The 72,089-nt window shown below is 48.0% G+C and overlaps 1 protein-coding gene across 1 annotated transcript; it reads right to left on the minus strand.

The window, feature by feature from the left end:
- Positions 1 to 19,368: 19,368 nt before the first annotated feature.
- On the minus strand, positions 19,369 to 49,224 carry LOC148431264 (glycogen [starch] synthase, liver-like; the record flags this gene model as incomplete). The annotated part of the gene is made up of 3 exons (XM_088466141.1): positions 19,369 to 19,762; positions 20,748 to 20,828; positions 49,061 to 49,224. Coding segments are annotated over 3 exons (464 nt in total), but the record flags the coding sequence as incomplete, so codon positions are not given.
- Between the last annotated feature and the right edge of the window lie 22,865 nt (positions 49,225 to 72,089).

A 72,089-nucleotide genomic window follows, 5' to 3' on the forward strand; every position in this document is an offset into this window, starting at 1 on the left:
ACTGTGCGGAGTAATGTGATATGTGACACCTGTATATCTGTGTGCTCCTGAGTCTGTATATAGGAGACTGCGCTGAGTAATGTGATATGTGACACCTGTATATCTGTGTGCCCCTGAGTCTGTATATAGGAGACTGTTCTGAGTAATGTGATATGTGACACCTGTATATCTGTGTGCTCCTGAGTCTGTATATAGGAGACTGTGCTGTGTAATGTGATATGTGACACCTGTATATCTGTGTGCTCCTGAGTCTGTATATTGGAGACTGCGCTGAGTAATGTGATATGTGACACCTGTATATCTGTGTGCCCCTGAGTCTGTATATAGGAGACTGTGCTTAGTAATGTGATATGTGAAACCTGTATATCTGTGTGCTCCTGAGTCTGTATATAGGAGACTGCGCTGAGTAATGTGATATGTGACACCTGTATATCTGTGTGCTCCTGAGTCTGTATATAGGAGACTGCGCTGAGTAATGTGACACCTGTATATCTGTGTGCTACTTAGTCTGTATATAGGAGACTGCGCTGAGTAATGTGATATGTGACACCTGTATATCTGTGTGCTCCTGAGTCTGTATATAGGAGACTGCGCTGAGTAATGTGACACCTGTATATCTGTGTGCTCCTGAGTCTGTATATAGGAGACTGCGCTGAGTAATGTGACACCTGTATATCTGTGTGCTCCTGAGTCTGTATATAGGAGACTGCGCTGAGTAATGTGATATGTGACACCTGTATATCTGTGTGCCCCTGAGTCTGTATATAGGAGACTGTGCTGAGTAATGTGATATGTGACACCTGTATATCTGTGTGCTCCTGAGTCTGTATATAGGAGACTGCGCTGAGTAATGTGATATGTGACACCTGTATATCTGTGTGCTCCTGAGTCTGTATATAGGAGACTGTGCTGAGTAATGTGATATGTGACACCTGTATATCTGTGTGCCCCTGAGTCTGTATATAGGAGACTGTGCTGAGTAATGTGATATGGGACACTTCTATATCTGTGTGCTCCTGAGTCTGTATATAGGAGACTGTGCTGTGTAATGTGATATGTGACACCTGTATATCTGTGTGCTCCTGAGTCTGTATATGGAGACTGCGCTGAGTAATGTGACACCTGTATATCTGTGTGCTCCTGAGTCTGTATATGGGAGACTGCGCTGAGTAATGTGATATGTGACACCTGTATATCTGTGTGCTCCTGAGTCTGTATATGGGAGACTGCGCTGAGTAATGTGATATATGACACCTGTATATCTGTGTGCTCCTGAGTCTGTATATAGGAGACTGCGCTGAGTAATGTGACACCTGTATATCTGTGTGCTCCTGAGTCTGTATATAGGAGACTGTGCTGAGTAATGTGATATGTGACACCTGTATATCTGTGTGCTCCTGAGTCTGTATATGGGAGACTGCGCTGAGTAATGTGATATATGACACCTGTATATCTGTGTGCTCCTGAGTCTGTATATAGGAGACTGCGCTGAGTAATGTGATATGTGACACCTGTATATCTGTGTGCTCCTGAGTCTGTATATGGGAGACTGCGCTGAGTAATGTGATATATGACACCTGTATATCTGTGTGCTCCTGAGTCTGTATATAGGAGACTGCGCTGAGTAATGTGACACCTGTATATCTGTGTGCTCCTGAGTCTGTATATGGGAGACTGCGCTGAGTAATGTGATATGTGACACCTGTATATCTGTGTGCCCCTGAGTCTGTATATAGGAGACTGTGCTGAGTAATGTGATATGTGACACCTGTATATCTGTGTGCTCCTGAGTCTGTATATAGGAGACTGCGCTGAGTAATGTGATATGTGACACCTGTATATCTGTGTGCCCCTGAGTCTGTATATAGGAGACTGTGCTGAGTAATGTGATATGTGACACCTGTATATCTGTGTACTCCTGAGTCTGTATATAGGAGACTGCGCTGAGTAATGTGATATGTGACACCTGTATATCTGTGTGCCCCTGAGTCTGTATATAGGAGACTGTGCTGAGTAATGTGATATGTGACACCTGTATATCTGTGTGCTCCTGAGTCTGTATATAGGAGACTGCGCTGAGTAATGTGACACCTGTATATCTGTGTGCTCCTTAGTCTGTATATAGGAGACTGCGCTGAGTAATGTGATATGTGACACCTGTATATCTGTGTTCTCCTGAGTCTGTATATAGGAGACTGCGCTGAGTAATGTGACACCTGTATATCTGTGTGCTCCTGAGTCTGTATATAGGAGACTGCGCTGAGTAATGTGACACCTGTATATCTGTGTGCTCCTGAGTCTGTATATAGGAGACTGCGCTGAGTAATGTGATATGTGACACCTGTATATCTGTGTGCCCCTGAGTCTGTATATAGGAGACTGTGCTGAGTAATGTGATATGTGACACCTGTATATCTGTGTGCTCCTGAGTCTGTATATAGGAGACTGCGCTGAGTAATGTGATATGTGACACCTGTATATCTGTGTGCTCCTGAGTCTGTATATAGGAGACTGTGCTGTGTAATGTGATATGTGACACCTGTATATCTGTGTGCCCCTGAGTCTGTATATAGGAGACTGTGCTGAGTAATGTGATATGTGACACCTGTATATCTGTGTGCTCCTGAGTCTGTATATAGGAGACTGCGCTGAGTAATGTGATATGTGACACCTGTATATCTGTGTGCTCCTGAGTCTGTATATAGGAGACTGCGCTGAGTAATGTGACACCTGTATATCTGTGTGCTCCTGAGTCTGTATATAGGAGACTGCGCTGAGTAATGTGATATGTGACACCTGTATATCTGTGTGCTCCTGAGTCTGTATATAGGAGACTACGCTGAGTAATGTGATATGTGACACCTGTATATCTGTGTGCTCCTGAGTCTGTATATAGGAGACTGCGCTGAGTAATGTGATAGGTGACACCTGTATATCTGTGTGCTCCTGAGTCTGTATATAGGAGACTGTGCTGAGTAATGTGATGTGTGACACCTGTATATCTGTGTGCTCCTGAGTCTGTATATGGGAGACTGCGCTGAGTAATGTGATATGTGACACCTGTATATCTGTGTGCTCCTGAGTCTGTATATGGGAGACTGCGCTGAGTAATGTGATATGTGACACCTGTATATCTGTGTGCTCCTGAGTCTGTATATAGGAGACTGTGCTGAGTAATGTGATATGTGACACCTGTATAACTGTGTGCTCCTGAGTCTGTATATGGGAGACTGCGCTGAGTAATGTTATATGTGACACCTGTATATCTGTGTGCTCCTGAGTCTGTATATAGGAGACTGCGCTGAGTAATGTGATATGTGACACCTGTATATCTGTGTGCTCCTGAGTCTGTATATAGGAGACTGTGCTGAGTAATGTGATATGTGACACCTGTATAACTGTGTGCTCCTGAGTCTGTATATAGGAGACTGCGCTGAGTAATGTGATATGTGACACCTGTATATATGTGTGCTCCTGAGTCTGTATATGGGAGACTGCGCTGAGTAATGGGATATGTGACACCTGTATATCTGTGTGCTCCTGAGTCTGTATATGGGAGACTGCGCTGAGTAATGTTATATGTGACACCTGTATATCTGTGTGCTCCTGAGTCTGTATATAGGAGACTGCGCTGAGTAATGTGATATGTGACACCTGTATATCTGTGTGCTCCTGAGTCTGTATATAGGAGACTGCGCTGAGTAATGTGATATGTGACACCTGTATATCTGTGTGCTCCTGAGTCTGTATATAGGAGACTGTGCTGAGTAATGTGATATGTGACACCTGTATATCTGTGTGCTCCTGAGTCTGTATATGGGAGACTGCGCTGAGTAATGTGATATGTGACACCTGTATATCTGTGTGCTCCTGAGTCTGTATATGGGAGACTGCGCTGAGTAATGTGATAGGTGACACCTGTATATCTGTGTGCTCCTGAGTCTGTATATAGGAGACTGCGCTGAGTAATGTGATAGGTGACACCTGTATATCTGTGTGCTCCTGAGTCTGTATATGGGAGACTGTGCTGAGTAATGTGATATGTGACACCTGTATATCTGTGTGCTCCTGAGTCTGTATATAGGAGACTGCGCTGAGTAATGTTATATGTGACACCTGTATATCTGTGTGCTCCTGAGTCTGTATATAGGAGACTGCGCTGAGTAATGTGATATGTGACACCTGTATATCTGTGTGCTCCTGAGTCTGTATATAGGAGACTGTGCTGTGTAATGTGATATGTGACACCTGTATAACTGTGTGCTCCTGAGTCTGTATATAGGAGACTGCGCTGAGTAATGTGATATGTGACACCTGTATATATGTGTGCTCCTGAGTCTGTATATGGGAGACTGCGCTGAGTAATGGGATATGTGACACCTGTATATCTGTGTGCTCCTGAGTCTGTATATGGGAGACTGCGCTGAGTAATGTTATATGTGACACCTGTATATCTGTGTGCTCCTGAGTCTGTATATAGGACACTGCGCTGAGTAATGTGATATGTGACACCTGTATATCTGTGTGCTCCTGAGTCTGTATATAGGAGACTGCGCTGAGTAATGTGATATGTGACACCTGTATATCTGTGTGCTCCTGAGTCTGTATATAGGAGACTGCGCTGAGTAATGTGATATGTGACACCTGTATATCTGTGTGCTCCTGAGTCTGTATAAAGGAGACTGCGCTGAGTAATGTGATGTGTGACACCTGTATATCTGTGTGCTCCTGAGTCTGTATATGGGAGACTGCGCTGAGTAATGTGATATGTGACACCTGTATATCTGTGTGCTCCTGAGTCTGTATATAGGAGACTGCGCTGAGTAATGTGATATGTGACACCTGTATATCTGTGTGCTCCTGAGTCTGTATATGGGAGACTGCGCTGAGTAATGTGATATGTGACACCTGTATATCTGTGTGCTCCTGAGTCTGTATATGGGAGACTGCGCTGAGTATTGTGATAGGTGACACATGATCTGGGTAATGATAACATTTCGGTTTATTATTGTCAGGACAGACGTGTTTATACCATTAGTAGGAAAATCGTAAACACTTATGTAAATAAACAGTAAAATTAGAAAACAATATAACAATGACCGGCATAGATTAATGCGCTCCTGCTCGGATTTTGTTGATGGTTAATAAAACTTGTTCTTTTGCAGAGACCCGTAGTCGGAACTCCAGTCCAATCACCATATCAGAAGCGGCCGCCATGTTCCTCAGCTCTCTACAGAAAGCTCAGGAAGAAGGTACAGTGTGTTTCCTACATTAGTGGGGTCAGGGCTGTCGGCAATGTAGGGTCTTTGTAACACATTGGGGCATTTCTGTAGTCATGAGTCTTCCACCATTAGTTACATATTGTCACTGCCGGTGTATTAGGCAGAATAAAGCTGCTCTCCCTGTATCGGTAATGGCAGATAGGAGATGTAGTCTAGCACTTTCCCTGTGTTATATATATATATACAGCTGTGTGACTCCGGAGCCTCGGTAATGGCAGATAGGAGATGTAGTCTAGCACTTTCCCTGTGTTATATATATATATATACAGCTGTGTGACCCCGGAGCCTCGGTAATGGCAGATAGGAGATGTAGTCTAGCACTTTCCCTGTGTTATATATATATATATACAGCTGTGTGACTCCGGAGCCTCGGTAATGGCAGATAGGAGATGTAGTCTAGCACTTTCCCTGTGTTATATATATATATACAGCTGTGTGACCCCGGAGCCTCGGTAATGGCAGAAAGGAGATGTAGTCTAGCACTTTCCCTGTGTTATATATATATTATATATATATATATATACAGCTGTGTGACTCCGGAGCCTCGGTAATGGCAGATAGGAGATGTAGTCTAGCGCTTTCCCTGTGTTATATATATACAGCTGTGTGACTCCGGAGCCTCGGTAATGGCAGATAGGAGATGTAGTCTAGCGCTTTCCCTGTGTTATATATATACAGCTGTGTGACTCCGGAGCCTCGGTAATGGCAGATAGGAGATGTAGTCTAGCGCTTTCCCTGTGTTATATATATACAGCTGTGTGACTCCGGAGCCTCGGTAATGGCAGATAGAAGATGTAGTCTAGCGCTTTCCCTGTGTTACATATATACAGCTGTGTGACCCCGGAGCCTCGGTAATGGCAGATAGGAGATGTAGTCTAGCACTATCCCTGTGTTATATATATACAGCTGTGTGACCCCGGAGCCTCGGTAATGGCAGATAGGAGATGTAGTCTAGCGCTTTCCCTGTGTTATATATATACAGCTGTGTGACTCCGGAGCCTCGGTAATGGCAGATAGGAGATGTAGTCTAGCGCTTTCCCTGTGTTACATATATACAGCTGTGTGACCCCGGAGTCTCGGTAATGGCAGATATGAGATGTAGTCTAGCACTATCCCTGTGTTATATATATACAGCTGTGTGACCCCGGAGCTTCGGTAATGGCAGATAGGAGATGTAGTCTAGCACTTTCCCTGTGTTATATATATACAGCTGTGTGACTCCGGAGCCTCGGTAATGGCAGATAGGAGATGTAGTCTAGCGCTTTCCCTGTGTTATATATATATACAGCTGTGTGACTCCGGAGCCTCGGTAATGGCAGATAGGAGATGTAGTCTAGCGCTTTCCCTGTGTTATATATATACAGCTGTGTGACCCCGGAGCCTCGGTAATGGCAGATAGGAGATGTAGTCTAGCACTTTCCCTGTGTTATATATATATATATACAGCTGTGTGATTCCGGAGCCTCGGTAATGGCAGATAGGAGATGTAGTCTAGCACTTTCCCTGTGTTATATATATATATATATATATATATATATATACAGCTGTGTGACTCCGGAGCCTCGGTAATGGCAGATAGGAGATGTAGTCTAGCGCTTTCCCTGTGTTATATATATACAGCTGTGTGACTCCGGAGCCTCGGTAATGGCAGATAGGAGATGTAGTCTAGCACTTTCCCTGTGTTATATATGTATATACAGCTGTGTGACTCCGGAGCCTCGGTAATGGCAGATATGAGATGTAGTCTAGCGCTTTCCCTGTGTTATATATATACAGCTGTGTGACTCCGGAGCCTCGGTAATGGCAGATAGGAGATGTAGTCTAGCACTATCCCTGTGTTATATATATATACAGCTCTGTGACTCCGGAGCCTCGGTAATGGCAGATAGGAGATGTAGTCTAGCACTTTCCCTGTGTTATATATATATATATACAGCTGTGTGACTCCGGAGCCTCGGTAATGGCAGATAGGAGATGTAGTCTAGCACTATCCCTGTGTTATATATATACAGCTGTGTGACTCCGGAGCCTCGGTAATGGCAGATATGAGATGTAGTCTAGCGCTTTCCCTGTGTTATATATATACAGCTGTGTGACTCCGGAGCCTCGGTAATGGCAGATAGGAGATGTAGTCTAGCACTTTCCCTGTGTTATATATATACAGCTGTGTGACCCCGGAGCTTCGGTAATGGCAGATAGGAGATGTAGTCTAGCGCTTTCCCTGTGTTATATATATACAGCTGTGTGACTCCGGAGCCTCGGTAATGGCAGATAGGAGATGTAGTCTAGCGCTTTCCCTGTGTTATATATGTATATATACAGCTGTGTGACTCCGGAGCCTCGGTAATGGCAGATAGGAGATGTAGTCTAGCGCTTTCCCTGTGTTATATATATACAGCTGTGTGACTCCGGAGCCTCGGTAATGGCAGATAGGAGATGTAGTCTAGCACTTTCCCTGTGTTATATATATATATATATACAGCTGTGTGACTCCGGAGCTTCGGTAATGGCAGATAGGAGATGTAGTCTAGCACTATCCCTGTGTTATATATATACAGCTGTGTGACTCCGGAGCTTCGGTAATGGCAGATAGGAGATGTAGTCTAGCGCTTTCCCTGTGTTATATATGTATATATATACAGCTGTGTGACCCCGGAGCTTCGGTAATGGCAGATAGGAGATGTAGTCTAGCGCTTTCCCTGTGTTATATATGTATATATACAGCTGTGTGACCCCGGAGCCTCGGTAATGGCAGATATGAGATGTAGTCTAGCACCTTCCCTGTGTTATATATATATACAGCTGTGTGACCCCGGAGCCTCGGTAATTGCAGATAGGAGATGTAGTCTAGCACTTTCCCTGTGTTATATATATACAGCTGTGTGACCCCGGAGCCTCGGTAATGGCAGATAGGAGATGTAGTCTAGCGCTTTCCCTGTGTTATATATATACAGCTGTGTGACTCCGGAGCCTCGGTAATGGCAGATAGGAGATGTAGTCTAGCGCTTTCCCTGTGTTATATATGTATATATACAGCTGTGTGACTCCGGAGCCTCGGTAATGGCAGATAGGAGATGTAGTCTAGCACTTTCCCTGTGTTATATATATATATACAGCTGTGTGACTCCGGAGCCTCGGTAATGGCAGATAGGAGATGTAGTCTAGCGCTTTCCCTGTGTTATATATATATACAGCTGTGTGACTCCGGAGCCTCGGTAATGGCAGATAGGAGATGTAGTCTAGCACTATCCCTGTGTTATATATATACAGCTGTGTGACCCCGGAGCCTCGGTAATGGCAGATAGGAGATGTAGTCTAGCACTTTCCCTGTGCTATATATATATACAGCTGTGTGACTCCGGAGCCTCGGTAATGGCAGATAGGAGATGTAGTCTAGCACTTTCCCTGTGTTATATATATATATATATACAGCTGTGTGACTCCGGAGCTTCGGTAATGGCAGATAGGAGATGTAGTCTAGCACTATCCCTGTGTTATATATATACAGCTGTGTGACTCCGGAGCTTCGGTAATGGCAGATAGGAGATGTAGTCTAGCGCTTTCCCTGTGTTATATATGTATATATATACAGCTGTGTGACCCCGGAGCTTCGGTAATGGCAGATAGGAGATGTAGTCTAGCGCTTTCCCTGTGTTATATATGTATATATACAGCTGTGTGACCCCGGAGCCTCGGTAATGGCAGATATGAGATGTAGTCTAGCACCTTCCCTGTGTTATATATATATACAGCTGTGTGACCCCGGAGCCTCGGTAATTGCAGATAGGAGATGTAGTCTAGCACTTTCCCTGTGTTATATATATACAGCTGTGTGACCCCGGAGCCTCGGTAATGGCAGATAGGAGATGTAGTCTAGCGCTTTCCCTGTGTTATATATATACAGCTGTGTGACTCCGGAGCCTCGGTAATGGCAGATAGGAGATGTAGTCTAGCGCTTTCCCTGTGTTATATATGTATATATACAGCTGTGTGACTCCGGAGCCTCGGTAATGGCAGATAGGAGATGTAGTCTAGCACTTTCCCTGTGTTATATATATATATACAGCTGTGTGACTCCGGAGCCTCGGTAATGGCAGATAGGAGATGTAGTCTAGCGCTTTCCCTGTGTTATATATATATACAGCTGTGTGACTCCGGAGCCTCGGTAATGGCAGATAGGAGATGTAGTCTAGCACTATCCCTGTGTTATATATATACAGCTGTGTGACCCCGGAGCCTCGGTAATGGCAGATAGGAGATGTAGTCTAGCACTTTCCCTGTGCTATATATATATACAGCTGTGTGACCCCGGAGCCTCGGTAATGGCAGATAGGAGATGTAGTCTAGCACTTTCCCTGTGCTATATATATATACAGCTGTGTGACCCCGGAGCCTCGGTAATGGCAGATAGGAGATGTAGTCTAGCGCTTTCCCTGTGTTATATATGTATACAGCTGTGTGACCCCGGAGCCTCGGTAATGGCAGATAGGAGATGTAGTCTAGCGCTTTCCCTGTGTTATATATATACAGCTGTGTGACTCCGGAGCCTCGGTAATGGCAGATAGGAGATGTAGTCTAGCACTTTCCCTGTGTTATATATGTATATATATACAGCTGTGTGACCCCGGAGCCTCGGTAATGGCAGATATGAGATGTAGTCTAGCACCTTCCCTGTGTTATATATATATACAGCTGTGTGACCCCGGAGCCTCGGTAATGGCAGATAGGAGATGTAGTCTAGCACTTTCCCTGTGTTATATATATACAGCTGTGTGACCCCGGAGCCTCGGTAATGGCAGATAGGAGATGTAGTCTAGCGCTTTCCCTGTGTTATATATATACAGCTGTGTGACCCCGGAGCTTCGGTAATGGCAGATAGGAGATGTAGTCTAGCGCTTTCCCTGTGTTATATATGTATACAGCTGTGTGACCCCGGAGCCTCGGTAATGGCAGATAGGAGATGTAGTCTAGCGCTTTCCCTGTGCTATATATATATACAGCTGTGTGACCCCGGAGCCTCGGTAATGGCAGATAGGAGATGTAGTCTAGCGCTTTCCCTGTGTTATATATATACAGCTGTGTGACCCCGGAGCTTCAGTAATGGCAGATAGGAGATGTAGTCTAGCGCTTTCCCTGTGTTATATATGTATACAGCTGTGTGACCCCGGAGCCTCGGTAATGGCAGATAGGAGATGTAGTCTAGCGCTTTCCCTGTGCTATATATATATACAGCTGTGTGACCCCGGAGCCTCGGTAATGGCAGATAGGAGATGTAGTCTAGCGCTTTCCCTGTGCTATATATATATACAGCTGTGTGACTCCGGAGCCTCGGTAATGGCAGATAGGAGATGTAGTCTAGCACTTTCCCTGTGTTATATATATACAGCTGTGTGACTCCGGAGCCTCGGTAATGGCAGATAGGAGATGTAGTCTAGCACTTTCCCTGTGTTATATATATATATACAGCTGTGTGACTCCGGAGTCTCGGTAATGGCAGATAGGAGATGTAGTCTAGCACTTTCCCTGTGTTATATATATACAGCTGTGTGACCCCGGAGCTTCGGTAATGGCAGATAGGAGATGTAGTCTAGCGCTTTCCCTGTGTTATATATATACAGCTGTGTGACTCCGGAGCCTCGGTAATGGCAGATAGGAGATGTAGTCTAGCGCTTTCCCTGTGTTATATATGTATATATACAGCTGTGTGACTCCGGAGCCTCGGTAATGGCAGATAGGAGATGTAGTCTAGCACTATCCCTGTGTTATATATATACAGCTGTGTGACTCCGGAGCCTCGGTAATGGCAGATAGGAGATGTAGTCTAGCACTTTCCCTGTGCTATATATATATACAGCTGTGTGACCCCGGAGCTTCGGTAATGGCAGATAGGAGATGTAGTCTAGCGCTTTCCCTGTGTTATATATATACAGCTGTGTGACCCCGGAGCTTCGGTAATGGCAGATAGGAGATGTAGTCTAGCGCTTTCCCTGTGTTATATATGTATACAGCTGTGTGACCCCGGAGCCTCGGTAATGGCAGATAGGAGATGTAGTCTAGCGCTTTCCCTGTGTTATATATATATACAGCTGTGTGACCCCGGAGCCTCGGTAATGGCAGATAGGAGATGTAGTCTAGCGCTTTCCCTGTGTTATATATATATACAGCTGTGTGACTCCGGAGCCTCGGTAATGGCAGATAGGAGATGTAGTCTAGCACTTTCCCTGTGTTATATATATATACAGCTGTGTGACCCCGGAGCCTCGGTAATGGCAGATAGGAGATGTAGTCTAGCACTTTCCCTGTGTTATATATATACAGCTGTGTGACTCCGGAGCCTCGGTAATGGCAGATAGGAGATGTAGTCTAGCGCTTTCCCTGTGTTATATATATATACAGCTGTGTGACCCCGGAGCCTCGGTAATGGCAGATAGGAGATGTAGTCTAGCACTTTCCCTGTACTATATATATATACAGCTGTGTGACCCCGGAGCCTCGGTAATGGCAGATAGGAGATGTAGTCTAGCGCTTTCCCTGTGTTATATATATATACAGCTGTGTGACTCCGGAGCCTCGGTAATGGCAGATAGGAGATGTAGTCTAGCACTTTCCCTGTGCTATATATATATACAGCTGTGTGACCCCGGAGCCTCGGTAATGGCAGATAGGAGATGTAGTCTAGCGCTTTCCCTGTGTTATATATGTATATATACAGCTGTGTGACTCCGGAGCCTCGGTAATGGCAGATAGGAGATGTAGTCTAGCGCTTTCCCTGTGTTATATATATATATACAGCTGTGTGACCCCGGAGCCTCGGTAATGGCAGATAGGAGATGTAGTCTAGCACTATCCCTGTGTTATATATATACAGCTGTGTGACTCCGGAGCCTCGGTAATGGCAGATAGGAGATGTAGTCTAGCGCTTTCCCTGTGTTATATATATATATACAGCTGTGTGACTCCGGAGCCTCGGTAATGGCAGATAGGAGATGTAGTCTAGCACTTTCCCTGTGTTATATATATATATACAGCTGTGTGACCCCGGAGCCTTGGTAATGGCAGATATGAGATGTAGTCTAGCGCTTTCCCTGTGTTATATATGTATATATACAGCTGTGTGACCCCGGAGCCTCGGTAATGGCAGATAGGAGATGTAGTCTAGCGCTTTCCCTGTGTTATATATATATATACAGCTGTGTGACCCCGGAGCCTCGGTAATGGCAGATAGGAGATGTAGTCTAGCGCTTTCCCTGTGTTATATATATATACAGCTGTGTGACTCCGGAGCCTCGGTAATGGCAGATAGGAGATGTAGTCTAGCGCTTTCCCTGTGTTATATATATACAGCTGTGTGACCCCGGAGCTTCGGTAATGGCAGATAGGAGATGTAGTCTAGCACTTTCCCTGTGTTATATATATATATACAGCTGTGTGACCCCGGAGCCTCGGTAATGGCAGATAGGAGATGTAGTCTAGCACTTTCCCTGTGTTATATATATATATACAGCTGTGTGACCCCGGAGCCTCGGTAATGGCAGATATGAGATGTAGTCTAGCGCTTTCCCTGTGTTATATATATACAGCTGTGTGACCCCGGAGCCTTGGTAATGGCAGATATGAGATGTAGTCTAGCGCTTTCCCTGTGTTATATATATATATATATACAGCTGTGTGACTCCGGAGCCTCGGTAATGGCAGATAGGAGATGTAGTCTAGCACTTTCCCTGTGTTATATATATATATATATATATATATACAGCTGTGTGACCCCGGAGCGGCTATATTGTTTTCTCTCCATCAGTTGCTGTAAATGTAGTATTGGGTAACGTGTTACATTGTAACACAAGACTCGAAGTCTATATGAAATCTTTTTTAGTAAGTAAATGTATTTTTCAGGTATGATATGAAATATGAAAAGGTGTAAGAACGTACAAGTCTGGGAGCGTCTCTGTGTGTAAGAGATGGAGTAATCCAATGACGCCGGCTGTCAGGGCTTAGAGCTGGGAGTAGAGGATCCCCAGATAAACGCGCCATACTAAGCGATAGCGCCATTTACTGTATACGCTCCTCATAAATGTTAGTGATAGTGAGACCATTAGCCTTGTGTGCTGCACATTATAGGAGCCGTCCTGTGAATAGTCAGCAGCGCTCACGGGGGCCTGAGTTGGAGGCAGCCTCGTCCTTGTCTGCGTGTTTTGGCGGGCGCATGTCTGCGACTTTATCATTGTGCAGGGACTGTGACGCCCCCTCTGAGCGTCTGTAATACCGCTTGGTGCGTCTTTGAATGATTGATCGCACGCAAACGCTTCAGCGGCAGTCCCGCCATACGCCCATCACACGCCCATAAGACGGACCGCTCCTGCACGTGTGTATAACCACCGCCCGGGGACGCCCAGCACTCTTCCCTGACATCTCTGATAACGTCTGTCTCCATCGCAGCTGCGCAGTAACTAAATAATTACGGAAGCCCCTGATCATCGGCTTTACGCTTCACTCCGAATCAGTTATATAGCGTCACAGGGTATCATATAGATAATGAGGACCCTTCGCTACTTACTATGAGTGACAGCTCAGCCCCTCAGTATAATATCCCCCCTCCCTGTCAGTGTATTGGGGATTACTGAGGAGGGGACTGCTCAGCCCCTCGGTATAATATCCCCCCCTCCCTGTCAGTGTATTGGGGATTACTGAGGAGGGGACTGCTCAGCCCCTCGGTATAATATCCCCCCCTCCCTGTCAGTGTATAGGGGATTACTGAGGAGGGGACTGCTCAGCCCCTCGGTATAATACCCCCTCTCCCTGTCAGTGTATTGGGGATTACTGAGGAGGGGACTGCTCAGCCCCTCGGTATAATACCCCCCCTCCCTGTCAGTGTATTGGGGATTACTGAGGAGGGGACTGCTCAGCCCCTCGGTATAATACCCCCCTCCCTGTCAGTGTATTGGGGATTACTGAGGAGGGGACTGCTCAGCCCCTCGGTATATTATCCCCCCCTCCTTGTCAGTGTATTGGGGATTACTGAGGAGGGGACTGCTCAGCCCCTCGGTATAATATCCCCCCCTCCTTGTCAGTGTATTGGGGATTACTGAGGAGGGGACTGCTCAGCCCCTCGGTATAATATCCCCCCCTCCCTGTCAGTGTATTGGGGATTACTGAGGAGGGGACTGCTCAGCCCCTCGGTATAATACCCCCCCTCCCTGTCAGTGTATTGGGGATTACTGAGGAGGGGACTGCTCAGCCCCTCGGTATAATACCCCCCTCCCTGTCAGTGTATTGGGGATTACTGAGGAGGGGACTGCTCAGCCCCTCGGTATATTATCCCCCCCTCCTTGTCAGTGTATTGGGGATTACTGAGGAGGGGACTGCTCAGCCCCTCGGTATAATATCCCCCCCTCCTTGTCAGTGTATTGGGGATTACTGAGGAGGGGACTGCTCAGCCCCTCGGTATAATATCCCCCCCTCCCTGTCAGTGTATTGGGGATTACTGAGGAGGGGACTGCTCAGCCCCTCGGTATAATATCCCCCCCTCCCTGTCAGTGTATTGGGGATTACTGAGGAGGGGACTGCTCAGCCCCTCGGTATAATACCCCCCCTCCCTGTCAGTGTATTGGGGATTACTGATGAGGGGACTGCTTAGCCCCTCGGTATAATACCCCCCTTCCTGTCAGTGTATTGTGGATTACTGAGGAGGGGACTGCTCAGCCCCTCGGTATATTATCCCCCCCCTCCTTGTCAGTGTATTGGGGATTACTGAGGAGGGGACTGCTCAGCCCCTCGGTATAATATCCCCCCCTCCCTGTCAGTGTATTGGGGATTACTGAGGAGGGGACTGCTCAGCCCCTCGGTATATTATCCCCCCCCTCCTTGTCAGTGTATTGGGGATTACTGAGGAGGGGACTGCTCAGCCCCTCGGTATAATATCCCTCCCTCCCTGTCAGTGTATTGGGGATTACTGAGGGGACTGAAGACTATTTACACATATAAATAAATAAAGTAAAGGAAATAAGTTTTATAACATGGAAGACAGCACCCTGAGCGCTTCCAGGCGTGCAGATAATTCATTCACTTACGTTTATTCGTCTTTATTCTCTCCGTCTGCAGTAATCCAGCAATGAGCATTGAAAGTTTATTTACTAGTGTCTTACGTGTTATATCGTGTATGATACAGTGCTCCCCGCGGTCATGCACACTGTACTGCGCACATTCTATAATACATCTTTATTCTCTCCGTCTTCTGTACTCCAGCAATGAGCATTGAAAGTTTATTTACTAGTGTCTTACGTGTTATATCGTGTATGATACAGTGCTCCCCGCGGTCATGCGCACTGTACTGCGCACATTCTATAATACTTCTTTATTCTCTCCGTCTTCTGTACTCCAGCAATGAGCATTGAAAGTTTATTTACTAGTGTCTTACGTGTTATATCGTGTATGATTTAGTGCTCCCCACAGACATGCGCACTGTACTGCGCACACATTCTATAATACATCATTATTCTCTCTGTCTGCAGTACTCCAGCAATGATCATTGAAAGTTTATTTACTAGTGTCTTACGTGTTATATCGTGTATGATATAGTGCTCCCCACAGACATGCGCACTGTACTGCGCACACATTCTATAATACATCATTATTCTCTCCGTCTGCAGTACTTCAGCAATGAGCATTGAAAGTTTATTTACTAGTGTCTTACGTGTTATATCGTGTATGATATAGGGCTCCCCACAGACATGCGCACTGTACTGCGCACACATTCTATAATACATCTTTATTCTCTCCGTCTGCAGTACTCCAGCAATGAGCATTGAAAGTTTATTTACTAGTGTCTTACGTGTTATATTGTGTATGATATAGGGCTCCCCACAGACATGCGCACTGTACTGCGCACACATTCTATAATACATCTTTATTCTCTCCGTCTGCAGTACTCCAGCAATGAGCATGGAAAGTTTATTTACTAGTGTCTTACGTGTTATATCGTGTATGATATAGTGTTCCCCCCAGACATGCGCACTGTACTGCGCACACATTCTATAATACATCATTATTCTCTCCGTCTTCTGTACTCCAGCAATGAGCATTGAAAGTTTATTTACTAGTGTCTTACGTGTTATATCGTGTATGATATAGGGCTTCCCCCAGACATGCGCACTGTACTGCGCACACATTCTATAATACATCTTTATTCTCTCCGTCTGCAGTACTCCAGCAATGAGCATTGAAAGTTTATTTACTAGTGTCTTACGTGTTATATCGTGTATGATACAGTGCTCCCCATGGTCATGCGCACTGTACTGCGCACACATTCTATAATACATCTTTATTCTCTCTGTCTGCAGTACTCCAGCAATGAGCATTGAAATTTTATTTACTAGTGTCTTATGTGTTATATCGTGTATGATATAGTTCTCCCCGTAGACATGCGCGCTGTACTGCGCACATTCTATAATACATCTTTATTCTCTCCGTCTGCAGTACTCCAGCAATGAGCATTGAAAGTTTATTTACTAGTGTCTTACGTGTTATATTGTGTATGATATAGGGCTCCCCGCGGTCATGCGCCCTGTACTGCGCACACATTCTATAATACATCTTTATTCTCTCCGTCTGCAGTACTCCAGCAATGAGCATGGAAAGTTTATTTACTAGTGTCTTACGTGTTATATCGTGTATGATATAGTTCTCCCCGCAGACATGTGCACTGTACTGCGCACATTCTATAATACATCTTTATTCTCTCCGTCTGCAGTACTCCAGCAATGAGCATCGAAAGTTTATTTACTAGTGTCTTACGTGTTATATCGTGTATGATATAGTTCTCCCCGCAGACATGTGCACTGTACTGCGCACATTCTATAATACATCTTTATTCTCTCCGTCTGCAGTACTCCAGCAATGAGCATCGAAAGTTTATTTACTAGTGTCTTACGTGTTATATCGTGTATGATATAGTTCTCCCCGCAGACATGTGCACTGTACTGCGCACATTCTATAATACATCTTTATTCTCTCCGTCTGCAGTACTCCAGCAATGAGCATTGAAAGTTTATTTACTAGTGTCTTACATGTTATATTGTGTATGATCAGTAGCGGTTCTAGGCCAGGGGCAAGCCGGGCCGTCGCCTGGAGCGCCATGGTGTCCGGCGGGCGCTAGAAACGCCCACCCTCCTTCCCGGCGCTAAAGTGTTTATGAAGCTTCAGGGGGAGGGAGCGGAGGAGGGAAGGGGCGGCCACAAAGGATGGCGCTGGGCGCAGCAAAGCCTAGCGCCGGCCCTGTGTATGATATAGAGCTCCCTGCTGACATGCGCACTGTACTGCGCACACATTCTATAATACATCTTTATTCTCTCCGTCTGCAGTACTCCAGCAATGAGCATTGAAAGTTTATTTACTAGTGTCTTACGTGTTATATTGTGTATGATATAGGGCTCCCCACAGACATGCGCACTGTACTGCGCACACATTTTATATTACATCTTTATTCTCTCCGTCTGCAGTACTCCAGCAATGAGCAGTAAAAGTTTATTTACTAGTGTCTTACGTGTTATATCGTGTATGATACAGTGCTCCCCGCGGTCATGCGCACTGTACTGCGCACACATTCTATAATACATCTTATATCTCTCTTCTGCAGCTGAGGATGGCGCCATGGACCAAGCGGAATACCTGCCGGAGTCTCTGTTCAGTTGGTGAAACGACTTCAACGGACATCGTCATAACCAGCCGCTGACACGCCAATTGCTTTATGTGAGATTTCATGGCGTCCCTACACGTCGGACGCAGCTCTGTGACATTATATTCTGCTAGAATGAGCCCTTACCGGACACTGCAATATTTTATCCCCTGCGTATTATTTGAGTGACGCTCAGCTAGTCCTGTCTATTTCATTTACAGATAATTAAAATCTACAGCATCAAAATTATAAAGACAACTTCAAATATGATGAATTTATTTTATATCCACAGACCTGAGAAAAATAAAGTTAATCTGACGTATTTTGGTTACATTTGGGTATCGGATTATTGATAACTGGAGTCACTCATTGGGGATTTTTTGCTGCACAGACGTGTAACTTGGACAGCGCAATGGCACAGTGGTTAGCACTGGAGTCATGAGTTTGATTCAGACTAGGGCCCTACCTGTGTGGAGTTTGTATGTTCTCCCCATGTCTGCATGGGTCAGGGAACTCCAACCTCCTCCCACAATCCAAAGAAATACTGGCCGGCTAAATAATGAATTACTAACTAGCCACCGTGTGCTTGTGTGGTGGGGAATGGTAATCTGTACTAAGGCAGGGACTGATGGGAAGGACAGATACTCTCTCTGTAATACACTGCGTAATATAGAAGCGCTGTATAAAACAACTGTAAAAATATCATTGTAGGGGGGAAAAAACCTCCAAGCTCCCAATATTCAATGAGAAGCATCGGACGGTTATCACTTAGTGCCCTAGTACTGGTCCTGTTACCAGAGCTCCAGGGACTAGGTATATGCCAGACCTGGGGGCATCGGAAGCCCATGGGCTACTCTTGTGGGTCTCTGTAATTATGTGATAGCCTTATGTACAGACACAGCGCAGCCTACACACATCCCACTGTAACAGCCACAGACTCAGCAATGCTCGCAGTGGATACAGCTGAAAGCCGCGCAGACAGACTTGGTGGTAACGTCCCTAAACTGGGAGATAACATACGGCTAATTGTCATACTACTGTTATTCTCAGCATATTTTCAGAATAAGGTTTATTTTAGCTCTTATGCATCACATTTCCTCTCCTTTTCTGTATTTCATGTTTAAATATCTATCAGAATCGGACCCTGTTTAATTGAAGATGAGAAGTTGCTGACTGCAATCTACCATATTTCTTGGTAACTCTGTTCCCCACTTCCCTGGAACCATAGCGCTTCTGCTGACAAAGTGTTGCGTTCAGCGGGTTGACAGAATCGCGATGATGTCGCAGTGGACCACTTTCCTGTTGAGCGAGTGTAACCCTCAGTTTTGTGTTAGACGGTATAAAATGATGACTTGTAATAATTTAGACACACAGCGGAGTGAAAGCAATAAAGGTTTAACTATTTCTGCACCACAGATACATATTCAATGGGATAGTCGCACTACACCAGCCAATCTAGTCTAGGTCCCACAGGAGACAAAGCTGCATTACCTATTCCCTGCCACAGGGGGGAGTGAAGGGCATTGTATAACAGCATCCTGAGCCCCCCCTGCTGGTACACAGAGGTATTACAGTTACATGCTGTAAGATTTCAGTTTCTGTACTCTCCATGTTTTTTCTTGCTTCGAGATACCGGACCAAGAGCAAATGTGGACTTAATGTTCTGGCGATCCCTTTCTGCTTCTTCGTCCTCGTTGTACCTCTCATCGCCATCCTCCTCTTCATCTTCACTGTGATGAGGACTGGACGGTTGGGACACTGATGGGGAAGGCGGCACGGAGGACGGTCTAGGGTAGCGGAATCCTTCGGTCTACAGATAAGACGCAGAGATAAAGTGACATTTACCCCACAACATGGACATAGATCCGTTATTTCACAGTCTTATAAAGGGATCAGCGCAGAATGAAGCATACAATAAAGGCATGGGATTATTGTGACTGTAAGCCCCCACAGGCAGGACCCTCCTCCCTCTCCCTCTCCTTCTAGCGCTATCCATGGCACCAGTGCACTGCTGTTCCCGTTTCCCATCCCCAACCAGCGACTCTGATCCTGCGTGTCCAGTCAGCAGTGTAGGCCCTGGGCAAAGCCCCCAACCACCCTTCACGGGAATATACCCTCTGCCACTAAATACGATCTCCTCACCTAGACTTCCAGCTGCCAGGGAGGGATAAGGCAGCTGGTGTATCGGGACAGGAACATACCCTCTGCCACTGAATACAAGGTACCCAGGTGTGGAAATGCCAACAGGAGGATACACTGCTCATTGCATGCACTCACCTGGATTGGATTAAGGTGACACGGGCTGGATTACTCGCAGCTGTACTGAATAAAATGGCTGTTGGGCCGGGAAGTGTTTGTATCACTTGTGCTGTGTGTGTTCCCAGTGTATTGCATGGAGAATAAAGGCCTTTATGGGACATTTTATTATAACTTAATAAACATCCACTTGCTGTATCCTGTGACTTCCAGATTAGCGCAATCGCTTTTCCACTCTCTGGCTGTTCTTAGTGAGCGCAGTGAGCTCACCCTTCCTGTACTACCACCCATAGTCAGTGGCAGCGTGGCCAGACCACATACATGCCCATATATAAGGTCCCAGGTGCCTGTGTGACAGGGACCAAACCTCTGATGGCGCAGTAGGAGGAGTCAGTAACACTTATTAATGGACTGGAGTGGTCCCTAATCCCCTTGGTAGTTGACCCGTGCGGTGGTGCTGAATAGTGACCTTGGTGCCACACTAAGGCGGCCTGGTGCCAGTGACCTCTCCCCGACAGACATGACCATGAGTATCTCACCTTAGGGGGGGCGCTTGGCTCCATCTCAAACTTGTCTGGAAACATCTTACACAGGGACAGGTGTCTGCTGTGTATGTAAAACTGCAAAAAACAACACAACATGAATCAAGAATTTCTCAAACATAACACAATACCCTAAAGCCTGGACGCACAAACGTAACACACTACCCTAAAGCCTGGACACACCCACATAACACACTACCCTAAAGCCTGGACACACCCACATAACACACTACCCTAAAGCCTGGACACACCCACATAACACACTACCCTGAAGCCTGGACACATAAACGTAACACACTACCCTGAAGCCTGGACACATAAACGTAACACACTACCCTGAAGCCTGGACACACAAACGTAACACACTACCCTAAAGACTGGACACACAAACGTAACACATTACCCTGATGGCTGGACACACAAATGTAACACACTACCCTGAAGCCTGGACACACAAACATAACACACTACCCAAATGCTAGGACACACAAACATAACGCACTACCCTAAAGCCTGGACACGCCCACATAACAGACTACCCTAAAGCCTGGACGCACAAACGTAACACACTACCCTAAAGCCTGGACAAACCCACATAACACACTACCCTAAAGCCTGGACACACCCACATAACACACTACCCTAAAGCCTGGACACGCCCACATAACAGACTACCCTAAAGCCTGGACGCACAAACGTAACACACTACCCTAAAGCCTGGACAAACCCACATAACACACTACCCTAAAGCCTGGACACACCCACATAACACACTACCCTAAAGCCTGGACACACCCACATAACACACTACCCTAAAGCCTGGACACACCCACATAACAGACTACCCTAAAGCCTGGACGCACAAACGTAACACACTACCCTAAAGCCTGGACACACCCACATAACACACTACCCTAAAGCCTGGACACACCCACATAACACACTACCCTAAAGCCTGGACACACCCACATAACACACTACCCTGAAGCCTGGACACATAAACGTAACACACTACCCTGAAGCCTGGACACACAAACGTAACACACTACCCTAAAGACTGGACACACAAACGTAACACACTACCCTAAAGCCTGGACACACAAACGTAACACAGTACCCTAAAACCTGGACACACAAACGTAACGCACTACCCTAAAGCCTGGAAACACAAACGTAACGCACTACCCTAAAGCCTGGACACACCCACATAACAGACTACCCTAAAGCCTGGACGCACAAACGTAACACACTACCCTAAAGCCTGGACACACCCACATAACACACTACCCTAAAGCCTGGACACACCCACATAACACACTACCCTAAAGCCTGGACAAACCCACATAACACACTACCCTAAAGCCTGGACACACCCACATAACACACTACCCTAAAGCCTGGACAAACCCACATAACACACTACCCTAAAGCCTGGACACACCCACATAACACACTACCCTGAAGCCTGGACACATAAACGTAACACACTACCCTGAAGCCTGGACACCCAAACGTAACACACTACCCTAAAGCCTGGACACACAAACGTAACACAGTACCCTAAAACCTGGACACACAAACGTAACGCACTACCCTAAAGCCTGGACACACAAACGTAACGCACTACCCTAAAGCCTGGAAACACAAACGTAACGCACTACCCTAAAGCCTGGACACACCCACATAACAGACTACCCTAAAGCCTGGACGCACAAACGTAACACACTACCCTAAAGCCTGGACACACCCACATAACACACTACCCTAAAGCCTGGACACACCCACATAACACACTACCCTAAAGCCTGGACACACCCACATAACACACTACCCTGAAGCCTGGACACACAAACGTAACACACTACCCTAAAGACTGGACACACAAACGTAACACATTACCCTGATGGCTGGACACACAAATGTAACACACTACCCTGAAGCCTGGACACACAAACATAACACACGACCCTAAAGCCTGGACACACAAACGTAACACACTACCCAGATGCCTGGACACAAAAACATAACACAATACCCTGATGCCTGGACACAAAAACATAACACACTACCCTGATGCCTGGATACACAAACGTAACACGCTACCCTGATGCCTGGACACACAAACGTAACACGCTACCCTGAAGCCTGTACACGCAAACTTAACACGCTACCCAGAGGTCTGGACACACAAACGTAACACGCTACCCAGAGGTCTGGATACACAAACGTAACACACTACCCTGATGCCTGGATACACAAACGTAACACACTACGCTGATGCCTGGACACGCTACCCTGATGCCTGGACACGCTACCCTGATGCCTGGACACGCAAACGTAACACGCTACCCAGAGGTCTGGACACACAAACGTAACACACTACCCTGATGCCTGGATACACAAACGTAACACGCTACCCTGATGTCTGGACACACAAACGTAACACGCTACCCTGAGGCCTGGATACACAAATGTAACACGCTACCCAGAGGCCTGGATACACAAACGTAACACGCTACCCTGATGCCTGGACACACAAACGTAACACGCTGCCCAGAGGCCTGGATATACAAACGTAACACGGTACCCAGAGGCCTGGACACACAAACGTAACACACTACCCAGAGGCCTGGATACACAAACGTAACACACTACCCAGAGGACTGCATACACAAACGTAACACACTACCCAGAGGCCTGGATACACAAACGTAACACACTACCCAGAGGCCTGGATACACAAACGTAACACTACCCAGAGGCCTGGATACACAAACGTAACACACTACCCTGATGCCTGGATACACAAACGTAACACGCTACCCTGATGCCTGGATACACAAACGTAACACGCTACCCTGATGCCTGGATACACAAACGTAACACACTACCCTGATGCCTGGATACACAAACGTAACACGCTACTCTGATGCCTGGACACACAAACGTAACACGCTGCCCAGAGGCCTGGATATACAAACGTTAAACGGTACCCAGAGGCCTGGACACACAAACGTAACACACTACCCAGAGGCCTGGATACACAAACGTAACACACTACCCAGAGGCCTGGATACACAAACGTAACACTACCCAGAGGCCTGGATACACAAATGTAACACACTACCCAGAGGCCTGGATACACAAACGTAACACACTACCCAGAGGCCTGGATACACAAACGTAACACACTACCCAGAGGCCTGGATACACAAACGTAACACACTACCCAGAGGCCTGGATACACAAACGTAACACACTACCCAGAGGCCTGGATACACAAACGTAACACACTACCCAGGGGCCTGGATACACAAACGTAACACACTACCCAGAGGCCTGGATACACAAACGTAACACACAACCCAGAGGCCTGGATACACAAACGTAACACTACCCAGAGGCCTGGACACACAAATGTAACACGCTACCCAGAGGCCTGGACACACAAACGTAACACTACCCAGAGGCCTGGATACACAAACGTAACACTACCCAGAGGCCTGGATACACAAACGTAACACACTACCCTGAGGCCTGGATACACAAACGTAACACACTACCCAGAGGCCTGGATACACAAACGTAACACTACCCAGAGGCCTGGATACACAAATGTAACACGCTACCCAGAGGCCTGGATACACAAACGTAACACACTACCCAGAGGCCTGGATACACAAACGTAACACACTACCCAGAGGCCTGGATACACAAACGTAACACTACCCAGAGGCCTGGATACACAAACGTAACACGCTACCCAGAGGCCTGGATACACAAACGTAACACACTACCCAGAGGCCTGGATACACAAACGTAACACACTACCCAGAGGCCTGGATACACAAACGTAACACACTACCCAGAGGCCTGGATACACAAACGTAACACACTACCCAGAGGCCTGGATACACAAATGTAACACACTACCCTGAGGCCTGGATACACAAACGAAACACACTACCCAGAGGCCTGGATACACAAATGTAACACTACCCAGAGGCCTGGATACACAAACGTAACACACTACCCTGAGGCCTGGATACACAAACGTAACACACTACCCAGAGGCCTGGATACACAAACGTAACACTACCCAGAGGCCTGGATACACAAATGTAACACGCTACCCAGAGGCCTGGATACACAAACGTAACACACTACCCAGAGGCCTGGATACACAAACGTAACACACTACCCAGAGGCCTGGATACACAAACGTAACACTACCCAGAGGCCTGGATACACAAATGTAACACGCTACCCAGAGGCCTGGATACACAAACGTAACACGCTACCCAGAGGCCTGGATACACAAACGTAACACACTACCCAGAGGCCTGGATACACAAACGTAACGCACTACCCTAAAGCCTGAACACACAAACATAACACACTACCCTAATGCCAGGACACACAAACGTAACGCACTACCCTAAAGCCTGGACACGCCCACATAACAGACTACCCTAAAGCCTGGACGCACAAACGTAACACACTACCCTAAAGCCTGGACACACAAACGTAACGCACTACCCTAAAGCCTGGACACGCCCACATAACACACTACCCTAAAGCCTGGACAAACCCACATAACACACTACCCTAAAGCCTGGACACACCCACATAACACACTACCCTAAAGCCTGGACACACCCACATAACACACTACCCTGAAGCCTGGACACATAAACGTAACACACTACCCTGAAGCCTGGACACCCAAACGTAACACACTACCCTAAAGCCTGGACACACAAACGTAACACAGTACCCTAAAACCTGGACACACAAACGTAACGCACTACCCTAAAGCCTGGAAACACAAACGTAACGCACTACCCTAAAGCCTGGACACACCCACATAACAGACTACCCTAAAGCCTGGACTCACAAACGTAACACACTACCCTAAAGCCTGGACACACCCACATAACACACTACCCTAAAGCCTGGACAAACCCACATAACACACTACCCTAAAGCCTGGACACACCCACATAACACACTACCCTAAAGCCTGGACACACCCACATAACACACTACCCTGAAGCCTGGACACATAAACGTAACACACTACCCTGAAGCCTGGACACACAAACGTAACACACTACCCAGAGGCCTGGATACACAAATGTAACACACTACCCAGAGGCCTGGATACACAAACGTAACACACTACCCAGAGGCCTGGATACACAAACGTAACACACTACCCAGAGGCCTGGATACACAAACGTAACACACTACCCAGAGGCCTGGATACACAAACGTAACACACTACCCAGAGGCCTGGATACACAAACGTAACACTACCCAGAGGCCTGGATACACAAACGTAACACTACCCAGAGGCCTGGATACACAAACGTAACACACTACCCTGAGGCCTGGATACACAAACGTAACACACTACCCAGAGGCCTGGATACACAAACGTAACACACTACCCAGGGGCCTGGATACACAAACGTAACACACTACCCAGAGGCCTGGATACACAAACGTAACACACTACCCTGAGGCCTGGATACACAAACGTAACACTACCCAGAGGCCTGGATACACAAATGTAACACGCTACCCAGAGGCCTGGATACACAAACGTAACACACTACCCAGAGGCCTGGATACACAAACGTAACACACTACCCAGAGGCCTGGATACACAAACGTAACACTACCCAGAGGCCTGGATACACAAATGTAACACGCTACCCAGAGGCCTGGATACACAAACGTAACACGCTACCCAGAGGCCTGGATACACAAACGTAACACACTACCCAGAGGCCTGGATACACAAACGTAACGCACTACCCTAAAGCCTGAACACACAAACATAACACACTACCCTAATGCCAGGACACACAAACGTAACGCACTACCCTAAAGCCTGGACACGCCCACATAACAGACTACCCTAAAGCCTGGACGCACAAACGTAACACACTACCCTAAAGCCTGGACACACAAACGTAACGCACTACCCTAAAGCCTGGACACGCCCACATAACACACTACCCTAAAGCCTGGACAAACCCACATAACACACTACCCTAAAGCCTGGACAAACCCACATAACACACTACCCTAAAGCCTGGACACACCCACATAACACACTACCCTAAAGCCTGGACACACCCACATAACACACTACCCTGAAGCCTGGACACATAAACGTAACACACTACCCTGAAGCCTGGACACCCAAACGTAACACACTACCCTAAAGCCTGGACACACAAACGTAACACAGTACCCTAAAACCTGGACACACAAACGTAACGCACTACCCTAAAGCCTGGAAACACAAACGTAACGCACTACCCTAAAGCCTGGACACACCCACATAACAGACTACCCTAAAGCCTGGACTCACAAACGTAACACACTACCCTAAAGCCTGGACACACCCACATAACACACTACCCTAAAGCCTGGACAAACCCACATAACACACTACCCTAAAGCCTGGACACACCCACATAACACACTACCCTAAAGCCTGGACACACCCACATAACACACTACCCTGAAGCCTGGACACATAAACGTAACACACTACCCTGAAGCCTGGACACACAAACGTAACACACTACCCAGAGGCCTGGATACACAAATGTAACACACTACCCAGAGGCCTGGATACACAAACGTAACACACTACCCAGAGGCCTGGATACACAAACGTAACACACTACCCAGAGGCCTGGATACACAAACGTAACACACTACCCAGAGGCCTGGATACACAAACGTAACACACTACCCAGAGGCCTGGATACACAAACGTAACACTACCCAGAGGCCTGGATACACAAACGTAACACTACCCAGAGGCCTGGATACACAAACGTAACACACTACCCTGAGGCCTGGATACACAAACGTAACACACTACCCAGAGGCCTGGATACACAAACGTAACACACTACCCAGGGGCCTGGATACACAAACGTAACACACTACCCAGAGGCCTGGATACACAAACGTAACACACTACCCTGAGGCCTGGATACACAAACGTAACACACTACCCAGAGGCCTGGATACACAAATGTAACACACTACCCTGAGGCCTGGATACACAAACGTAACACACTACCCAGAGGGCTGGATACACAAATGTAACATGCTACCCGAAGTCTAAATAAACAAATATAATATGCTACCCAAGGCTTGAACAGACAAAGACAAACATAAAACGTTACACAGGAACATGGGTATACATAATACGCTAACCCAAACCCTGGACACATACTCAAATGTAGCATATTGCTTGAAGCTTTGACATACAAACATAACATGCGTCCCTGGGGTACATATATAATGTACTGTAGAGTGAGACAGTCGACAACATAGTAATACCATCTGCAGGAAATGTGTGTGTATTAATGTGTATATATATATATATACACACACATAGTACAAGCACAGTCCTATGCAAAAGTTTAGGCAAATTTCATGTTTCAACGACAGTGAAGAAGTTGGCATGACATCTGCCGTATGTGAGGTATTTCTGCACAATTTAATGTATAATTTAATTATAAGGTAATTGCCACATTATGCAGAGTAAAAATGAAAATGGTGAATGCAGCAGAGATATCGCTTGGGTGACAAAGACCACTGAGAGCATGAATAGAAATGAGGATGACAGGAGGAGTAGTCCCAGCAGTGTAGGGTGATGCACGGCCGGTCACCTGGGCAGACATTAGGCAAGTGAGTCACACATGCAGCGGTCGGACACTGAGCTGGTCACCTGGGCAGACATTAGGCAAGTGAGTCACACATGCAGCGGTCAGACACTGAGCAGGTGACGTGGGCAGACATTAGGCAGGTGAGTCACACATGCAGCGGTCAGACACTGAGCAGGTGACGTGGGCAGACATTAGGCAGGTGAGTCACACATGCAGCGGTCGGACACTGGGCAGGTAACGTGGGCAGACATTAGGAAGGTGAGTCACACATGCAGCGGTCAGACACTGAGCAGGTGACGTAGGCAGACATTAGGCAGGTGAATCACACATGCAGTGGACACTGAGCAGGTCACGTGGGCAGACATTAGGCAGGTGAGTCACACATGCAGCGGACACTGAGCAGGTGACGTGGGCAGACATTAGGCAGGTGAGTCACACATGCAGCGGACACTGAGCAGGTGACATGGGCAGACATTAGGCAGGTGAGTCACACATACAGCGGACACTGAGCAGGTGACGTAGGCAGACATTAGGCAGGAGAGTCACACATGCAGTGGACACTGAGCAGGTCACCTGGGCAGACATTAGGCAGATGAGTCACACATGCAGCGGTCAGACACTGAGCAGGTGACGTGGGCAGACATTAGGCAGGAGAGTCACACATGCAGCGGTCAGACACTGAGCAGGTGACGTGGGCAGACATTAGGCAGGAGAGTCACACATGCAGCGGTCAGACACTGAGCAGGTGACGTGGGCAGACATTAGGCAGGAGAGTCACACATGCAGCGGTTGGACACTGAGCAGGTGACGTGGGCAGACATTAGGCAGGAGAGTCACACATGCAGCGGTTGGACACTGGGCAGGTGACGTGGGCAGACATTAGGCAGGTGAGTCACACATGCAGCGGTCAGACACTGAGCAGGTGACGTGGGCAGACATTAGGCAGGAGAGTCACACATGAAGTGGACACTGAGCAGGTCACCTGGGCAGACATTAGGCAGGTGAGTCACACATGCAGCGGACACTGAGCAGGTCACCTGGGCAGACATTAGGCAGGTGAGTCACACATCCAGCGGTTGGACACTGGGCAGGTGACGTGGGCAGACATTAGGCAGGTGAGTCACACATGCAGCGGTCGGACACTGAGCAGGTGACGTGGGCAGACATTAGGCAGGTGAGTCACACATGCAGCGGACACTGAGCAGGTGACATAGGCAGACATTAGGCAGGAGAGTCACACATGCAGCGGACACTGAGCAGGTCACCTGGGCAGACATTAGGCAGGTGAGTCACACATGCAGCGGTCACTGAGCAGGTCACCTGGGCAGACATTAGGCAGGTGAGTCACACATCCAGCGGTTGGACACTGGGCAGGTGACGTGGGCAGACATTAGGCAGGTGAGTCACACATGCAGAGTTCAGACACTGAGCAGGTGACGTGGGCAGACATTAGGCAGGTGAGTCACACATGCAGCGGTCAGACACTGAGCAGGTGACGTGGGCAGACATTAGGCAGGTGAGTCACACATGCAGCGGTCGGACACTGGGCAGGTGACGTGGGCAGACATTAGGAAGGTGAGTCACACATGCAGCGGTCAGACACTGAGCAGGTGACGTGGGCAGACATTAGGCGGTGAGTCACACATGCAGCGGTCAGACACTGAGCAGGTGACGTAGGCAGACATTATGCAGGTGAGTCACACATGCAGTGGACACTGAGCAGGTCACGTGGGCAGACATTAGGCAGGTGAGTCACACATGCAGCGGACACTGAGCAGGTGACGTGGGCAGACATTAGGCAGGTGAGTCACACATGCAGCAGACACTGAGCAGGTGACGTGGGCAGACATTAGGCAGGTGAGTCACGCATACAGCGGACACTGAGCAGGTGACGTAGGCAGACATTAGGCAGGAGAGTCACACATGCAGTGGACACTGAGCAGGTCACCTGGGCAGACATTAGGCAGGTGAGTCACACATGCAGCGGTCAGACACTGAGCAGGTGACGTGGGCAGACATTAGGCAGGTGAGTCACACATGCAGCGGTCGGACACTGAGCAGGTGACGTGGGCAGACATTAGGCAGGTGAGTCACACATCCAGCGGTCGGACACTGAGCAGGTGACATGGGCAGACATTAGGCAGCTGAGTCACACATGCAGTGGACACTGAGCAGGTGACGTGGGCAGACATTAGCCAGGTGAGTCACACATGCAGTGGACACTGAGCAGGTGACGTGGGCAGACATTAGGCAGGTGAGTCACACATGCAGCGGACACTGAGCAGGTGACATAGGCAGACATTAGGCAGGAGAGTCACACATGCAGTGGACACTGAGCAGGTCACCTGGGCAGACATTAGGCAGGTGAGTCACACATGCAGCGGACACTGAGCAGGTCACCTGGGCAGACATTAGGCAGGTGAGTCACACATGCAGCGGTCACTGAGCAGGTCACCTGGGCAGACTTTAGGCAGGTGAGTCACACATCCAGCGGTTGGACACTGGGCAGGGGACGTGGGCAGACATTAGGCAGGTGAGTCACACATGCAGAGGTCGGACACTGAGCAGGTGACGTGGGCAGACATTAGGCAGGTGAGTCACACATGCAGCGGTCGGACACTGAGCAGGTGACGTGGGCAGACATTAGGCAGGTGAGTCACACATGCAGTGGACACTGAGCAGGTGACGTGGGCAGACATTAGGCAGGTGAGTCACACATGCAGTGGTCACTGAGCAGGTCACCTGGGCAGATATTAGGCAGGTGAGTCACACATCCAGCGGTTGAACACTGGGCAGGTGACGTGGGCAGACATGCAGTGGACACTGAACAGGTGACGTGGGCAGACATTAGGCAGGTGAGTCACACATCCAGCGGTCGGACACTGAGCAGGTGACATGGGCAGACATTAGGCAGCTGAGTCACACATGCAGTGGACACTGAGCAGGTGACGTGGGCAGACATTAGCCAGGTGAGTCACACATGCAGTGGACACTGAGCAGGTGACGTGGGCAGACATTAGGTAGGTGAGTCACACATGCAGCGGTCAGACACTGAGCACGTCACCTGGGCAGACATTAGGCTGAAGAATTACACATGCAGCGGTCGGACACTGTGCAGGTGACGTGAGCAGACATTAGAGGAGAGTTACACATGCAGCGGTTGGACATTGAGCAGGACACCTGGGCAGACATTAGGCAGGAGAATCACACATCCAGTGGCCACAGAGCAGGTGACGTAAGCAGACATTAGGAAGGTGAGTCACACATCCAGCGGTCTGACACTGAGCAGGTGACGTGGGCAGACATTAGGCAGGAGAGTCACACATACAGAGGTCGGACACTGAGCAGGTGACGTGGGCAGACATTAGGCAGGTGAGTCACACATGCAGTGGACACTGAACAGGTGATGTGGGCAGACATTAGGCAGGTGAGTCACACATGCAGTGGACACTGAACAGGTTGCGTGGGCAGACATTAGGCAGGTGAGTCACACATCCAGCGGTCGGACACTGAGCAGGTGACGTGGGCAGACATTAGGCAGGTGAGTCACACATGCAGAGGTCGGACACTGAGCAGGTGACGTGGGCAGACATTAGGCAGGTGAGTCACACATGCAGTGGACACTGAACAGGTGACGTGGGCAGACATTAGGCAGGTGAGTCACACATGCAGTGGACACTGAACAGGTGACGTGGGCAGACATTAGGCAGGTTAGTCACACATGCAGTGGACACTGAGCAGGTGATGTGGGCAGACATTAGGCAGGTGAGTCACACATGCAGTGGACACTGAGCAGGTGTCGTGGTCAGACATTAGGTAGCTGAGTCAAAATTGCAGTGGACACTGAGCAGGTGACGTGGGCAGACATTAGGCAGATGAGTCACACATGCAGCTGTCAGACACTGAGCAGGTGACGTGGGCAGACATTAGGCAGGAGAGTCACACATGCATCGGTCGGACACTGAGCAGGTCACCTGGGCAGACATTAGGCAGGTGAGTCACACATGCATCGGTCGGACACTGAGCAGGTGATGTGGGCAGACATTATTCAGGTGAGTCACACATGCAGCGGTCGGACACTGAGCAGGTGATGTGGGCAGACATTAGGCAGGTGAGTCACACATGCAGCGGTCGGACACTGAGCAAGTGATGTGGGCAGACATTAGACAGGTGAGTCACACATGCAGCGGACACTGAGCAGGTGACGTAGGCAGACATTAGGCAGGAGAGTCACACATGCAGCGGTCACTGAGCAGGTCACCTGGGCAGACATTAGGCAGGTGAGTCACACATCCAGCAGTTGGACACTGGGCAGGTGACGTGGGCAGACATGCAGTGGACACTGAACAGGTCACCTGGGCAGACATTAGGCAGGTGAGACACACATCCAGCGGTCGGACACTGAGCAGGTGACGTGGGCAGACATTAGGCAGGTGAGTCACACATCCAGTGGTCGGACACTGAACAGGTGACGTGGGCAGACATTAGGCAGGTGAGTCACACATCCAGCGGTCGGACACTGAACAGGTGACGTGGGCAGACATTAGGCAGGTGAGTCACACATCCAGCGGTTGGACACGGAGCAGGTGACGTGGGCAGACATTAGGCAGGTGAGTCACACATCCAGCAGTCGGACACTGAGCAGGTGACGTGGGCAGACATTAGGCAGGTGAGTCACACATGCAGTGGACACTGAGCTGGTGTCGTGGTCAGACATTAGGTAGCTGAGTCAAAATTGCAGTGGACACTGAGCAGGTGACGTGGGCAGACATTAGGCAGATGAGTCACACATGCAGCTGTCAGACACTGAGCAGGTGACGTGGGCAGACATTAGGCAGGTGAGTCACACATGCAGCGGTCGGACACTGAGCAGGTGACGTGGGCAGACATTAGGCAGGTGAGTCACACATGCAGTGGACACTGAACAGGTGATGTGGGCAGACATTAGGCAGGTGAGTCACACATGCAGTGGACACTAAACAGGTGACGTGGGCAGACATTAGGCAGGTGAGTCACACATCCAGCGGTTGGACACTGAGCAGGTGACGTGGGCAGACATTAGGCAGGTGAGTCACACATGCAGAGGTCGGACACTGAGCAGGTGACGTGGGCATACATTAGGCAGGTGAGTCACACATGCAGTGGACACTGAACAGGTGACGTGGGCAGACATTAGGCAGGTGAGTCACACATGCAGTGGACACTGAACAGGTGACGTTGGCAGACATTAGGCAGGTTAGTCACATGCAGTGGACACTGAACAGGTGACGTGGGCAGACATTAGGCAGGTGAGTCACACTTGCAGATGAGTCACACATGCAGCTGTCAGACACTGAGCAGGTGACGTGGGCAGACATTAGGCAGGAGAGTCACACATGCATCGGTCGGACACTGAGCAGGTCACCTGGGCAGACATTAGGCAGGTGAGTCACACATGCAGCGGTCGGACACTGAGCAGGTGATGTGGGCAGACATTAGGCAGGTGAGTCACACATGCAGATGAGTCACACATGCATCGGTCGGACACTGTGCAGGTGATGTGGGCAGACATTAGGCAGGTGAGTCACACATGCAGCGGTCGGACACTGAGCAGGTGATGTGGGCAGACATTAGGCAGGTGAGTCACACATGCAGCGGTCGGACACTGAGCAGGTGATGTGGGCAGACATTAGACAGGTGAGTCACACATGCAGCGGACACTGAGCAGGTGACGTAGGCAGACATTAGGCAGGAGAGTCACACATGCAGCGGTCACTGAGCAGGTCACCTGGGCAGACATTAGGCAGGTGAGTCACACATCCAGCAGTTGGACACTGGGCAGGTGACGTGGGCAGACATGCAGTGGACACTGAGCAGGTGACGTGGGCAGACATTAGAGGAGAGTTACACATGCAGCGGTCGGACATTGAGCAGGTCACGTGGTCAGACCTTAGGCAGGTGAGTCACACATGCAGCGGACACTGAGCAGGACACCTGGGCAGACATTAGGCAGGTGAGTCACACATGCAGCGGACACTGAGCAGGACACCTGGGCAGACATTAGGCAGGTGAGTCACACATGCAGCGGTTGGACACTGAGCAGGTAACGTGGGCAGACATTAGGCAGGTGAGTCACACATCCAGCGGTCGGACACTGAGTAGGTCACCTGGGCAGACATTAGGCAGGTGATTCACACATGCATCGGACGGACACTGAGCAGGTCACCTGGGCAGACATTAGGCAGGTGAGTCACACATGCATCGGTCGGACACTGAGCAGGTGACGTGGGCAGACATTAGGCAGGTGAGTCACACTTGCAGTGGACACTGAGCAGGTGACGTGGGCAGACATTAGGCAGGTGAGGCACACATGCAATGGACACTCAGCAGGTCATGTGGGCAGACATTAGGCAGGTGAGTCACACCTGCAGCGGTCACGGAGCAGGTCAGCTGGGCAGACATTAGGCAGGTGAGTCACACATCCAGTGGTCGGTCACTGAGCAGGTGACATGGGCAGACATTAGGCAGGTGAGTCACACATGCAGTGGACTCTGAAAAGGTGACGTGGGCAGACATTAGGCAGGTGATTCACACATGCAGTGGACACTCAGCAGGTCACGTGGTCAGACCTTAGGCAGGTGAGTCACACATGCAGCGGACACTGAGCAGGACACCTGGGCAGACATTAGCCAGGTGAGTCACACATGCAGCGGACACTGAGCAGGACACCTGGCCAGACATTAGGCAGGTGAGTTACACATGCAGCGGTTGGACACTGAGCAGGTAATGTGGGCAGACATTAGGCAGGTGAGTCACACATCCAGCGGTCGGACACTGAGCAGGTGACGTGGGCAGACATTAGGCAGGTGAGTCACACATCCAGCGGTCGGACACTGAACAGGTGACGTGGGCAGACATTAGGCAGGTGAGTCACACATCCAGCGGTCGGACACTGAGCAGGTGATGTGGGCAGACATTAGGCAGGTGAGTCACACATCCAGCGGTCGGACACTGAGCAGGTGACGTGGGCAGACATTAGGCAGGTGAGTCACACATGCAGTGGACACTGAGCAGGTGTCGTGGTCAGACATTAGGTAGCTGAGTCAAAATTGCAGTGGACACTGAGCAGGTGACGTGGGCAGACATTAGGCAGATGAGTCACACATGCAGCTGTCAGACACTGAGCAGGTGACATGGGCAGACATTAGGCAGGAGAGTCACACATGCATCGGTCGGACACTGAGCAGGTCACCTGGGCAGACATTAGGCAGGTGAGTCACACATGCATCGGTCGGACACTGAGTAGGTGACGTGGGCAGAAATTAGGCAGGTGAGTCACACATGCAGTGGACACTGAGCAGGTGACGTGGGCAGATATTAGGCAGGTGAGTCACACATCCAGCGGTCGCACACTGAGCAGGTGAAGTGGGCAGACATTAGGCAGGTGAGTCACACATGCAGCGGTCGGACACAGAGCAGGTGACGTGGGCAGACATTAGGCAGGTGAGTCACACATGCAGCGGTCGGACACTGAGCAGGTGACGTGGGCAGACATTAGGCAGGTGAGTCACACATGCAGTGGACACTGAACAGGTGACGTGGGCAGACATTAGGCAGGTGAGTCACACATGCAGTGGACACTGAACAGGTGACGTGGGCAGACATTAGGCAGGTGAGTCACACATGCAGTGGACACTGAGCAGGTTGCATGGGCAGACATTAGGCAGGTGAGTCACACATCCAGCGGTCGGACACTGAGCAGGTGACGTGGGCAGACATTAGGCAGGTGAGTCACACATGCAGAGGTCGGACACTGAGCAGGTGACATGGGCATACATTAGGCAGGTGAGTCACACATGCAGTGGACACTGAACAGGTGACGTGGGCAGACATTAGGCAGGTGAGTCACACATGCAGTGGACACTGAACAGGTGACGTTGGCAGATATTAGGCAGGTTAGTCACATGAAGTGGACACTGAACAGGTGACGTGGGCAGACATTAGGCAGGTGAGTCACACATGCAGTGGACACTGAGCAGGTGTCGTGGTCAGACATCAGGTAGCTGAGTCAAAAATACAGTGGACACTGAGCAGGTGACGTGGGCAGACATTAGGCAGATGAGCCACACATGCAGCTGTCAGACACTGAGCAGGTGACGTGGGCAGACATTAGGCAGGAGAGTCACACATGCAGCGTTCGGACACTGAGCAGGTGATGTGGGCAGACATTAGACAGGTGAGTCACACATGCAGCGGACACTGAGCAGGTGACGTAGGCAGACATTAGGCTGGAGAGTCACACATGCAGCAGTCACTGAGCAGGTCACCTGGGCAGACATTAGGCAGGTGAGTCACACATCCAGCAGTCGGACACTGGGCAGGTGACGTGGGCAGACATGCAGTGGACACTGAACAGGTGACGTGGGCAGACATTAGGCAGGTGAGTCACACATCCAGCGATCGGACACTGAGCAGGTGACGTGGGCAGACATTAGGCAGGTGAGTCACACATGCAGCGGTCGGACACTGAACAGGTGACGTGGGCAGACATTAGGCAGGTGAGTCACACATCCAGCGATCGGACACTGAGCAGGTGACGTGGGCAGACATTAGGCAGGTGAGTCACACATGCAGTGGACACTGAACAGGTGACGTGGGCAGACATTAGGCAGGTGAGTCACACATGCAGTGGACACTGAACAGGTGACGTGGGCAGACATTAGGCAGGTGAGTCACACATGCAGTGGACACTGAGCAGGTTGCATGGGCAGACATTAGGCAGGTGAGTCACACATCCAGCGGTCGGACACTGAGCAGGTGACGTGGGCAGACATTAGGCAGGTGAGTCACACATGCAGAGGTCGGACACTGAGCAGGTGACATGGGCATACATTAGGCAGGTGAGTCACACATGCAGTGGACACTGAACAGGTGACGTGGGCAGACATTAGGCAGGTGAGTCACACATGCAGTGGACACTGAACAGGTGACGTTGGCAGATATTAGGCAGGTTAGTCACATGAAGTGGACACTGAACAGGTGACGTGGGCAGACATTAGGCAGGTGAGTCACACATGCAGTGGACACTGAGCAGGTGTCGTGGTCAGACATCAGGTAGCTGAGTCAAAAATACAGTGGACACTGAGCAGGTGACGTGGGCAGACATTAGGCAGATGAGCCACACATGCAGCTGTCAGACACTGAGCAGGTGACGTGGGCAGACATTAGGCAGGAGAGTCACACATGCATCGGTCGGACACTGAGCAGGTCACCTGGGCACACATTAGGTAGGTGAGTCACACATGCATCGGTCGGACACTGAGCAGGTGATGTGGGCAGACATTAGGCAGGTGAGCCACACATGCAGCGGTCGGACACTGAGCAGGTGATGTGGGCAGACATTAGGCTGGTGAGTCACACATGCAGCGTTCGGACACTGAGCAGGTGATGTGGGCAGACATTAGACAGGTGAGTCACACATGCAGCGGACACTGAGCAGGTGACGTAGGCAGACATTAGGCTGGAGAGTCACACATGCAGCAGTCACTGAGCAGGTCACCTGGGCATACATTAGGCAGGTGAGTCACACATCCAGCAGTCGGACACTGGGCAGGTGACGTGGGCAGACATGCAGTGGACACTGAACAGGTGACGTGGGCAGACATTAGGCAGGTGAGTCACACATCCAGCGATCGGACACTGAGCAGGTGACGTGGGCAGACATTAGGCAGGTGAGTCACACATCCAGTGGTCGGACACTGAGCAGGTGACGTGGGCAGACATTAGGCAGGTGAGTCACACATGCAGTGGACACTGAGCAGGTCACCTGGGTAGACATTAGGCAGGAGAATTACACATGCAGCGGTCGGACACTGAGCAGGTGACGTGGGCAGACATTAGAGGAAAGTTACTCATGCAGCGGTCGGACATTGAGCAGGTCACGTGGTCAGACCTTAGGCAGGTGAGTCACACATCCAGTGGTCGGACACTGAGCAGGTGACGTGGGCAGACATTAGGCAGGTGAGTCACACATGCAGCGGACACTGAGCAGGACACCTGGGCAGACATTAGGCAGGTGAGTCACACATGCAGCGGACACTGAGCAGGACACCTGGGCAGACATTAGGCAGGTGAGTCACACATGCAGCGGTTGGACACTGAGCAGGTAACGTGGGCAGACATTAGGCAGGTGAGTCAAACATCCAGCGGTCGGACACTGAGCAGGTCACCTGGGCAGACATTAGGCAGGTGAGTCACACATGCATCGGTCAGACACTGAGCAGGTCACCTGGGCAGACATTAGGAAGGTGAGTCACATATGCATCGGTCGGACACTGAGCAGGTGATGTGGGCAGACATTAGACAGGTGAGTCTCACATGCAGCGGACACTGAGCAGGTGACGGGGGCAGACATTAGGCAGGTGAGTCACACTTGCAGTGGACACTGAGCAGGTGACATGGGCAGACATTAGGCAGGTGAGTCACATGCAATGGACACTCAGCAGGTCATGTGGGCAGACATTAGGCAGGTGAGTCACACCTGCAGCGGTCACTGAGCAGGTCACCTGGGCAGACATTAGGCAGGTGAGTCACACATCCAGTGGTCGGTCACTGAGCAGGTGACATGGGCAGACATTAGGCAGGTGAGTCACACATGCAGTGGACACTGAGCAGGTGACATGGGCAGACATTAGGCAGGTGAGTCACACATGCATCGGTCGGACACTGAGCAGGTCACCTGGGCAGACATTAGGCAGGTGAGTCACACATGCAGCGGTCGGACACTGAGCAGGTGATGTGGGCAGACATTAGGCAGGTGAGTCACACATGCAGATGAGTCACACATGCATCGGTCGGACACTGTGCAGGTGATGTGGGCAGACATTAGGCAGGTGAGTCACACATGCAGCGGTCGGACACTGAGCAGGTGATGTGGGCAGACATTAGGCAGGTGAGTCACACATGCAGCGGTCGGACACTGAGCAGGTGATGTGGGCAGACATTAGACAGGTGAGTCACACATGCAGCGGACACTGAGCAGGTGACGTAGGCAGACATTAGGCAGGAGAGTCACACATGCAGCGGTCACTGAGCAGGTCACCTGGGCAGACATTAGGCAGGTGAGTCACACATCCAGCAGTTGGACACTGGGCAGGTGACGTGGGCAGACATGCAGTGGACACTGAGCAGGTGACGTGGGCAGACATTAGAGGAGAGTTACACATGCAGCGGTCGGACATTGAGCAGGTCACGTGGTCAGACCTTAGGCAGGTGAGTCACACATGCAGCGGACACTGAGCAGGACACCTGGGCAGACATTAGGCAGGTGAGTCACACATGCAGCGGACACTGAGCAGGACACCTGGGCAGACATTAGGCAGGTGAGTCACACATGCAGCGGTTGGACACTGAGCAGGTAACGTGGGCAGACATTAGGCAGGTGAGTCACACATCCAGCGGTCGGACACTGAGCAGGTCACCTGGGCAGACATTAGGCAGGTGATTCACACATGCATCGGACGGACACTGAGCAGGTCACCTGGGCAGACATTAGGCAGGTGAGTCACACATGCATCGGTCGGACACTGAGCAGGTGACGTGGGCAGACATTAGGCAGGTGAGTCACACTTGCAGTGGACACTGAGCAGGTGACGTGGGCAGACATTAGGCAGGTGAGGCACACATGCAATGGACACTCAGCAGGTCATGTGGGCAGACATTAGGCAGGTGAGTCACACCTGCAGCGGTCACGGAGCAGGTCAGCTGGGCAGACATTAGGCAGGTGAGTCACACATCCAGTGGTCGGTCACTGAGCAGGTGACATGGGCAGACATTAGGCAGGTGAGTCACACATGCAGTGGACTCTGAAAAGGTGACGTGGGCAGACATTAGGCAGGTGATTCACACATGCAGTGGACACTCAGCAGGTCACGTGGTCAGACCTTAGGCAGGTGAGTCACACATGCAGCGGACACTGAGCAGGACACCTGGGCAGACATTAGCCAGGTGAGTCACACATGCAGCGGACACTGAGCAGGACACCTGGCCAGACATTAGGCAGGTGAGTTACACATGCAGCGGTTGGACACTGAGCAGGTAATGTGGGCAGACATTAGGCAGGTGAGTCACACATCCAGCGGTCGGACACTGAGCAGGTGACGTGGGCAGACATTAGGCAGGTGAGTCACACATCCAGCGGTCGGACACTGAACAGGTGACGTGGGCAGACATTAGGCAGGTGAGTCACACATCCAGCGGTCGGACACTGAGCAGGTGATGTGGGCAGACATTAGGCAGGTGAGTCACACATGCAGCGGTCGGACACTGAGCAGGTGATGTGGGCAGACATTAGACAGGTGAGTCACACATGCAGCGGACACTGAGCAGGTGACGTAGGCAGACATTAGGCAGGAGAGTCACACATGCAGCGGTCACTGAGCAGGTCACCTGGGCAGACATTAGGCAGGTGAGTCACACATCCAGCGATCGGACACTGAGCAGGTGACGTGGGCAGACATTAGGCAGGTGAGTCACACATCCAGTGGTCGGACACTGAGCAGGTGACGTGGGCAGACATTAGGCAGGTGAGTCACACATGCAGTGGACACTGAGCAGGTCACCTGGGTAGACATTAGGCAGGAGAATTACACATGCAGCGGTCGGACACTGAGCAGGTGGCGTGGGCAGACATTAGAGGAAAGTTACTCATGCAGCGGTCGGACATTGAGCAGGTCACGTGGTCAGACCTTAGGCAGGTGAGTCACACATCCAGTGGTCGGACACTGAGCAGGTGACGTGGGCAGACATTAGGCAGGTGAGTCACACATGCAGTGGACACTGAGCAGGTGTCGTGGTCAGACATTAGGTAGCTGAGTCAAAATTGCAGTGGACACTGAGCAGGTGACGTGGGCAGACATTAGGCAGATGAGTCACACATGCAGCTGTCAGACACTGAGCAGGTGACATGGGCAGACATTAGGCAGGAGAGTCACACATGCATCGGTCGGACACTGAGCAGGTCACCTGGGCAGACATTAGGCAGGTGAGTCACACATGCATCGGTCGGACACTGAGTAGGTGACGTGGGCAGAAATTAGGCAGGTGAGTCACACATGCAGTGGACACTGAGCAGGTGACGTGGGCAGATATTAGGCAGGTGAGTCACACATCCAGCGGTCGCACACTGAGCAGGTGAAGTGGGCAGACATTAGGCAGGTGAGTCACACATGCAGCGGTCGGACACTGAGCAGGTGACGTGGGCAGACATTAGGCAGGTGAGTCACACATGCAGCGGTCGGACACTGAGCAGGTGACGTGGGCAGACATTAGGCAGGTGAGTCACACATGCAGTGGACACTGAACAGGTGACGTGGGCAGACATTAGGCAGGTGAGTCACACATGCAGTGGACACTGAACAGGTGACGTGGGCAGACATTAGGCAGGTGAGTCACACATGCAGTGGACACTGAGCAGGTTGCATGGGCAGACATTAGGCAGGTGAGTCACACATCCAGCGGTCGGACACTGAGCAGGTGACGTGGGCAGACATTAGGCAGGTGAGTCACACATGCAGAGGTCGGACACTGAGCAGGTGACATGGGCATACATTAGGCAGGTGAGTCACACATGCAGTGGACACTGAACAGGTGACGTGGGCAGACATTAGGCAGGTGAGTCACACATGCAGTGGACACTGAACAGGTGACGTTGGCAGATATTAGGCAGGTTAGTCACATGAAGTGGACACTGAACAGGTGACGTGGGCAGACATTAGGCAGGTGAGTCACACATGCAGTGGACACTGAGCAGGTGTCGTGGTCAGACATCAGGTAGCTGAGTCAAAAATACAGTGGACACTGAGCAGGTGACGTGGGCAGACATTAGGCAGATGAGCCACACATGCAGCTGTCAGACACTGAGCAGGTGACGTGGGCAGACATTAGGCAGGAGAGTCACACATGCAGCGTTCGGACACTGAGCAGGTGATGTGGGCAGACATTAGACAGGTGAGTCACACATGCAGCGGACACTGAGCAGGTGACGTAGGCAGACATTAGGCTGGAGAGTCACACATGCAGCAGTCACTGAGCAGGTCACCTGGGCAGACATTAGGCAGGTGAGTCACACCTGCAGCGGTCACTGAGCAGGTCACCTGGGCAGACATTAGGCAGGTGAGTCACACATCCAGTGGTCGGTCACTGAGCAGGTGACATGGGCAGACATTAGGCAGGTGAGTCACACATGCAGTGGACACTGAGCAGGTGACATGGGCAGACATTAGGCAGGTGAGTCACACATGCATCGGTCGGACACTGAGCAGGTCACCTGGGCAGACATTAGGCAGGTGAGTCACACATGCAGCGGTCGGACACTGAGCAGGTGATGTGGGCAGACATTAGACAGGTGAGTCACACATGCAGCGGACACTGAGCAGGTGACGTAGGCAGACATTAGGCAGGAGAGTCACACATGCAGCGGTCACTGAGCAGGTCACCTGGGCAGACATTAGGCAGGTGAGTCACACATCCAGCGATCGGACACTGAGCAGGTGACGTGGGCAGACATTAGGCAGGTGAGTCACACATCCAGTGGTCGGACACTGAGCAGGTGACGTGGGCAGACATTAGGCAGGTGAGTCACACATGCAGTGGACACTGAGCAGGTCACCTGGGTAGACATTAGGCAGGAGAATTACACATGCAGCGGTCGGACACTGAGCAGGTGGCGTGGGCAGACATTAGAGGAAAGTTACTCATGCAGCGGTCGGACATTGAGCAGGTCACGTGGTCAGACCTTAGGCAGGTGAGTCACACATCCAGTGGTCGGACACTGAGCAGGTGACGTGGGCAGACATTAGGCAGGTGAGTCACACATGCAGTGGACACTGAGCAGGTGTCGTGGTCAGACATTAGGTAGCTGAGTCAAAATTGCAGTGGACACTGAGCAGGTGACGTGGGCAGACATTAGGCAGATGAGTCACACATGCAGCTGTCAGACACTGAGCAGGTGACATGGGCAGACATTAGGCAGGAGAGTCACACATGCATCGGTCGGACACTGAGCAGGTCACCTGGGCAGACATTAGGCAGGTGAGTCACACATGCATCGGTCGGACACTGAGTAGGTGACGTGGGCAGAAATTAGGCAGGTGAGTCACACATGCAGTGGACACTGAGCAGGTGACGTGGGCAGATATTAGGCAGGTGAGTCACACATCCAGCGGTCGCACACTGAGCAGGTGAAGTGGGCAGACATTAGGCAGGTGAGTCACACATGCAGCGGTCGGACACTGAGCAGGTGACGTGGGCAGACATTAGGCAGGTGAGTCACACATGCAGCGGTCGGACACTGAGCAGGTGACGTGGGCAGACATTAGGCAGGTGAGTCACACATGCAGTGGACACTGAACAGGTGACGTGGGCAGACATTAGGCAGGTGAGTCACACATGCAGTGGACACTGAACAGGTGACGTGGGCAGACATTAGGCAGGTGAGTCACACATGCAGTGGACACTGAGCAGGTTGCATGGGCAGACATTAGGCAGGTGAGTCACACATCCAGCGGTCGGACACTGAGCAGGTGACGTGGGCAGACATTAGGCAGGTGAGTCACACATGCAGAGGTCGGACACTGAGCAGGTGACATGGGCATACATTAGGCAGGTGAGTCACACATGCAGTGGACACTGAACAGGTGACGTGGGCAGACATTAGGCAGGTGAGTCACACATGCAGTGGACACTGAACAGGTGACGTTGGCAGATATTAGGCAGGTTAGTCACATGAAGTGGACACTGAACAGGTGACGTGGGCAGACATTAGGCAGGTGAGTCACACATGCAGTGGACACTGAGCAGGTGTCGTGGTCAGACATCAGGTAGCTGAGTCAAAAATACAGTGGACACTGAGCAGGTGACGTGGGCAGACATTAGGCAGATGAGCCACACATGCAGCTGTCAGACACTGAGCAGGTGACGTGGGCAGACATTAGGCAGGAGAGTCACACATGCAGCGTTCGGACACTGAGCAGGTGATGTGGGCAGACATTAGACAGGTGAGTCACACATGCAGCGGACACTGAGCAGGTGACGTAGGCAGACATTAGGCTGGAGAGTCACACATGCAGCAGTCACTGAGCAGGTCACCTGGGCAGACATTAGGCAGGTGAGTCACACATCCAGCAGTCGGACACTGGGCAGGTGACGTGGGCAGACATGCAGTGGACACTGAACAGGTGACATGGGCAGACATTAGGCAGGTGAGTCACACATCCAGCGATCGGACACTGAGCAGGTGACGTGGGCAGACATTAGGCAGGTGAGTCACACATGCAGCGGTCGGACACTGAGCAGGTGACGTGGGCAGACATTAGGCAGGTGAGTCACACATGCAGTGGACACTGAACAGGTGACGTGGGCAGACATTAGGCAGGTGAGTCACACATGCAGTGGACACTGAACAGGTGACGTGGGCAGACATTAGGCAGGTGAGTCACACATGCAGTGGACACTGAGCAGGTTGCATGGGCAGACATTAGGCAGGTGAGTCACACATCCAGCGGTCGGACACTGAGCAGGTGACGTGGGCAGACATTAGGCAGGTGAGTCACACATGCAGAGGTCGGACACTGAGCAGGTGACATGGGCATACATTAGGCAGGTGAGTCACACATGCAGTGGACACTGAACAGGTGACGTGGGCAGACATTAGGCAGGTGAGTCACACATGCAGTGGACACTGAATAGGTGACGTTGACAGATATTAGGCAGGTTAGTCACATGAAGTGGACACTGAACAGGTGACGTGGGCAGACATTAGGCAGGTGAGTCACACATGCAGTGGACACTGAGCAGGTGTCGTGGTCAGACATCAGGTAGCTGAGTCAAAAATACAGTGGACACTGAGCAGGTGACGTGGGCAGACATTAGGCAGATGAGCCACACATGCAGCTGTCAGACACTGAGCAGGTGACGTGGGCAGACATTAGGCAGGAGAGTCACACATGCATCGGTCGGACACTGAGCAGGTCACCTGGGCACACATTAGGTAGGTGAGTCACACATGCATCGGTCGGACACTGAGCAGGTGATGTGGGCAGACATTAGGCAGGTGAGCCACACATGCAGCGGTCGGACACTGAGCAGGTGATGTGGGCAGACATTAGGCTGGTGAGTCACACATGCAGCGTTCGGACACTGAGCAGGTGATGTGGGCAGACATTAGACAGGTGAGTCACACATGCAGCGGACACTGAGCAGGTGACGTAGGCAGACATTAGGCTGGAGAGTCACACATGCAGCGGTCACTGAGCAGGTCACCTGGGCAGACATTAGGCAGGTGAGTCACACATCCAGCAGTCGGACACTGGGCAGGTGACGTGGGCAGACATGCAGTGGACACTGAACAGGTGACGTGGGCAGACATTAGGCAGGTGAGTCACACATCCAGCGATCGGACACTGAGCAGGTGACGTGGGCAGACATTAGGCAGGTGAGTCACACATCCAGTGGTCGGACACTGAGCAGGTGACGTGGGCAGACATTAGGCAGGTGAGTCACACATGCAGTGGACACTGAGCAGGTCACCTGGGTAGACATTAGGCAGGAGAATTACACATGCAGCGGTCGGACACTGAGCAGGTGACGTGGGCAGACATTAGAGGAAAGTTACTCATGCAGCGGTCGGACATTGAGCAGGTCACGTGGTCAGACCTTAGGCAGGTGAGTCACACATCCAGTGGTCGGACACTGAGCAGGTGACGTGGGCAGACATTAGGCAGGTGAGTCACACATGCAGCGGACACTGAGCAGGACACCTGGGCAGACATTAGGCAGGTGAGTCACACATGCAGCGGACACTGAGCAGGACACCTGGGCAGACATTAGGCAGGTGAGTCACACATGCAGCGGTTGGACACTGAGCAGGTAACGTGGGCAGACATTAGGCAGGTGAGTCAAACATCCAGCGGTCGGACACTGAGCAGGTCACCTGGGCAGACATTAGGCAGGTGAGTCACACATGCATCGGTCAGACACTGAGCAGGTCACCTGGGCAGACATTAGGAAGGTGAGTCACACATGCATCGGTCGGACACTGAGCAGGTGATGTGGGCAGACATTAGACAGGTGAGTCTCACATGCAGCGGACACTGAGCAGGTGACGGGGGCAGACATTAGGCAGGTGAGTCACACTTGCAGTGGACACTGAGCAGGTGACATGGGCAGACATTAGGCAGGTGAGTCACATGCAATGGACACTCAGCAGGTCATGTGGGCAGACATTAGGCAGGTGAGTCACACCTGCAGCGGTCACTGAGCAGGTCACCTGGGCAGACATTAGGCAGGTGAGTCACACATCCAGTGGTCGGTCACTGAGCAGGTGACATGGGCAGACATTAGGCAGGTGAGTCACACATGCAGTGGACACTGAGCAGGTGACATGGGCAGACATTAGGCAGGTGAGTCACACATGCAGCGGACACTGAGCAGGACACCTGGGCAGACATTAGGCAGGTGAGTCACACATGCAGCGGACACTGAGCAGGACACCTGGGCAGACATTAGGCAGGTGAGTCACACATGCAGCGGTTGGACACTGAGCAGGTAATGTGGGCAGACATTAGGCAGGTGAGTCACACATCCAGTGGTCGGACACTGAGCAGTTCACCTGGGCAGACATTAGGCAGGAGAATCACACATCCAGTGGCCATAGAGCAGGTGACATGGGTAGACATTAGGCAGGTGAGTCACAAATCCAGCGGTCGGACACAGAGCAGGTGACGTGGGCAGACATTAGGCAGGTGAGTCACACATCCAGTGGCCGGACACTGAGCAGGTGACGTGGGCAGACATTAGGCAGGTGAGTCACACATGCAGTGGACACTGAACAGGTGACGTGGGCAGACATTAGGCAGGTGAGTCACACATGCAGTGGACACTGAACAGGTGACATGGGCAGACATTAGGCAGGTGAGTCACACATGCAGTGGACACTGAGCAGGTGACGTGGGCAGACATTAGGCAGGTGAGTCACACATGCAGCTGTAAGACACTGAGCAGGTCACCTGGGCAGTCATTAGGCAGGTGAGTCACACATGCATCGGTCGGACACTGAGCAGGTCACCTGGGCAGACATTAGGCAGGAGAGTCACACATGCATCTGTCGGACACTGAGCAGGTCACCTGGGCAGACATTAGGCAGGTGAGTCACACATGCATCGGTCGGACACTGAGCCGGTTACCTGGGCAGACATTAGGCAGGAGAGTCACACATGCATCGGTCGGACACTGAGCAGGTCACCTGGGCAGACATTAGGCAGGTGAGTCACACATCCAGCGGTTGGACACTGGGCAGGTGATGTGGGCAGACGTGCAGTGGACACTGAACAGGTGACGTGGGCAGACATTAGGCTGGTGAGTCACACATCCAGCGTTCGGACACTGAGCAGGTGACATGGGCAGACATTAGGCAGGTGAGTCACACATGCAGTGGACACTGAACAGGTGACGTGGGCAGACATTAGGCAGGTGAGCCACACATGCATCGGTCGGACACTGAGCAGGTGATGTGGGCAGACATTAGGCAGGTGAGTCACACATGCAGCGGTCGGACACTGAGCAGGTGATTTGGGCAGACATTAGACAGGTGTGTCACACATGCAGCGGACACTGAGCAGGTGACGTAGGCAGACATTAGGCAGGAGAGTCACACATGCAGCGGTCACTGAGCAGGTCACCTGGGCAGACATTAGGCAGGTGAGTCACACATCCAGCAGTTGGACACTGGGCAGGTGACGTGGGCAGACATGCAGTGGACACTGAACAGGTGACGTGGGCAGACATTAGGCAGGTGAGTCACACATCCAGCGGTCGGACACTGAGCAGGTGACGTGGGCAGACATTAGGCAGGTGAGTCACACATCCAGTGGTCAGACACTGAGCAGGTGACGTGGGCAGACATTAGGCAGGTGAGTCACACATGCAGTGGACACTGAACAGGTGACATGGGCAGACATTAGGCAGGTGAGTCACACATGCATCGGTCGGACACTGAGCAGGTGATGTGGGCAGATATTAGGCAGGTGAGCCACACATGCAGCGGTCGGACACTGAGCAGGTGACGTGGGCAGACATTAGGCAGGTGAGTCACACATGCAGCGGACACTGAGCAGGTCAACTGGGCAGACATTAGGCAGGTGAGTCACACATCCAGCGGACACTGAGCAGGTGACCTAGGCAGACATTAGGCAGGTGAGTCACACATGCAGTGGACACTGAGCAGGTGACGTGGGCAGACATTAGGCAGGTGAGTCACACATCCAGCGGACACTGAGCAGGTGACGTAGGCAGACATTAGGCAGGTGAGTCACACATGCAGCGGACACTGAGCAGGTGACGTGGGCAGACAATAGGCAGGTGAGTCACACATGCAGTGGACACTGAGCAGGTGACGTGGGCAGACATTAGGCAGGTGAGTCACACATGCAGTGGACACTGAGCAGGTGACGTGGGCAGACATTAGGCAGGTGAGTCACACATGCAGCGGACACTGAGCAGGACTTAGAATGACTTCCAGGGACTTTCCTCATAATGGGGCTACATATACGGGATGCAATCAGTAGCACTTACTCTGCCCAGGTATCTCCAGTCCAGGAGGTCTGAGAGCCGCTCTGTGCGGTTGCGCTGGATGATTCTCTGGCGCCGGGATTGCTGGCAGAACCCGTACAAGAATTGGGTCAGCTGGTTACACGACTCGTCCGGGGAGCGGAACCTCCGATCCACTATATAAATACCTAAAATGTGCAGGAAAATAATGACTCATTCCACACTCTTCAAAACATTTATGTAGTGGCTGTACACGTATTCCTGAGGGATCCGAGGACACAGCACGTGTGCGTTCCATGACATTATTGGGAGACATATGTCAGGCTATTTACTATACAGGGGATCTTCTCGTTATTGCATAGATCATCAACTATTTATTATATTGGTGATCTACATGTTATTATATAGGAGGTAAACTAGATACAGTTGTTTAATATTAGGTCACTAGCAGATATAGCGATCACATTTAGCTGTTGTTTTTGATCTGATTTTCCTGCTGTGTTTTCAATATCCCCTTTATAGCTCTGACATATTTCATTATCGTCATTTATTTATATGGCGCCACAAAGTGTCCTTAGCACTGTACAGGGAAAATAACAGTAATACAAACGTACATAAAATGTATATAATCAGACAGATCAATGGGAACCATCAAACAGTGAGTCATACAGGCGGGCGAGAGAGAGTAATAAACAGTGAACCATATAGATGGGTGAGAGAGAGTAATAAACAGTGAGTCATATACACGGGTGAGAGAGAGTAATAAACAGTGAGTCATACAGGAGGGTGAGAGAGAGTAATAAACAGTGAGTCATACAGGTGGGTGAGAGAGAGAGTAATAAACAGTGAGTCATATAGACGGGTGAGAGAGAGTAATAAACAGTGAGTCATACAGGTGGGTGAGAGAGAGTAATAAACAGTGAGTCATAAAGGCGGATGAGAGAGAGTAATAAATAGTGAGTCATACAGGTGGGTGAAAGAGTAATAAACAGTGAGTCATACAGGCGGGTAAGAGAGAGTAACAAACAGTGAGTCATATAGACAGGAGAGAGAGAGTAATAAACAGTGAGTCATACAGGTGGGTGAGAGAGAGTAATAAACAGTGAGTCATATAGACGGGTGAGAGAGTAATAAACAGTGAGTCATACAGGTGGTGAGAGAGAGTAATAAACAGTGAGTTACACAGGTGGGTGAGAGAGAATAATAAACAGTGAGTCATATAGACGGGTGAGAGAATAAAAGACAGTGAGTCATATAGACGGGTGAGAGAGAGTAAAAAAACAGTGAGTCATACAGGCAGGTGAGAGAATAAAAAACAGTGAGTCATACAGGCGGGTGAGAGAGAGTAATAAACACTAAGTCATACAGGTGGGTGAAAGACAGTAATAAACAGTGAGTCATACTGGCGGGTGAGAGAGAAATAAACAGTGAGTCATATAGACGGGTAAGAGAGAGTAATAAACAGTGAGTCATACAGGTGGGTGAGAGAGAGTAATAAACAGTGAATCATATAGACGGGTGAGAGAGAAAGAAACAGTGAGTCATACAGCTGGTGAGAGAGAGTAATAAACAGTGAGTCATACAGGTGGGTGAGAGAGAATAATAAACAGTGAGTTATACAGGTGGGTGAGAGAGAGTAATAAATAGTGAGTCATATAGATGGGTGAGAGAGAAAGAAACAGTGAGTCATACAGGTGGTGAGAGAGAGTAATAAACAGTGAGTTATACAGGTGGGTGAGAGATAATAATAAACAGTAAGTCATACAGACAGGTGAGAGAATAAAAAACAGTGAGTCATACAGGCAGGTGAGAGAGAGTAATAAACAGTGAGTCATAGAGGCAGGTGGGTGACAGACAGTAAAAATCAGTGAGTCATACAGGCGGGTGAGAGAAAGTAATAAACAGTGAGTCATACAGGTGGGTGATAGAGTAATAAACAGTGAGTCATAGAGGAAGGTGGGTGACAGACAGTAATAATCAGTAAGTCATACAGGCGGGTGACAGAGAGTAATAAACAGTGAGTCATACAGGCGTGTGAGAGAAAGTAATGAACAGTGAGTCATACAGGTGGGTGAGAGAGAGTAATAAACAGTGAGTCATACAGGCGGGTGAGAGAGAGTAATAAACACTGAGTCATACAGGATGGGGAGAGAGAGTAATAAACACTAGCACTCAATGACCTTGTGCACTGGAGAGAGTAATAAACAGTGAGTCATACAGGCAGGTGAGAGAGAATAACAAACAGTGAGTCATACATGCGGGTTAGAGAGAATAATAAACAGTAAGTCATACAGATGGGTGAGAGAATAAAAAACAGTGAGTCATACAGGCAGGTGAGAGAGAGTAATAAACAGTGAGTCATAGAGGCAGGTGGGTGACAGACAGTAATAATCAGTGAGTCATACAGGCGGGTGAGAGAAAGTAATAAACAGTGAGTCATACAGGTGGGTGAGAGAGAGTAATAAACAGTGAGTCATACAGGTGGGTGATAGAGTAATAAACAGTGAGTCATAGAGGAAGGTGGGTGACTGACAGTAATAATCAGTAAGTCATACAGGCGGGTGAGAGAGAGTAATAAACAAACAGTGAGTCATACAGGTGGGTGAGAGAGAGTAATGAACAGTGAGTGATACAGGCGGGTGAGAGAGAGTAATAAACACTGAGTCATACAGGCGGGGGAGAGAGAGTAATAAACACTAGCACTCAATGACCTTGTGCACTGGAGAGAGTAATAAACAGTGAGTCATAGAGGCAGGTGAGAGAGAATAATAAACAGTGAGTCATACAGGTGGGTGAGAGAGAATAATAAACAGTGAGTCATACAGGCGAGTGAGAGAGAATAATAAACAGTGAGGCATACAGGCGGATGAGAGAATAATAAACAGTGAGTCATACAGGCGGGTGAGAGAAGGTAATAATCAGTGAGTCATACAGGCGGGTGAGAGAGAGTAATAAACAGTGAGTCATACAGGCGGGTGAGAGAGAGTAATAAACAGAGAGTCATACAGGCGGGTGAGAGAGAGTAATAAACAGTGAATCATACAGGCAGGTGAGAGATTAATAAACAGTGAGTCATACAGGTGGGTGAGAGAGAGTAATAAGCAGTGAGTCACAGAGGCAGGCGGGTGACAGAGTAATAAACAGTGAGTCATACAGGCGGATGAGAGAGAGTAATAAACACTAGCACTCAATGACCTTGTGCACTGGAGAGAGTAATAAAAAGTGAGTCATACAGGTGGGTGAGAGAGTAATAAACAGTGAGTCATACAGGTGGGTGAGAGAGAGTAATAAGCAGTGAGTCATAGAGTCAGGCGGGTGACAGAGTAATAAACAGTGAGTCATACAGGCGGATGAGAGAGAGTAATAAACAATAGCACTCAATGACCTTGAGCACTGGAGAGACAAATAAACAGTGAGTCATACAGGCGGATGAGAGAGAGTAATAAACACTAGCACTCAATGACCTTGTGCACTGGAGAGAGTAAGAAACAGTGAGTCATACAGGTGGGTGAGAGAGTAATAAACAGTGAGTCATACAGTTGGGTGAGAGAGAGTAATAAACAGTGAGTCATACAGGCGGATGAGAGAGAGTAATAAACACTAGCACTCAATAACCTTGTGCACTGGAGAGACTAATAAACAGTGAGTCATACAGGCGGTGAGAGAGTAATAATAACTGAGTCATAAAGGAGGGTGAGAGAGTAATAAGCAGTGAGTCATACAGGCGGGTGAGAGAGAAATAAACAGTGAGTCATATAGGTGGGTGAAAGAGAGTAATAAACAGTGAATCATAGAGGCGGGTGAGAGAGAGTAATAAACAGTGAGTCATACAGGCGGGTGAGAGAAAATAATAAACAGTGAGTCATACAGGTGGGTGAGAGAGAATAATAAACAGTGAGTCATACAGGTGAGTGAGAGAGTAATAAACAGTGAGTCATACAGGTGGGTGAGAGAGAGTAATAAACAGTGAGTCATACAGGCGGGAGAAAGAGAGTAATAAACAGTGAATCATACAGGTGGGTGAGAGAGAGTAATAAACAGTGAGTCATACAGGTGGGTGAGAGAGAGCGTAATAAACAGTGAGTCATACAGGCAGAGAGAGAGTAATAAACAGTGAGTCATACAGGCGGGTGAGAGTGAGTAATAAACAGGGAGTCATATAGGTGGGTGAGAGAGAGTAATAAACACTGAGTCATACAGGCGGGTGAGAGAGTAATAAACACTAGCACCCAATGACCTTGTGCACTGGAGAGAGTAATAAACAGTGAGTCATACAGGCAGGTGAGAGAGAATAACAAACAGTGAGTCATACAGGCGGGTAAGAGAAGGTAATAATCAGTGAGTCATACAGGCGGGTGAGAAAGAGTAATAAACAGTGAATCATACAGGCGGGTGAGAGATTAATAAACAGTGAGTCATACAGGTGGGTGAGAGAGAGTAATAAACAGTGAGTCATAGAGGCAGGCGGGTGACAGAGAGTAATAAACAGTGAGTTCTACAGGCGGATGAGGGAGAGTAATAAACACTAGCACTCAATGACCTTGTGCACTGGAGAGAGTAATAAACAGTGAGTCATAGAGGTGGGTGAGAGAGAGTAATAAACTGAGTCATACAAGCGGGTGAGATAAAGTAATAAACAGTGAGTCATTCAGGTGGGTGAGAGAGAGTAGCAAACAGTGAGTCATACAGGCGGGTGCGAGAAAGTAATAAACAGTGAGTCATACAGGCGGATGAGAGAGAGTAATAAACACTAGCACACAATGACCTTGTGCACTGGAGAGAGTAATAAACGCTGAGTCATAGAGGCAGGCGGGTGAGAGAGAGAAATAAACCCTGAGTCATAAATGCGGGTGAGAGTGAGTAATAAACACTAGCACTCAATGTCCTTGTGCACTGGAGAGAGTAATAAAAGGTGAGTCATACAGGTCGGTGAGAGAGAGTAATAAACTGAGTCATAAAGACGGGTGAGATAAAGTAATAAACAGGGAGTCATACAGGCGGGTGAGAGAAAGTAATAAACACTGAGTCATACAGGCGGATGAGAGAGAGAAATAAACACTAGCACTCAATAACCTTGTGCACTGGAGAGAGTAATAAACAGTGAGTCATACAGGCGGTGAGAGAGTAATAATAACTGAGTCATACAGGAGGGTGAGAGAGTAATAAGCAGTGAGTCATACAGGCGGGTGAGAGAGAAATAAACAGTGAGTCATATAGGTGGGTGAAAGAGAGTAATAAACAGTGAATCATAGAGGCGGGTGAGAGAGAGTAATAAACAGTGAGCTATACAGGCGGGTGAGAGAAAATAATAAACATTGAGTCATACAGGTGGGTGAGAGAGAGTAATAAACAGTGAGTCATACAGGTGAGTGAGAGAGTAATAAACAGTGAGTCATACAGGTGGGTGAGAGAGAGTAATAAACAGTGAGTCATACAGGCGGGAGAAAGAGAGTAATAAACAGTGAGTCATACAGGTGGGTGAGAGAGAGAAAAAAAAAGTGAGTCATACAGGTGGGTGAGAGACAGAGTAATAAACAGTGAGTCATACAGGCAGAGAGAGAGTAATAAACAGTGAGTCATACAGGCGGGTGAGAGTGAGTAATAAACAGGGAGTCATATAGGTGGGTGAGAGAGAGTAATAAACACTGAGTCATACAGGCGGGTGAGAGAGTAATAAACACTAGCACCCAATGACCTTGTGCACTGGAGAGAGTAATAAACAGTGAGTCATACAGGCAGGTGAGAGAGAATAACAAACAGTGAGTCATACAGGCGGGTGAGAGAGAATAATAAACAGTGAGTCATACAGGCGGGTAAGAGAAGGTAATAATCGGTGAGTCATACAGGCGGGTGAGAGAGAGTAATAAACAGTGAATCATACAGGCGGGTGAGAGATTAATAAACAGTGAGTCATACAGGTGTGTGTGAGAGAGTAATAAACAGTGAGTCATAGAGGCAGGCGGGTGACAGAGAGTAATAAACAGTGAGTTCTACAGGCGGATGAGGGAGAGTAATAAACACTAGCACTCAATGACCTTGTGCACTGGAGAGAGTAAGAAACAGTGAGTAATACAGGTGGGTGAGAGAGTAATAAACAGTGAGTCATACAGGTGGGTGAGAGAGTGTAATAAACTGAGTCATACAAGCGGGTGAGATAAAGTAATAAACAGTGAGTCATTCAGGTGGGTGAGAGAGAGTAACAAACAGTGAGTCATACAGGCGGGTGCGAGAAAGTAATAAACAGTGAGTCATACAGGCGGATGAGAGAGAGTAATAAACACTAGCACACAATGACCTTGAGCACTGGAGAGAGTAATAAACAGTGAGTCATACAGGAGGGTGAGAGAGTAATAAACAGTGAGTCATATAGGTGGGTTAAAGAGAGTAATAAACAGAGAGTCATACAGGCGGGTGAGAGAGTAATAAACAGTGAGTCATACAAGCGGGTGAGAGAGAGTAATAAACAGTGAGTCATACACCAGGGTGAGAGAGCATAATAAACAGTGAGTCATACAGGCGGGTGAGAGAGTAATAAGCAGTGAGTCATTCAGGCGGGTGAGAGAGAGTAATAAACAGTGTGTCATACAGGCGGGTGAGAGAAAGTAATAAACAGTGAGTCATACAGGCGGATGAGAGAGAGTTATAATAACTGAGTCATACAGGAGGGTGAGAGAGTAATAAGCAGTGAGTCATACAGGCGGGTGAGAGAGAAATAAACAGTGAGTCATATAGGTGGGTGAAAGAGAGTAATAAACAGTGAATCATAGAGGCGGGTGAGAGAGAGTAATAAACAGTGTGTCATACAGGCGGGTGAGAGAAAGTAATAAACAGTGAGTCATACAGGCGGATGAGAGAGAGTAATAATAACTGAGTCATACAGGAGGGTGAGAGAGTAATAAGCAGTGAGTCATACAGGCTGGTGAGAGAGAAATAAACAGTGAGTCATATAGGTGGGTGAAAGAGAGTAATAAACAGTGAATCATAGAGGTGGGTGAGAGAGAGTAATAAACAGTGAATCATAGAGGCGGGTGAGAGAGAGTAATAAACAGTGAGTCATACAGGCGGGTGAGAGAAAGTAATAAACAGTGAGTCATACAGGTGGGTGAGAGAGAGTAATAAACAGTGAGTCATACAGGTGAGTGAGAGAGTAATAAACAGTGAGTCATACAGGTGGGTGAGAGAGAGTAATAAACAGTGAGTCATACAGGCGGGAGAAAGAGAGTAATAAACAGTGAGTCATACAGGTGGGTGAGAGAGAGTAAAAAACAGTGAGTCATACAGGTGGGTGAGAGAGAGAGTAATAAACAGTGAGTCATACATGCAGAGAGAGAGTAATAAACAGTGAGTCATACAGGCGGGTGAGAGTGAGTAATAAACAGGGAGTCATATAGGTGGGTGAGAGAGAGTAATAAACACTGAGTCATACAGGCGGGTGAGAGAGTAATAAACACTAGCACAAAATGACCTTGTGCACTGGAGAGAGTAATAAACAGTGAGTCATACAGGCAGGTGAGAGAGAATAACAAACAGTGAGTCATACAGGTGGGTGAGACAGAATAATAAAGAGTGAGTTATACAGGCGGATGAGAGAGTAATAAGCAGTGAATCATACAGGTGGGTGAGAGAGAGTAATAAACAGTGAGTCATACAGGTGGGTGAAAGAGAGTAATAAACAGTGAGTCTTAGAGGTGGGTGAGAGAGAGTAATAAACAGTGAGTCATACAGGCGGGTGAAAGAGAGTAATAAACAGTGAGTAATACAGGAGGGTGAGACAGAATAATAAACAGTGAGTTATACAGGCGGGTGAGAGAGTAATAAGCAGTGAATCATACAGGTGGGTGAGAGAGAGTAATAAACAGTGAGTCATACAGGCGGGTTAGATAAAGTAAAAAACAGTGAGTCATACAGGTGGGTGAGAGTGAGTAATAAACACTAGCACTCAAAGTCCTTGTGCACTGGAGAGAGTAATAAACAGTGAGTCATACAGGTCGTTGAGAGAGAGTAATAAACTGAGTCATAAAGACGGGTGAGATAAAGTAATAAACAGTGAGTCATACAGGCGGGTGAGAGAAAGTAATAAACACTGAGTCATACAGGCGGATGAGAGAGAGTAATAAACACTAGCACACAATAACCTTGTGCACTGGAGAGAGTAATAAACAGTGAGTCATACAGGCTGTGAGAGAGTAATAATAACTGAGTCATACAGGAGGGTGAGAGAGTAATAAGCAGTGAATCATACAGGCGGGTGAGAGATTAATAAACAGTGAGTCATACAGGTGGGTGAGAGAGAGTAATAAACAGTGAGTCATAGAGGCAGGCGGGTGACAGAGAGTAATAAACACTAGCACTCAATGACCTTGTGCACTGGAGAGAGTAAGAAACAGTGAGTAATACAGGTGGGTGAGAGAGTAATAAACAGTGAGTCATACAGGTGGGTGATAGAGTGTAATAAACTGAGTCATACAAGCGGGTGAGATAAAGTAATAAACAGTGAGTCATTCAGGTGGGTGAGAGAGAGTAACAAACAGTGAGTCATACAGGCGGCTGCGAGAAAGTAATAAACAGTGAGTCATACAGGCGGATGAGAGAGAGTAATAAACACTAGCACACAATGACCTTGAGCACTGGAGAGAGTAATAAACAGTGAGTCATACAGGAGGGTGAGAGAGTAATAAACAGTGAGTCATATAGGTGGGTTAAAGAGAGTAATAAACAGAGAGTCATACAGGCGGGTGAGAGAGTAATAAACAGTTAGTCATACAAGCGGGTGAGAGAGAGTAATAAACAGTGAGTCATACACCAGGGTGAGAGAGCATAATAAACAGTGAGTCATACAGGCGGGTAAGAGAGTAATAAGCAGTGAGTCATTCAGGCGGGTGAGAGAGAGTAATAAACAGTGTGTCATACAGGCGGGTGAGAGAAAGTAATAAACAGTGAGTCATACAGGCGGATGAGAGAGAGTTATAATAACTGAGTCATACAGGAGGGTGAGAGAGTAATAAGCAGTGAGTCATACAGGCGGGTGAGAGAGAAATAAACAGTGAGTCATATAGGTGGGTGAAAGAGAGTAATAAACAGTGAATCATAGAGGCGGGTGAGAGAGAGTAATAAACAGTGTGTCATACAGGCGGGTGAGAGAAAGTAATAAACAGTGAGTCATACAGGCGGATGAGAGAGTAATAATAACTGAGTCATACAGGAGGGTGAGAGAGTAATAAGCAGTGAGTCATACAGGCTGGTGAGAGAGAAATAAACAGTGAGTCATATAGGTGGGTGAAAGAGAGTAATAAACAGTGAATCATAGAGGCGGGTGTGAGAGAGTAATAATAACTGAGTCATACAGGAGGGTGAGAGAGTAATAAGCAGTGAGTCATACAGGCTGGTGAGAGAGAGTAATAAACAGTGAGTCATACAGGCGGGTGAGAGAAAGTAATAAACAGTGAGTCATACAGGTGGGTGAGAGAGAGTAATAAACAGTGAGTCATACAGGTGAGTGAGAGAGTAATAAACAGTGAGTCATACAGGTGGGTGAGAGAGAGTAATAAACAGTGAGTCATACAGGCGGGAGAAAGAGAGTAATAAACAGTGAGTCATACAGGTGGGTGAGAGAGAGTAAAAAACAGTGAGTCATACAGGTGGGTGAGAGAGAGAGTAATAAACAGTGAGTCATACAGGCAGAGAGAGAGTAATAAACAGTGAGTCATACAGGCGGGTGAGAGTGAGTAATAAACAGGGAGTCATATAGGTGGGTGAGAGAGAGTAATAAACACTGAGTCATACAGGCGGGTTAGAGAGTAATAAACACTAGCACAAAATGACCTTGTGCACTGGAGAGAGTAATAAACAGTGAGTCATACAGGCAGGTGAGAGAGAATAACAAACAGTGAGTCATACAGGTGGGTGAGACAGAATAATAAACAGTGAGTTATACAGGCGGGTGAGAGAGTAATAAGCAGTGAATCATACAGGTGGGTGAGAGAGAGTAATAAACAGTGAGTCATACAGGCGGGAGAGATAAATAAACAGTGAGACATAGAGGTAGGAGGGTGAGAGAGAGTAATAACCAGTGAGTCATAGAGGCAGGCGGGTGAGAGAGAGAAATAAACCCTGAGTCATAAATGCGGGTGAGAGTGAGTAATAAACACTAGCACACAAAGTCCTTGTGCACTGGAGAGAGTAATAAACAGTGAGTCATACAGGAGGGTGAGAGAGAGTAATAATCATTGAGTCATACAGGCGGGTGAGAGAGAGTAATAAACAGTGAGTCATAGAGGCAGGTGGGTGACAGACAGTAATAATCAGTGAGTCATAAAGACGGGTGAGATAAAGTAATAAACAGTGAGTCATACAGGCGGGTGAGAGAAAGTAATAAACACTGAGTCATACAGGCGGATGAGAGAGAGTAATAAACACTAGCACTCAATAACCTTGTGCACTGGAGAGAGTAATAAACAGTGAGTCATACAGGCGGTGAGAGAGTAATAATAACTGAGTCATACAGGAGGGTGAGAGAGTAATAAGCAGTGAGTCATACAGGCGGGTGAGAGAGAAATAAACAGTGAGTCATATAGGTGGGTGAAAGAGAGTAATAAACAGTGAATCATAGAGGCGGGTGAGAGAGAGTAATAAACAGTGAGCTATACAGGCGGGTGAGAGAAAATAATAAACATTGAGTCATACAGGTGGGTGAGAGAGAGTAATAAACAGTGAGTCATACAGGTGAGTGAGAGAGTAATAAACAGTGAGTCATACAGGTGGGTGAGAGAGAGTAATAAACAGTGAGTCATACAGGCGGGAGAAAGAGAGTAATAAACAGTGAGTCATACAGGTGGGTGAGAGAGAGAAAAAAAAAGTGAGTTATACAGGTGGGTGAGAGAGAGAGTAATAAACAGTGAGTCATACAGGCAGAGAGAGAGTAATAAACAGTGAGTCATACAGGCGGGTGAGAGTGAGTAATAAACAGGGAGTCATATAGGTGGGTGAGAGAGAGTAATAAACACTGAGTCATACAGGCGGGTGAGAGAGTAATAAACACTAGCACCCAATGACCTTGTGCACTGGAGAGAGTAATAAACAGTGAGTCATACAGGCAGGTGAGAGAGAATAACAAACAGTGAGTCATACAGGCGGGTGAGAGAAAATAATAAACAGTGAGTCATACAGGCGGGTAAGAGAAGGTAATAATCAGTGAGTCATACAGGCGGGTGAGAGAGAATAATAAACAGTGAATCATACAGGCGGGTGAGAGATTAATAAACAGTGCGTCATACAGGTGTGTGTGAGAGAGTAATAAACAGTGAGTCATAGAGGCAGGCGGGTGACAGAGAGTAATAAACAGTGAGTTCTACAGGCGGATGAGGGAGAGTAATAAACACTAGCACTCAATGACCTTGTGCACTGGAGAGAGTAAGAAACAGTGAGTAATACAGGTGGGTGAGAGAGTAATAAACAGTGAGTCATACAGGTGGGTGAGAGAGAGTAATAAACTGAGTCATACAAGCGGGTGAGATAAAGTAATAAACAGTGAGTCATTCAGGTGGGTGAGAGAGAGTAACAAACAGTGAGTCATACAGGCGGGTGCGAGAAAGTAATAAACAGTGAGTCATACAGGCGGATGAGAGAGAGTAATAAACACTAGCACACAATGACCTTGTGCACTGGAGAGAGTAATAAACAGTGAGTCATACAGGAGGGTGAGAGAGTAATAAACAGTGAGTTATATAGGTGGGTTAAAGAGAGTAATAAACAGAGAGTCATACAGGCGGGTGATAGAGAGTAATAAACAGTGAGTCATACAGGCGGGTGAGAGAGAGTAATAAACAGTGAGTCATACACGAGGGTGAGAGAGCATAATAAACAGTGAGTCATACAGGCGGGTGAGAGAGTAATAAGCAGTGAGTCATTCAGGCGGGTGAGAGAGAGTAATAAACAGTGTGTCATACAGGCGGGTGAGAGAAAGTAATAAACAGTGAGTCATACAGGCGGATGAGAGAGAGTAATAATAACTGAGTCATACAGGAGGGTGAGAGAGTAATAAGCAGTGAGTCATACAGGCGGGTGAGAGAGAAATAAACAGTGAGTCATATAGGTGGGTGAAAGAGAGTAATAAACAGTGAATCATAGAGGCGGGTGAGAGAGAGTAATAAACAGTGTGTCATACAGGCGGGTGAGAGAAAGTAATAAACAGTGAGTCATACAGGCGGATGAGAGAGAGTAATAATAACTGAGTCATACAGGAGGGTGAGAGAGTAATAAGCAGTTAGTCATACAGGCTGGTGAGAGAGAAATAAACAGTGAGTCATATAGGTGGGTGAAAGAGAGTAATAAACAGTGAATCATAGAGGCGGGTGAGAGAGAGTAATAAACAGTGAATCATAGAGGCGGGTGAGAGAGAGTAATAAACAGTGAGTCATACAGGCGGGTGAGAGAAAGTAATAAACAGTGAGTCATACAGGTGGGTGAGAGAGAGTAATAAACAGTGAGTCATACAGGTGAGTGAGAGAGTAATAAACAGTGAGTCATACAGGTGGGTGAGAGAGAGTAATAATCAGTGAGTCATACAGGCGGGAGAAAGAGAGTAATAAACAGTGAGTCATACAGGTGGGTGAGAGAGAGTAAAAAACAGTGAGTCATACAGGTGGGTGAGAGAGAGAGTAATAAACAGTGAGTCATACAGGCAGAGAGAGAGTAATAAACAGTGAGTCATACAGGCGGGTGAGAGTGAGTAATAAACAGGGAGTCATATAGGTGGGTGAGAGAGAGTAATAAACACTGAGTCATACAGGCGGGTGAGAGAGTAATAAACACTAGCACAAAATGACCTTGTGCACTGGAGAGAGTAATAAACAGTGAGTCTTACAGGCAGGTGAGAGAGAATAACAAACAGTGAGTCATACAGGCGGGTGAGAGAGAATAATAAACAGTGAGTCATACAGGCGGGTAAGATAAGGTAATAATCAGTGAGTCATACAGGCGGGTGAGAGAGAGTAATAAACAGTGAATCATACAGGCGGGTGAGAGATTAATAAACAGTGAGTCATACAGGTGGGTGAGAGAGAGTAATAAACAGTGAGTCATAGAGGCAGGCGGGTGACAGAGAGTAATAAACAGTGAGTTCTACAGGCGGATGAGGGAGAGTAATAAACACTAGCAATCAATGACCTTGTGCACTGGAGAGAGTAAGAAACAGTGAGTAATACAGGTGGGTGAGAGAGTAATAAACAGTGAGTCATACAGGTGGGTGAGAGAGAGTAATAAACTGAGTCATACAAGCGGGTGAGATAAAATAATAAATAGTGAGTCATTCAGGTGGGTGAGAGAGAGTAACAAACAGTGAGTCATACAGGCGGGTGCGAGAAAGTAATAAACAGTGAGTCATACAGGCGGATGAGAGAGAGTAATAAACACTAGCACACAATGACCTTGTGCACTGGAGAGAGTAATAAACAGTGAGTCATACAGATGGGTGAGAGAGTAATAAGCATTGAGTCATACAGGAGGGTGAGAGAGTAATAAACAGTGAGTCATATAGGTGGGTTAAAGAGAGTAATAAACAGAGAATCATACAGGCGGGTGAGAGAGAGTAATAAACAGTGAGTCATACAGGCGGGTGAGAGAGAGTAATAAACAGTGAGTCATACACGAGGGTGAGAGAGCATAATAAACAGTGAGTCATACAGGCGGGTGAGAGAATAATAAGCAGTGAGTCATACAGGCGGGTGAGAGAGAGTAATAAACAGTGTGTCATACAGGCGGGTGAGAGAAAGTAATAAACAGTGAGTCATACAGGCGGATGAGAGAGAATAATAATAACTGAGTCATACAGGAGGGTGAGAGAGTAATAAGCAGTGAGTCATACAGGCGGGTGAGAGAGAAATAAACAGTGAGTCATATAGGTGGGTGAAAGAGAGTAATAAACAGTGAATCATAGAGGCGGGTGAGAGAGAGTAATAAACAGTGAGTCATACAGGCGGGTGAGAGAAAGTAATAAACAGTGAGTCATACAGGTGGGTGAGAGAGAGTAATATACAGTGAGTCATACAGGTGAGTGATAGAGTAATAAACAGTGAGTCATACAGGAGGGTGAGAGAGAATAATAAACACTAGCACTCAATGACCTTGTGCACTGGAGAGAGTAAGAAACAGTGAGTAATACAGGTGGGTGAGAGAGTAATAAACAGTGAGTCATACAGGTGGGTGAGAGAGAGTAATAAACTGAGTCATACAAGCGGGTGAGATAAAGTAATAAACAGTGAGTCATTCAGGTGGGTGAGAGAGAGTAACAAACAGTGAGTCATACAGGCGGGTGCGAGAAAGTAATAAACAGTGAGTCATACAGGCGGATGAGAGAGAGTAATAAACACTAGCACACAATGACCTTGTGCACTGGAGAGAGTAATAAACAGTGAGTCATACAGGAGGGTGAGAGAGTAATAAACAGTGAGTTATATAGGTGGGTTAAAGAGAGTAATAAACAGAGAGTCATACAGGCGGGTGATAGAGAGTAATAAACAGTGAGTCATACAGGCGGGTGAGAGAGAGTAATAAACAGTGAGTCATACACGAGGGTGAGAGAGCATAATAAACAGTGAGTCATACAGGCGGGTGAGAGAGTAATAAGCAGTGAGTCATTCAGGCGGGTGAGAGAGAGTAATAAACAGTGTGTCATACAGGCGGGTGAGAGAAAGTAATAAACAGTGAGTCATACAGGCGGATGAGAGAGAGTAATAATAACTGAGTCATACAGGAGGGTGAGAGAGTAATAAGCAGTGAGTCATACAGGCGGGTGAGAGAGAAATAAACAGTGAGTCATATAGGTGGGTGAAAGAGAGTAATAAACAGTGAATCATAGAGGCGGGTGAGAGAGAGTAATAAACAGTGTGTCATACAGGCGGGTGAGAGAAAGTAATAAACAGTGAGTCATACAGGCGGATGAGAGAGAGTAATAATAACTGAGTCATACAGGAGGGTGAGAGAGTAATAAGCAGTTAGTCATACAGGCTGGTGAGAGAGAAATAAACAGTGAGTCATATTGGTGGGTGAAAGAGAGTAATAAACAGTGAATCATAGAGGCGGGTGAGAGAGAGTAATAAACAGTGAATCATAGAGGCGGGTGAGAGAGAGTAATAAACAGTGAGTCATACAGGCGGGTGAGAGAAAGTAATAAACAGTGAGTCATACAGGTGGGTGAGAGAGAGTAATAAACAGTGAGTCATACAGGTGAGTGAGAGAGTAATAAACAGTGAGTCATACAGGTGGGTGAGAGAGAGTAATAATCAGTGAGTCATACAGGCGGGAGAAAGAGAGTAATAAACAGTGAGTCATACAGGTGGGTGAGAGAGAGTAAAAAACAGTGAGTCATACAGGTGGGTGAGAGAGAGAGTAATAAACAGTGAGTCATACAGGCAGAGAGAGAGTAATAAACAGTGAGTCATACAGGCGGGTGAGAGTGAGTAATAAACAGGGAGTCATATAGGTGGGTGAGAGAGAGTAATAAACACTGAGTCATACAGGCGGGTGAGAGAGTAATAAACACTAGCACAAAATGACCTTGTGCACTGGAGAGAGTAATAAACAGTGAGTCTTACAGGCAGGTGAGAGAGAATAACAAACAGTGAGTCATACAGGCGGGTGAGAGAGAATAATAAACAGTGAGTCATACAGGCGGGTAAGATAAGGTAATAATCAGTGAGTCATACAGGCGGGTGAGAGAGAGTAATAAACAGTGAATCATACAGGCGGGTGAGAGATTAATAAACAGTGAGTCATACAGGTGGGTGAGAGAGAGTAATAAACAGTGAGTCATAGAGGCAGGCGGGTGACAGAGAGTAATAAACAGTGAGTTCTACAGGCGGATGAGGGAGAGTAATAAACACTAGCAATCAATGACCTTGTGCACTGGAGAGAGTAAGAAACAGTGAGTAATACAGGTGGGTGAGAGAGTAATAAACAGTGAGTCATACAGGTGGGTGAGAGAGAGTAATAAACTGAGTCATACAAGCGGGTGAGATAAAATAATAAATAGTGAGTCATTCAGGTGGGTGAGAGAGAGTAACAAACAGTGAGTCATACAGGCGGGTGCGAGAAAGTAATAAACAGTGAGTCATACAGGCGGATGAGAGAGAGTAATAAACACTAGCACACAATGACCTTGTGCACTGGAGAGAGTAATAAACAGTGAGTCATACAGATGGGTGAGAGAGTAATAAGCATTGAGTCATACAGGAGGGTGAGAGAGTAATAAACAGTGAGTCATATAGGTGGGTTAAAGAGAGTAATAAACAGAGAGTCATACAGGCGGGTGAGAGAGAGTAATAAACAGTGAGTCATACAGGCGGGTGAGAGAGAGTAATAAACAGTGAGTCAAACACGAGGGTGAGAGAGCATAATAAACAGTGAGTCATACAGGCGGGTGAGAGAATAATAAGCAGTGAGTCATACAGGCGGGTGAGAGAGAGTAATAAACAGTGTGTCATACAGGCGGGTGAGAGAAAGTAATAAACAGTGAGTCATACAGGCGGATGAGAGAGAATAATAATAACTGAGTCATACAGGAGGGTGAGAGAGTAATAAGCAGTGAGTCATACAGGCGGGTGAGAGAGAAATAAACAGTGAGTCATATAGGTGGGTGAAAGAGAGTAATAAACAGTGAATCATAGAGGCGGGTGAGAGAGAGTAATAAACAGTGAGTCATACAGGCGGGTGAGAGAAAGTAATAAACAGTGAGTCATACAGGTGGGTGAGAGAGAGTAATATACAGTGAGTCATACAGGTGAGTGATAGAGTAATAAACAGTGAGTCATACAGGAGGGTGAGAGAGAATAATAAACACTAGCACTCAATGACCTTGTGCACTGGAGAGAGTAAGAAACAGTGAGTCATACAGGTGGGTGAGAGAGTAATAAACAGTGAGTCATACAGGTGGGTGAGAGAGAGTAATAAACTGAGTCATAAAGACGGGTGAGATAAAGAAATAAACAGTGAGTCATACAGGCGGGTGAGAGAAAGTAATAAACAGTGAGTGATACAGGCGGATGAGAGAGAGTAATAAACACTAGCACTCAATAACCTTGTGCACTGGAGAGAGTAAAAAACAGTGAGTCATACAGGCGGTGAGAGAGTAATAATAACTGGTCATACAGGAGGGTGAGAGAGTAATAAGCAGTGAGTCATACAGGCGGGTGAGAGAGAACTAAACAGTGAGTCATATAGGTGGGTGAAAGAGAGTAATAAACAGTGAATCATAGAGGCGGGTGAGAGAGAGTAATAAACAGTGAGTCATACAGGCGGTTGAGAGAAAGTAATAAACAGTGAGTCATACAGGTGGGTGAAAGAGAGTAATAAACAGTGAGTCAAACAGGTGAGTGAGAGAGTAATAAACAGTGAGTCATACAGGTGGGTGTGAGAGAGTAATAAACAGTGAGTCATGCAGGCGGGAGAAAGAGCGTAATAAACAGTGAGTCATACAGGTGGGTGAGAGAGAGTAATAAACAGTGAGTCATACAGGTGGGTGAGAGAGAGAGTAATAAACAGTGAGTCATACAGGCAGAGAGAGAGTAATAAACAGTGAGTCATACAGGCGGGTGAGAGAGAGTAATAAACAGGGAGTCATATAGGTGGGTGAGGGAGAGTAATAAACACTGAGTCATACAGGTGGGTGAGAGAGAGTAATAAACACTAGCACCCAATGACCTTGTGCACTGGAGAGAGTAATAAACAGTGAGTCATACAGGCAGAGAGAGAGTAATAAACAGTGAGTCATACAGGCGGGTGAGAGAGAATATTAAACAGTGAGTCATACAGGCGGGTAAGAGAAGGTAATAATCAGTGAGTCATACAGGCGGGTGAGAGAGAGTAATAAACAGTGAGTCATACAGGCGGGTGAGAGAGAGTAATAAACACTGAGTCATACAGGCGGGTGAGAGAGAGTAATAAACAGTGAGTCATAGAGGCAGGTGGGTGACAGAGAGTAATAAACAGTGAGTTCTACAGGCGGATGAGGGAGAGTAATAAACACTAGCACTCAATGACCTTGTGCACTGGAGAGAGTAAGAAACAGTGAGTCATACAGGCGGGTGAGAGAGAGTAATAAACACTGAGTCATACAGGCGGGTGAGAGAGAGTAATAAACAGTGAGTCATAGAGGCAGGCGGGTGACAGAGAGTAATAAACAGTGAGTTCTACAGGCGGATGAGGGAGAGTAATAAACACTAGCACTCAATGACCTTGTGCACTGGAGAGAGTAAGAAACAGTGAGTCATACAGGTGGGTGAGAGAGAGTAATAAACTGAGTCATACAAGCGGGTGAGATAAAGTAATAAACATTGAGTCATTCAGGTGGGGGAGAGAGAGTAATAAACAGTGAGTCATACAGGCGGATGAGAGAGAGTATTAAACACTGAGTCATATAGGCGGGTGAGAGAGCAATAATAACTGAGTCATAAAGGAGGGTGAGAGAGTAATAAGCATTGAGTCATACAGGCGGGTGAGAGAGAGTAATAAACAGTGAGTCATACACGAGGGTGAGAGAGCATAATAAACAGTGAGTCATGCAGGCGTGTGAGAGAGTAATAAGCAGTGAGTCATACAGGCGGGTGAGAGAGTAATAAGCAGTGAGTCATACAGGAGGATGAGAGAAAGTAATAAACAGTGAGTCATACAGGCGGATGAGAGAGAGTAATAAACACTAGCACTGAATGACTTTATGCACTGGAGAAAGTATTAAACAGTGAGTCATAGAGGCGGGTGAGAGAGCAATAATAACTGAGCCATACAAGAGGGTGAGAGAGAAATAATCAGTGAGTCATACAGGCGGGTGAGAGAGTAATAAACAGTGAGTCATATAGGTGGGTGAAAGAGAGTAATAAACAGTAAGTCATAGAGGTGGGTGAGAGAGTAATAAACAGTGAGTCATACAGGCGGGTGAGAGATAGTAATAAACAGTGAGTCATACAGGCGGGTGAGAGAGAGTAATAAACAGTGAGTCATACAGGAGGGTGAGAGAGAGTAATAAACAGTGAGTCATACAGGCGGGTTAGAGAAAGTAATAAACAGTGAGTCATACAGATGGGTGAGAGAGAGTAATAAACACTGAGTCATATAGGCGGGTGAGAGAGAGTTATTAACAGTGAGTCATACATGCGGGTGAGAGAGAGTAATAAACACTAGCACTCAATGTCCTTGTGCACTGGAGAGAGTAATAAACAGTGAGACATACAGGTGGGTGAGAGAGAGTAATAAACAGTGAGTCTTACATTCGGGTGAGAGAGAGTAATAAACACTAGCACTCAATGTCCTTGTGCACTGGAGAGAGTAATAAACAGTGAGTCATACAGGTGGGTGAGAGAGAGTAATAAACAGTGAGTCATACAGGAGGGTGAGAGAGAGTAATAAACAGTGAGTCATAGAGGCAGGCGGGTGACAGAGAGTTATAAGCAGTGAGTCATACAGGCGGATGAGAGAGCGTAATAAACAGTGAGTCATACAGGAGGGTGAGAGAGAGTAATAAACAGTGAATCATACAGGCGGGTAAGAGATTAATAAACAGTGAGTCATACAGGAGGGTGAGAGAGATTAATAAACAGTGAGTCTTAGAGGCAGGCGGGTGACAGAGAGTAATAAATAGTGAGTCATACAGGCGGATGAGAGAGAGTAATAAACAGTGAGTCATACAGGCGGGTGAGAAAGAATAATAAACAGTGTGTCATACTGGTGGGTGAGAGAGAGTAATAAACAGTCAGTAATAAAGGCGGGTGAGAGTGAGTAATAAACAGTGAGTCATACAGGCGAGTGAGAGAAAGTAATAAACAGTGAGTCATACAGGTGGGTGAGAAAGAATAATAAATAGTGAGTCATATAGGTGGGTGAGAGAGTAATAATCAGTGAGTCATACAGGCGGGTGAGAGAGAATGATAAACAGTGAGTCATATAAGCGGGTTAGAGAGAGTAATAATAACTGAGTCATACAGGAGGGTGAGAGAGTAATAAGCAGTGAGTCATACAGGTGGGTGAGAGAGTAATAAACAGTGAGTCATACAGGTGGGTGAAAGAGAGTAATAAACAGTGAGTCATAGAGGTGGGTGAGAGAGAGTAATAAACAGTGAGTCATACAGGCGGGTGAAAGAGAGTAATAAACAGTGAGTCATACAGGAGGGTGAGAGATAGTAATAAACAGTGAGTAATACAGGAGGGTGAGACAGAATAATAAACAGTGAGTTACACAGGCGGGTGAGAGAGTAATAAGCAGTGAGTCATACAGGTGGGTGAGAGAGAGTAATAAACAGTGAGTCATACAGGCGGGTTAGATAAAGTAAAAAACAGTGAGTCATACAGGTGGGTGAGAGAGAGTAATAAACGCTGAGTCATATAGGCAGGTGAAAGAGAGTTATAAACAGTGAGTCATAGAGGTAGGAGGGTGAGAGAGAGTAATAACCAGTGAGTCATAGAGGCAGGCGGGTGAGAGAGAGAAATAAACACTGAGTCATAAATGCGGGTGAGAGTGAGTAATAAACACTAGCACTCAATGTCCTTGTGCACTGGATAGAGTAATAAACAGTGAGTCATACAGGTGGGTGAGATAAAGTAATAAACAGTGAGTCATACAGGTGGGTGAGAGAGAGTAGTAAACAGTGAGTCATACAGTCGGGTGAGAGAGAGTAATAAACAGTGAGTCATACTTGCGGGTAAGAAAGACTAATAAACAGTGAGACTTAGAGGCGGGTTAGAAAGACTAATAAACAGTGAGTCATACAGGCGGCTGAGACAGAGTAAAAAACAGTGTCATACAGGCTGGTGAGAGAGAGTAATAAACAGTGAGTCATAGAGGCAGGCGGGTGACAGAGAGTAATAAACAGTGAGTCATACAGGTGGGTGAGAGAGCAATAATAACTGAGTCATAAAGGAGGGTGAGAGAGTAATAAGCATTGAGTCATACAGGAGGGTGAGAGAGTAATAAACAGTGAGTCATATAGGTGGGTTAAAGAGAGTAATAAACAGTGAGTCATACAGGTGGGTGGGAGAGAGTAATAAAGAGTGAGTCATACAGGCGGGTGAGAGAGAGTAATAAACAGTGAGTCATACACGAGGGTGAGAGAGCATAATAAACAGTGAGTCATGCAGGCGTGTGAGAGAGTAATAAGCAGTGAGTCATACAGGCGGGTGAGAGAGTAATAAGCAGTGAGTCATACAGGCGGGTGAGAGAGTAATAATCGGTGTGTCATACAGGCGGGTGAGAGAAAGTAATAAACAGTGAGTCATACAGGCGGATGAGAGAGAGTAATAAACACTAGCACTGAATGACCTTATGCACTGGAGAAAGTATTAAACAGTGAGTCATAGAGGCGGGTGAGAGAGCAATAATAACTGAGCCATACAAGAGGGTGAGAGAGTAATAAGCAGTGAGTCATACAGGCGGGTGAGAGAGTAATAAACAGTGAGTCATATAGGTGGGTGAAAGAGAGTAATAAACAGTAAGTCATAGAGGTGGGTGAGAGAGAGTAATAAACAGTGAGTCATACAGGCGAGTGAGAGAAAGTAATAAACAGTGAGTCATACAGGTGGGTGAGAAAGAATAATAAATAGTGAGTCATATAGGTGGGTGAGAGAGTAATAATCAGTGAGTCATACAGGCGGGTGAGAGAGAATGATAAACAGTGAGTCATATAAGCGGGTTAGAGAGAGTAATAATAACTGAGTCATACAGTTGGGTGAAAGAGAGTAATAAACAGTGAGTCATAGAGGTGGGTGAGAGAGAGTAATAAACAGTGTGTCATACTGGTGGGTGAGAGAGAGTAATAAACAGTCAGTAATAAAGGCGGGTGAGAGAGAGTAATAAACAGTGAGTCATACAGGCGAGTGAGAGAAAGTAATAAACAGTGAGTCATACAGGTGGGTGAGAAAGAATAATAAATAGTGAGTCATATAGGTGGGTGAGAGAGTAATAATCAGTGAGTCATACAGGCGGGTGAGAGAGAATGATAAACAGTGAGTCATATAAGCGGGTTAGAGAGAGTAATAATAACTGAGTCATACAGGAGGGTGAGAGAGTAATAAGCAGTGAGTCATACAGGTGGGTGAGAGAGTAATAAACAGTGAGTCATACAGGTGGGTGAAAGAGAGTAATAAACAGTGAGTCATAGAGGTGGGTGAGAGAGAGTAATAAACAGTGAGTCATACAGGCGGGTGAAAGAGAGTAATAAACAGTGAGTCATACAGGAGGGTGAGAGATAGTAATAAACAGTGAGTAATACAGGAGGGTGAGACAGAATAATAAACAGTGAGTTACACAGGCGGGTGAGAGAGTAATAAGCAGTGAGTCATACAGGTGGGTGAGAGAGCGTAATAAACAGTGAGTCATACAGGCGGGTTAGATAAAGTAAAAAACAGTGAGTCATACAGGTGGGTGAGAGAGAGTAATAAACGCTGAGTCATATAGGCAGGTGAAAGAGAGTTATAAACAGTGAGTCATAGAGGTAGGAGGGTGAGAGAGAGTAATAACCAGTGAGTCATAGAGGCAGGCGGGTGAGAGAGAGAAATAAACACTGAGTCATAAATGCGGGTGAGAGTGAGTAATAAACACTAGCACTCAATGTCCTTGTGCACTGGATAGAGTAATAAACAGTGAGTCATACAGGTGGGTGAGATAAAGTAATAAACAGTGAGTTATACAGGTGGGTGAGAGACAGTATTAAACAGTGAGTCATACAGGCAGGTTTGAGAGAGTAATAAACAGTGAGTCATACAGGTGGGTGAGAGAGAGTAGTAAACAGTGAGTCATACAGTCGGGTGAGAGAGAGTAATAAACAGTGAGTCATACTTGCGGGTAAGAAAGACTAATAAACAGTGAGACTTAGAGGCGGGTTAGAAAGACTAATAAACAGTGAGTCATACAGGCGGGTGAGACAGAGTAAAAAACAGTGTCATACAGGCTGGTGAGAGAGAGTAATAAACAGTGAGTCATAGAGGCAGGCAGGTGACAGAGAGTAATAAACAGTGAATCATACAGGTGGGTGAGAGATTAATAAACAGTGAGTCATACAGGTGGGTGAGAGAG

This window comes from Taudactylus pleione, unplaced genomic scaffold (genome assembly GCF_031769625.1).
Source record: "Taudactylus pleione unplaced genomic scaffold, aTauple2 ptg002555l, whole genome shotgun sequence".
NCBI classification, from domain to species: domain Eukaryota; kingdom Metazoa; phylum Chordata; class Amphibia; order Anura; family Myobatrachidae; genus Taudactylus; species Taudactylus pleione.